The sequence below is a fragment of the Beta vulgaris genome, chromosome 5 (genome assembly GCF_026745355.1).
Source record: "Beta vulgaris subsp. vulgaris cultivar EL10 chromosome 5, EL10.2, whole genome shotgun sequence".
NCBI lineage: Eukaryota > Viridiplantae > Streptophyta > Magnoliopsida > Caryophyllales > Amaranthaceae > Beta > Beta vulgaris.
The window spans coordinates 17,179,345-17,251,433 of NC_079206.1; the positions used below are offsets into that span (position 1 = coordinate 17,179,345).

General features: G+C 36.1%; 3 protein-coding genes and 1 pseudogene across 3 annotated transcripts; 1 reads left to right on the forward strand and 3 right to left on the reverse strand.

The window, feature by feature from the left end:
- Positions 1 to 29,802: 29,802 nt before the first annotated feature.
- LOC130591355 (uncharacterized) lies at positions 29,803 to 30,548 on the reverse strand. The gene is made up of 2 exons (XM_057394639.1): positions 30,432 to 30,548; positions 29,803 to 30,378 (listed from the first exon to the last, which is right to left on the reverse strand). Exons 1-2 carry the CDS (start codon positions 30,546 to 30,548, stop codon positions 29,803 to 29,805), a joined length of 693 nt encoding a protein of 230 aa, XP_057250622.1.
- Positions 30,549 to 46,451: 15,903 nt separating this feature from the next.
- LOC104908187 (uncharacterized) lies at positions 46,452 to 48,808 on the forward strand. Its single transcript, XM_057394640.1, has 2 exons — positions 46,452 to 47,750; positions 47,876 to 48,808. The coding sequence occupies exons 1-2, from the start codon at positions 46,452 to 46,454 to the stop codon at positions 48,806 to 48,808; spliced, it is 2,232 nt and encodes a 743-aa protein (XP_057250623.1).
- A 5,170-nt stretch (positions 48,809 to 53,978) lies between these two features.
- Positions 53,979 to 54,951, reverse strand: LOC104908181 (hypothetical protein). Its single transcript, XM_010697267.4, has one exon. The coding sequence runs from the start codon at positions 54,748 to 54,750 to the stop codon at positions 54,199 to 54,201; it is 552 nt and encodes a 183-aa protein (XP_010695569.2). The 5' UTR covers positions 54,751 to 54,951; the 3' UTR covers positions 53,979 to 54,198.
- A 7,450-nt stretch (positions 54,952 to 62,401) lies between these two features.
- Positions 62,402 to 63,979, reverse strand: LOC125497869 (uncharacterized; annotated as a pseudogene).
- Between the last annotated feature and the right edge of the window lie 8,110 nt (positions 63,980 to 72,089).

The following is a 72,089-nucleotide window of genomic DNA, read 5'->3' on the forward strand; positions in this document are numbered from 1 at the left end:
AGAATTGAAAGAGTAATTTATGAATCCCCTAAAAAAAGAGTAATTTATTAATAAATGGGTAGTATTTTAAGAAATTGAAGTAACAGAAACTAAATCAAGTAACAAATTGCTTTCACAAGTCTTCCATAAGATTATTTTACAACAAAGTTATTGAAAGACCAACTCATTCTTTTGCTCTAAAGGGGTCACCTTGTAAGTTATATGACTAAGGGCCTGTTCTCCCCAGCTTATTTTCAGTTCAGTTCAGTTCAGTTCAGCTCCAATTAGTTCAGTTCAGTTCAGCTCCATTCTTTTATAACCATTTTGTTAAATATTATTATTATGTTGGTATAATTTATTTTACTAATTACTCTTATAATTATTATTATTTATTTTTATATCAATACTATTAAGTATTATTATTAATATTATTAATATTAATATTATTATTATTGTTGTTGTTGTTTCTATATATTATTTTGTTTATCATAGCTTTACTCATTATTATTAGGAGCAATATGGTTTAGGTCAAAGCACAAATAAACCCATGTTTTTTAGCCCATAAACCAATCAAATCGCATCAAAACGGTTTATGATGTAATTTTTGTGGTCCAATCCAATCATTATTTTTATTACTAAATATTATCATATTATTAAATCTAATAATTAAAATAGTAATATTAATTTACTTCTTAGATATTATTGTTATTATATATCATCATCGTATTAATATATTAATACAAATAATATAAAATAATTATTATTAATTATCATTAATTATTATTATTATTAATTTATGATCATTATATTATTTATTTATAACTATCATTTAAAAATATCCAAAATACTATTATTATTATTATTCATTATTATTACTTATCATTATAATTATTATTTAATATTCATATTATTATTGTTTAAATATTTTTTATATATTTATTACATTCAATTTAATTTAATTCAATTCAATTCAATTCAGTTCAGTTCAGTTCAGTTCAGTTCAGTACAGCTCCAATCAGTTCAGTTCAGTTCAGTTCAATTCAGCTGTTTTATGTCGAAGAGAACATGCCCTAAGTACTAATTAAGTTAATAAAGTCACTTTTAGCCAAGTGGTTACATTTTAAGTTAAGAGGGGTCACTTCTACTATAGATGACCCCTCTTTAAGGTAAAAAGTAACTCATGTCTTTATATAAATTATTGTAATAACTAATACGATATTATATGAGATTTTGTAATTGCTTTCTTAACTCACAACAAAAATAAAGTAACATTAATATTAGATCAATATTTTTATAAATAAGAAAATGCTATAATGTTAGGAATTCATTTTGAGAAGAAAGAAAGAGGATAAACTAAGAAATGAAGCAAAAGGAATTAATTAAAGAGAACCTTTTAAACTTAAAAAAAACATGAATTTAAAGGAAGAAAGAAGTAAGCAAAGTATGTATCGATTTTTTTTTTTTTTTTTTAAAAAGCTAAATAGATGTAAGTTGGAGTCAAACCTTGCACAGTTGCACGTAGTATATCCCAACGTTGCTTTAAATTTTACTTGCTTAATTACTACTATGCCACATTGTAATGTCATTCAGGTTCGAATCCTCTCTTCCCCCTCTTTGTACTTTGTACCGCCTTTGTAGCTCATATGGATTAAAAAAATTGTAATGTCATTCATTAGAATTCACTTGTTTCCCAAAGTTTTACGAAATATAAGGGTGAGTTTATTGCTCATACTCAACTCCAAACTTCAGAATAATGCCACATTAGCTTTCCACTAATTTTTAATTCTACTGATTCACTTAAGACTCATTTTAATATTATACTTTATTCCTCAAACTCTATACAGATTCACTCCACATACAAGAATAAGACACATGGCATTTTTTTACTGGCCAAAAAATATATCATTTGCATGGCAAGAGTTTTGAAAGAAGTCTTGAATATCAAAACCCAACTCAAGACTTTGCCGAAGAATTTACTCAAATATAGCTTAGTCTTGTTGAATCTTGTCATAAGACTCCGCTCAAGACTCCCTTTAGGGTGAGAACGTTGGGAGTTTTAACGGGAGTCTTGAGGGGAGTCTTATGACAAGACTCAACAAGACTCAACTATATTTGAGTAAAGTCTTGGACAGAGTCTTGAGTTGGAGTTTTGATATTCAAGACTTCTCGCAAGACTCTTGTCATGCAAATGATATATTTTTGGCCAGTAAAAAAATGTCATGTGTCTTATTCTTTTATGTGGAGTGAGTCTGTATAGAGTTTGAGGAATAAATATTAAATTAGAATGAGTCTGAAGTGAATATGTAGAATTAAAAATTAGTGAAAAGTTAATATGGCATAATTTGAAGTTTGGAGTTGAGTATGAGGGATAAACTCACCCAAAGATCAGGCTCCAACATCTCCCCCTTTTATAATTCACATTTTGGGCAATAACGGCTAGTTTTTGTTGAATAACATTGCAGTAACAAAAAAAATATAATTACGGTGGATAACATTAATCATTATGTCGAGGTAACAACTCCAACATTTAGTCATAATCAATAAAATCATAAAGAAATCAACACTTAAATCGAAAGTTAAGTTCCATAAACTTTGACTAATTCGAATGCATCAATCTAGTAACTAAGCAATAAAGCAATAGTGTAAAGGATGTATGTCATCTTCTACAGGATTAATTACTTTTTAACTTTTTTTTAAGTTGATAAGATGAATGACCTTATTAAATAGATATCTCACACAGATTTAATCCATTAGATTTATAGGTCAGACTCATTGGAGGGGGTGGTAAGGAAAACCTCACCCCAAAGAGCCCTTAGTGAGATTTGATCACGTGACCTTGAAGTCATAAAACCAAATCTTTACCACTAGGCCAAGCCTTGCTTGATAATTACTCTTTAACTACACCATCGAAAACTAAATACCCGTTAATAATCTCATTTAAACCAGTAATACTACTAAACTTAATACATTACCCTTTAATAAACTTAATTTATATGTTAGTTCACTTGCCATGGCCCATGAGTAACAAACAAGAAGAAAAAGATAAATCGTGGACATTCGTGCGGGCAAGTTCGGCGTGTTGTGGTTGTTTTACATGGACACTCACTGTCTCCCCCATAATACTCATCTTTTGGTGAGCTTTGAGAGAGTACAAAACATCCAATGAATATAGACACGTCCATCTCGAATTCTAATGGCTTGGGTGCTCAAAAAGTCCAATTTTCTTTTAGAAAGGTTATCTTTTTCTCTCTTGTGGCTTCAAACATTGTAAAATAAAAGTCGCAAATGACACCATCACGTGCACCGTTGGGATCACCCATCCGTCCACACCTTCTACATTTGTGTTCCTCCTCCCCACGTGGGGTCTAGGAATTAGCGAGTCCTTTACGAAATTAGAGAGGTTTCTATTTCCTGTGAAAATTCGAGTCTTTTAGGAAATTATAGAGGTTTCTATTCCCTGTTAAATTTCTCGATCAATCTACACATTTTGTACCTTAATATTATTTAGTATAACATCTTTAACGATTTACGATTGTTTACATTTGTCACTCTTTCATGGTTAGCTCAAGTATATTCATGAATATACATAAATGAGCGATAATTAAAAAACAAATTAGAATTGCCAAAAATTGACCCGATCGACACAAAAGAAGAACTCTCTCAAACCAAAGAGGGGAAAAGAAATTTAATTTTCATATTGTTCGACCCATTTATCTTCAAGGGTCATGAAAAATTTAATCTTTTTGTACAAGTGTGGAAAATAATTGTGTTAACCTTGAGTAGGTTAACTCTACATTCAATATATATAATGTTTACAATACAGACCTATGACTAGTAAAATACCATTCTACCGTTTACATATAATACTATCTCTTTTACATATAATATTATCCAATACACCCCCTTAATCTGTACGGGGTGAAACAACGGAATAGATTGTTATGATGTTTAGTAAACAAGTCATCAGATAGGCCCTAGTAAAAATTTCAGCAATCTAAGACTGAGTAGGAACATGTCGAACGATGAAACCTCCCTTGGCAACCATTTCGCGAACAAAATAATAATCGACGTCAATATGTTTGCTACGATCATGATCGACTGGATTAGTAGTGAGATAAGTAGCAGAGACATTGTCACAATAGACAATCACAGGACGACGGAGAAAATGACCAATGTCAGCAAGAAGTTGCTTGATCCAAATAGTTTCTGCAGCTGTGTAGGCAACAACCCTGTATTCAGCTTGAGTGGAGGACTTGGAGACAGTAGGTTGCTTTTTCGAACGCCTGAAAATGAGATTCTTCCTAAGAAAAACAGCATAGCCAGTAGTAGAACGTCGCGTGTCAGGGAATCCTGCCCAATCTGCATTAGAGTAGGCAATAACAATTGTAGGAGAACTGCTGCTATATAAGAAGAAACCGAAGTCTAATGTGCCCTGCAAATATCTGAAAATTCTTTTCACAACATGAAGGTGGGTAGTACGAGGAGCATGCATAAACTGAGACACCATATTAATAGCATAAGCAATATCTGGACGAGTCATAGTTAAGTATTGCAATGCACCAACCATACTACGATAATCTGTGGGGTCAGCAAGAAGTTCTCCATCAAGCATAGACAATGTTACTCTAGAGACAACAGGTGTGGTAACTGGTTTAACAGTATGAAGATGGAATTTACGAAGTAAATCATAGACATAATTATTTTGAGACAAAAATAAACCAGAGGGAGTACGCACAACCTAAACACCTAAGAAGTAATGAAGATCCCCTAAATCCTTCATAGCAAAATGAGAAGAAAGAACAGAATGAATTTGGCAACAAGAGGAGGACTACTACCAGTAAGGACAATGTTTTCTACATATAACAGAAGAATAATGAGATGACCGCGATATTTAAGAGTGAACATAGAAGTGTCACAACTGCTGCACTTGAAACCAATAGATAATAGGAAATTACTGAACCTAAAGAACCAAGCTCGAGGAGCTTGTTTCAAACCATAAATGGACTTACGAAGACGACAAATATGAGTAGGTTTAGTTGGATGAATAAAACCCGAAGGTTGGCGCATATAAGCCTCTTCATTAAGAAAACCATGAAGAATGCATTTTTGACATCTAATTGACGAATAGACCATTTAAGGGAAACAACAATAGTAAGAACCAAGCGAACAGTAGTAGGTTTAACAACAGGAGTAAAGGTTTCAAAGTAATCAATACCTGCATGCTGGTGATTTCCAAAAACGACAAGTCGGGCTTTGAACCGCTCCACAGAACCATCAGAATTATATTTTATCCGATAAACCCACTTACAACCAAATAAATTCTGATCATAGTTGCGAGGTACCAACTCCCATGTGTCATTATTAATTAAAGCCTTATATAGTTATATTCGTCAAGCATGGCTTGACACCAACGAGAATCTTTAGAAGCTTGTTTAAAATTAGTGGGTTCAGATTCGATAACATCAATTTTTAAATTTATAAAGACTTTAGGCTTAGAGACTCCGTCTTTTAAGCGAGTCACCATGGGGTGACGATTGACCAATGACCATAACATAAGAGGAGCTGGGAATGGTAGTGGGTTGGGACATAGGACGCAAGATTGAGGTAGGTGGAGTAGACGATGGGGGTGAAGCTATAACACCCCTGAATTTCGAGTGATTAATTCAATTAAATAATATTAAAATTCTATAGAAAATTCGGCAGAGTTGCGTTTGAAAAATGGACTGCCTAAGATTTATTTTAGGATTGGCGTCCGAATTTTAAACTTGTTTCAACAAATCAGCAATCCAAAATCCAAATTCCCAACAACTCCACCCATTTCAAATACAACGAAATTCCTGTATAACTACTCGAAATCCAAACGCACGATTATTACGAGAATAATCGCTAAGGAAGAACTACCTGCACTAAAACTAAATTAAAGCTTATTTTAAACTTTTACAACCCAACCGAATACAGATTTAGGTGGATTAATATTTACAACCCTAAGTCTCAAAATATTGATTATATATAAGAAATGAACCAGAACAGAACTATTATAACTATATGTACGCAAAACTAGTGGACGTTGCTCTCCGCCCATACCCCGACTCTAAGCCTTCATGTACCTGCATATATCAAACATGTAGTATCAGCCAAACAGGCTGAGAAAGATTCAATACTGTAAAGCCAAATACATGTGCAGGTAAAATGCATTAATTATATCCTACAAATCATTCACTTTTGCAACCCCAATACTAAATAAAACATTGTAAAACATTTTCTTCATTTCTTTTCCAAACCAAATACTTTTCTATTTTCTCTGCTAAAACAATTTCTTTCAGAATCTTAGAATCATAAATCTATAGAATGGAACGAACTTTATTTCCCATTGGGCTAGCTAGGCCCTCCGGGTAACTATTAGACAAAACCCCTAGTGTGCACACCCCACAAACGGTCAAACCGTAGCAGAAGATCTAAGTCTGAGGTACTGATCAACGTACCCCCCAACTATTCTGTAATGCCGAGACGATCCCGACAAAGTTCCAATTCCTTGAGACACCATAAAGGCAATCCCAACCAGTTTAAAAACATAAAACTATCCATAAATCTTTTCTGTAACTATTCTATAATTCAAGGTTTGAAAACAAACTATCCGTATTAGGAGGAACATCCTCCTATTCAAACCAATCTCGACTCAAGAGAGATACATACCTTTATAATCTTTTCTCGTAAATATGAAAGTTTTAGTTGAAATCTTATCTTTTGTAGACCTTTCGTAACTATTAAAGATTTGAGTAAGGAATCTTACCTTTTAAACTATATCAAACCAACTAGCTCAGTCAATACGGCTCCTCAATGAAATCGGAATCTACAATATAAATGTGTGTACTTCGTAAGTAAAAGACTTGGATACAACTAACTCTAGTTCACAAAGCCATCAATCTTTTCTAATTTCACATAAAACATCAAACAAACATATCATGTTCTTTTACCATATAAATGACTTTCATGTTCTAATGTTTAACTCAAACCGTCTAAGTCAAACCATCTAACTTAAACTGTCTAACTAAAATAAACCCTTACCAAATTAATCAAAATCATCTTACTTTATATAAAATCGACATTAAAGAATCATATGTTCACATGGTAACTTAAAAGTTCATTATGAAACAATTATATGAAAAAGTAGAGTTTTAAAATCAACTATATAAAATATGAAATTTGAACGGAAACTTAATATGAGCATAACTTTCTCCTACGAAGTCCAAATCAAGCGTTTCTTGATCCTATCTTGAGTAAAATTTCAATACGAACAAATTTTGTGAATAGTATTTTTGCTAAAAATGCCCATAAATTGGCTAAAAATGCAAAATACAAACCTGAACTGGTAATTCTACGAATTACATCACACTATATTCACTTGAACATTAACAAGCTTCCTACTATTCTAATCTAACTATTAAATTCATGAATGAACATTCAACTCAATAAATTCCACACTCAAACTCTAAAAATCAAAAACCCTAATTCAATTTCATTCTAAAAACCCTAACTTCATAATTTTAAAAGAAAACTTAAATTAGTTGAGGAATTCATCTTACCCACTAATATAGAAGATTGGGGATGAAAAATAACTTGCAAACTCCCCTAATTCGAGCACTAAATGCTCCAAATTACAGCAACAATGACCCCCTTTGCTCTCCCTTGCGCCGCCTACTTTTATGGTGTCGCCTCTAGTGGCGGTTGTGGTTGTGTCGTCGGCAACGGTGGTGGTTGTGTGATGAAGGAAGAATGTTAAATATTTTGAGAGAAGAAGATGGTGAAGATGGTGAACGGTGGTGAAGCACCGTTTTGAATGTCGTTCTTTTTGTTTTGTTATTTTATTTTTCTTTTTTTATTTTTCCCTTTTCCCCCTTCTTACATATATGTGAGTATATTTCCTCTAATTACTATTATTAGTTGAATTACTTACTAAACTTGTCCCACTATAAGCATATAAATTATTTACTAAATAATTCCTAAAGATAAATGAATTTAATTATTAAATAAACTAAAATATATAATATAGTTAATAAAATAAATAATAAACTGTTTCAAAAATCGGGGTGTTACAGAAGCTAAAGGCTCAGACTCACGCTGAGCTGGGCGGGACGTGGGAGCTAGGCGAGGCAGCCCAGACGACGAGGGAGAAGGACGCGGCCTAGCAGATGCTAGGCGCGCATGCGATGAAGACCCATATGTCCACCTAGGCGTGCCGCGCAGGATAGCGGGCGATGAAGCTTCAGCGAGCTCGACAGCTTGCGAAGCTGGGAATGAGAGTTGGCCTGCCAGCCCATCGAGCGCTGGCTCGATAGCAGGCGAGGCGGGCGGCTCATGGGAAGGGGGGGGCAAGCTCGTTGGAGCGGACTGGATGGAAGGAGACGACGCAGGCCTAGACCTAGACGCATGGTCCGACAATGATAGGGGCACAGAAGCTGGGTTGAGCTCTGGGGCGACATTATTAGGACTCCAATCATAAGACAAGATCAGGGGAGAGGTATAAGGCACATTAGACGCTGAACCAACCTATGTATGATACGAAAACTTATGTTCATGAAAAAGAACATGACGACTAGTGAAGACTTTGTTGGTAGTAGGATCAAAACAACGATACCCTTTGTAATCCAGTGCATAGCCAATAAAAACACATGTTTTAGACTGAGGTTGTAGTTTGTGATTTTTAGAATTCAAGAACAAAGGGAAGCATTCACAACCAAATGTTTTCAAAAGTTGATAGGAAGAGGGACAATGGGGACGATGAAATAATTTTTCAAAAGGAGAAACACCCCCTAAAACCGAGCTGGGTAACTTGTTAATGGTGTAGGTGGCAGTATATGATGCATCAACCCAAAATTCAGCAGGAATATCAGAATGAATTATCATAGTACGAACCATTTCAATAATACGACGATGTTTGCGTTCTGCATTACCGTTTTGAGCTGGAGTATGGGGACAAGATTTTTGAAAAATTATGCCATTGTCATGAAAAGGTTGTAGAAGAAGGGAATTATCAAATTCCCTACCTATATCACTTTGAAAATTTTTAATTTTGCAATTCAATAGATTTTCAACCATCTTTTGAAAAACAAGAAATTGAGAATAAGCTTCTGACTTACGACGTAAAGGATAAATCCATGAATATTGCGAGAAATCATCAACAAACACAACATAGCAACGATATAATTGATTTGACAAAACAAGAGATTGCCAAAGATCACTATGAATTTTATACAAAGGATATGAAGAAATATGTTCAACTGAATCAAAAGGTAAACGATGTATCTTGCCTAACTTACATTCCACACAATCATCATGAAACCTAGTACATGTGATAGATTTATTTGAACATAAAGTTCCTAAAATACTATAGGAAGTATGACCCGAACGAGCATGCCAGACTGCACTCGATTCCTTAGTGGCTAGTAAAGCAGGAACTGATGATGCAGGAGGGATAACACTAGGCTGAAGAGGGTAGACACCTTGCTTACTAGATCCCTGAAGCAGAACCTCCCCCGTTGTCTGGTCCTTAACAGAAACAAATTTTTTATCAAAACTCACGACACAATCATTTTCTTGACACAACTTGTTAACAGATAATAAATTATGTTTCAAGGTAGGAACATGACAGACAGATGACAACTGAAGAGGACAACTTGTACTTTTTAAGGTTAAATTACAAGTACTTTTAATAGGGAGTAAGGTACCATCACCAACTACAACAGAAATGAACCCAATATAAGGAGTTGTAGCATAAAATTTACCATCCTGAGGAGTCATGTGACAGGCACTGCTCCCGAATTCGGGTACCAGACTAAATCATTAGCTTCACCACCAACACACAGTGCAGCTAGGGCTCGAGTGAAACTTTCAGAGGAAGAGGGAACAAAGCTAGAGTTGAAACGTTGAGAACAATAGGCACCTTGATAACCTGGAAACCAACATAAACCACAAGTATCAGAAGTAGGGGTAGAGTTTACATTGCTACTTGATGAATTATTCCCTGCTAAAGACAAATCAATAGTAATATAATTTAGGCAAGGCATACTATAGGATGATAAGTTAGAATATGTACTCATACCATTGGAGCATCCCCGATTAGCATTGTTGTTGTTGTTGTTGTTGTTCCCAGAGCCACGAGAATTATTATTTCCCCCATAGCCACCACCATTACCACGAGTATTCTAATTATTGTTACCCCCACGATTATTGTTTCCCCCACGATTTCTGTTTTTTCGGCCCCTATTCTTCCCTATAGAGTTAGACTTGGAGGAGGAACTTGATCCAGAACCAGTAGATTGAACAGCAATTAATGCATGATGAGAGGAGGAATCAGGTCTATCCTTCGAATTTAACAAACGTTGTTCATGCAGGAGCAACTTTGGACGTAAATCATCAAAGCTAATTGGGAATGGATAGTGCAGTAAAGTAGTAACAATATGATCATACTCAGAATCATGATCCAGACCAAGCAGAGTATACTGAACTAAATCTTTGTTGGACACAGGACATTGAATGGCAGCAAGAGAATCAACAATAACCTTGATGTCACATAAATAACCATCCATAGACTGGGAAGCCGTCTTTTTAATACGGGTTAGACGTTCCTTCAATTCCATAGATCTAGCCGTACTAGCATGCATAAATCTAGTTTGTAAGCGAGTCCAAATTTCTACAGAAGTAGATCAATCATGCACATCCACAAAAACATCTCTAGACAATGTGGCAAAAATTCATAATTTAATTTGTTGATCCACATGTCAATATTCATAAAATTGAACATTAGGAATCATAATACCACGTTCATCAATAACAATAGCAGGAGGAATATTAATAGTGCCTTCAACCATACCAAGCAATTGATGGGAAAGAAGTAAACAAGTAATCTGGGTTTTCCATAACAAATAATCTTCAGAAGAAGATAGGGTGATAGTTACCAAATTACTTAGATTAGGGGTGGAGATTTACGGTAGGGCAAATACTGAAGAACTTTGCGGCATGGTGAAGGGCTGAAAGACGCCGGTGGTGGTAGGAGGCGTAAAGACAGGCAGAAATCCCGGAGGATACCGCGGCTGGTAGTGCCACGAGGATGGCGTGGGAGAGCCATTGCCGAGGAGGGCGGACGAGAAGGGATCGGCGGCTAGGCGGCTGCGCGATGTAGCACTTAGGAGGGCCCACGAGAGGCCACCGAAAGGCGCCGAGTAAGCGCTGGCGAGAGGCCGGCTGGGCAACGCCTGGGCTTCGCTGTGCGTCGTGAAGAACGACGGGAACTGCTGCTGTAACAGCCCGCTCTTCCGAGCTGCTAGCGAAACACACTCGACAACCATAAGCTGGAATCCAAATCTTAATAAATAAAATCGCAGCGGAAAAATATCCTTAAATACACCAATATCTCCAACAATATTCCCAAATATTATATACAACGAAACATAAATAACTATTCTCAAACCAACTATCTAAAATACAAGCTTAATCCTTAAGCCACTATGACACCTTGATCTTGCTCCACTTCGAATTCCGCGCTCTGAATATCAAACCTGCAAATTCAGGGGAAAAATACAAAACAAACACAATTCCAAAATGAGTGGAAAACTCGTAACCTTTACTTCAGCCCGTTATAAATGTTTTATTTTCGAATCATTTCTTTTTCATTACAACGCTGGCATAGCTCACTCTCTTAAACAATCAGTGGCAAGTACAGGCTTTGGACAAAAGACAAACGCTGCCTCCAAGGTTCGTTATGGAGCCCAGCAATACTACCCCCAAGGTTCGTTATGGAGCGTAGCCGACCGTATCAGGTCAAAAAGTAACCATCCTCCACCCATACCTTGCCCACTTTCTATTTTCAGTTCATAAACTAAGCCAGCAAAACAGTTGCGTATTCATAATCAATCAATAACATTTCATCATCACATTCATATCTATGGCCATAGTACGAACTTATTTATCGAAAACAGAACACGGAGATCCACACACACAAGGGCATGAGTAAATGATTTTACTGAACATAAAAGTTACCTCATACGCGATCCAGATGTGAACAATACAACCTCCTTCATTAATCTTCATCTCCAAATGATTCAATTCCATAATCATTCTCCAACAATTTACCTCATAACAATAACGATAATTAATAGGATCCTCACTAAATAAGAACTAATTTAAACTAAATCTCCCAAATAGAAACTAACTAATTCTATGCTAGGAAGCCAAACCATACCCAATTCCAATACAGAAATTATCTACCTTAATCTTCTCTTAATTCTCACTTCGTAACTATAACTCTAAACCATGGAACTGAGTCAACCAAACTTAATTAGCAAACTTAATCACACAAATAAGAAATTATAAAACATTCCTCCTTTTGAGAATAACAAATACAACACTTCAACAACCCATTAACAATGAACCACTATCACACGACACAACAACAACCATCACAGCATTAACAACGCACAACCACACTACAACCACAACTACAACAACTCCACCACCAACAACAACCAACAACTAAACAACGACAACCTAAAAACAATAATACTACAGTGATATAATAGCAGTAACAATAAACAGCAACAATAACAACAAAACAGCAACATCACGCCACACAAGAACAACAGTAATGAACAGCAGCAGCCCAATAACAACAACAGACAACAGAGCAACAACAACAACAACTACTCCAACAACATAACAACAGCAAGGAGAGACTTAGAAAGGCTTACAGTAGCAGCACCGACCAACCGCAAGCAATAACGGCAGCACCAATCAACCGCAAGCAACCACGGCATCACGATAAGAAGAAGAGAGAAGAACAACGTCTGACCATCGCAGCCCAGCAACGAACGAGAAGAGAGAGAAAACGCGAAGAGGCAGTAGCCACGAAGATGACGGAACAACGCCAGCTTGCGGTGGCTCACTAACAGCAGCGATAAAAGAGGAGAGAGGAAAACAAGGCAACAACAATAACATCACCGGCACAACGGCCTCCGGCCGACGAGGGAGGCATAGCAGGCGAGGGAGAGAGAGAGAGAATGGCTGGGGATTGGGGGTTTCGGTTCGTCGAGCAAAAGAACAGGGGAGGGGTTTCATTTTTGGTTTCTTTGGGTTTTCTAATCTTTGGGTTTTCTAAAACAACCGACAAGGGGAAAGATTGGGTTTAGGGGTTTACTTTCCACATAAGGTATAGAGATAAGAATTAGAAGAACCACTTGATTTTCTATTTTGGAACAATATCACTCAACTAGAATTCAAAATGCATAATAATAATAACTTCATAAAATTAAGTAAAATATTTTACAACACGACAAATAAAATTTATACTTCACAACTCAAATAAAATAAGAAATTTTGGGAACATAATTAACTTAATAAATATATTTAACGTTTAAATAATTGACCTTAAAAACAGGGCTATTACAGCTGCTGGGCAGCGGTTGTGCTCGCCGGCGGAGGCAAAGGCGGAGCGGAGGTCGACGCCGGCGAGTGGGTCACGGAGGCAGAAGGCGCGGCGGAAGCATGAGGCGCAAGATCCATGATGAAAAAAAAATTAATTTATTTTAGAGAAGGTAAAATAATTTTTAGGGAAAAAAAACTTTGGCTGTGATACCCTGTACAAGTGTGGAGAATAATTGTGTTAACCTTGAGTAGGTTAACTCTGGCATTCAATATATATAATATTTAGTAAAATACCATTCTACCCTTTACATATAATATTATCCCCTTTACATATAATATTATCTAATACTTTGAATTAACAAAATGAGTTGGCTTAGTGTAGAAATAGAATCCTGTTTTCCCATTGAGTACCCAATGATGAAACATACAATTTTCCTAATTGGTCTGATTTAAAGGAAGAGCAATCAACAAGCTAATTCCGAAAGGATTTCGAAAATATAAAGTTTATTTATGAAATTCAAGCCCAATTTTAAGGCTGAATTAATTATTCCCGATAATTAATTGTATTTTTAATATTTTAATATTAATTATTCTTCATAATTAATTTTTATTTTGAAGATTAGATTTTCATTCGTAAAGATAGCTCATTTCAGATTTCAAAAGAAGTATTTTATCAAAGGATATAAAGGAATCTTAAAACAATAAAAAAAAAGGGCCAAAAAGCAAGTGTGTGCGACGCACGAGCCTGTGCGCCAAGATGTGCGCCTAGCGCACAGACTGTGGGCTAGGGGCACAGTTTTAGTTAATGTTTTCAATTTTCCTTACCTATAAATAGCTTGTTTTTTCGAACAATTTCAATTTAATACTTATTTTACTAACCATCTACTTGTCACGATGCAGATTTTGAAGGGAATTAACGCTATACTGTACATTCTTCTCTAAATCTCCCTTTTTATATTTTCTTTTACAATACATCTATTATATTCATATGCATGTTGTATGATTTGACGCTAATTTCATCACCTTGCATGATTATTATTGATAATCAAAGACCTAAAAAACTGTTCTAACTTTAAATTCAGATAATTTGGACAACCTGTTATATTTCTTGTAATTTGATTGTATAATAAGCGTCACTAAATATTATTCTTTTGTTTGTTTAATAAACCGATATAGGTTTAATACTACCTCTGTTTTATATAGTTGCAACAATTTCTACTTTTAGGTGTTTTTTATTAGTTGCAACATTTCCCTTTTTAGGAAAGCTTTTGGGATAATTTGACTATATTACCCTTACTGCACCTACTCTCCCCATTTAATTACAGTACTAGTAGCAGGGGCAAGTGGGTCAATTATACTCTCTTTTCTCATTTCTTAAAGTTTGTGCAAAAAGGTGAATGTTACAACTAAATAAAAACAGAGGTAGTATATTATAATATTGCATTGATACTTTTTTTTTTCTAACTAAGAGAGTAGATTAATTAACCACCAAATTTACAACCAAAACCAAACCAAAGGAGGTTGGACCCCCAGCCATAAGGTAGGTAAACAACCAAGTAGGTAGCTAAGTACAATTACTTAAATCACAAGCTCATAAACCACTCATGATCTTTCCTAGAAATCTTCTTAGGCATAACAACTAAAATCCTCCCCTTTAGTACTATGTCGAATTTGCTTCAACATTAAGCACACATTGCTTCCAGTATACTAAGTTCCTGCTTTGCTAGATGAAATAGATCAATGCAATCAAACCATCCAATACAACTTGCTTTCTGAATTTGGTTATGCTATTTTAAATTTTGTTCATCAGTTGTTGCAAATCATCAGTATGATGCCTAATATTGAGCCATTCCTACAGAATCTTCAAGTAGGTTGTACTATATTTGCACTTGAAATATAAATGTTGGCTTGTCTCACTATATTCTCCACATATCAAACATAAATCATTCAAGCTAACTCCATATTGTGCAAGTCTTGTTGTTTGTAGTTTCTCTTGTACTGATAGCCAAAAAATGAACTTATGCCTTGGCACACCGAGTACTCTATTCCACACTACTGTATCCCATGTTACACCAGATTGTTCAATATTGAGTGCCTCATACACCTTCTTCATAGAGTATTCCATCATATTACACAACTCCTCCTATGTATATATCAGCTCCAATTGCATTTTAACAAAGCACTTGACTTAGGAACATAAGCCTACCAATCTGCACCCTTTATATAAACTGAATTTATCCATCTCAACCAAACACTATCATGTTTAGTAGATAGAGCCCATACATGCTTACCAAGAAAACAACATTCCAATTAAAAATATTCCTAAATCCAAGCCCACCAGCTGATTTAGGTTGACATAGTTTATCCCAAGCCACAAAACCAGGTTTTTGGAAAAAATATTGTCCATTCCAAATAAAAGCTCTATATATCTTGCATATTTTAACCAATACTTTCTTTGGGATAAGAAAAACCTAAGCCCTGTACATATGTAGGCTAAGCAACACTGAATTTATCAACTGCACCCTTGTTGTGTAAGATAATTTCTTGAGATCCACAATCTAATCCTTGTTGTCATCTTTTCAGTAAGTATTTCACATTGAGCAACATACATCTTTTTAGCACAAATAGGTACTCTACGGTACCTGAATGGTAATGTACACTGAGCAAAACCATATGCTTCTAAAATTCTTGTATATCAGCGTTGGACATACCACAATTATACATTGCACATTCATTCACATTTGCTTTCAAGCCAGAATTTTTTGAAAAAGCTTAAAAGCTCTCAACATCAAGTACACAGATGTATATTCTCCCTTGCAGCACATAATTAAATCGTCGGCAAAACACATATCTGTTAATTTCATCTCTTTACACCTAGGATGGTATTGAAACTGCTCTAATTCAGTGAGTTTTGTCAAGATTCTTGAGAAATACCCCATGCAGAGTACAAATAACAAAGGTGATATTGGATCACCTTGACTTAAGCCCCTGGCCTTAAAGGCTTAAAGAAATCCCTCATATTACCATTAAGCATTACAGAGAACATTGGTGTTGACACACATTCCATTATCAACTCCTTCAAGGTTGTAAGGAAACCCAATGTAGATAACATTTCTCTCAAAAATTCCCAACTTACTGTATCATATGTTTTTTGAAGATCAATCTCCAATATGCAACTAGCATTTACTTGCTTTCTTCCATAGTGCTTGACTAAATTCTGCAACACCATAATATTATGAATGATATACCTCCCATGTACAAAACCACTTTGATTCTCCATAATCAAATCTGGAAATACTTATCTGAGTCTCCCACAAAGAACCTTTGTAATACATTTGTAAATAGTATTATAATCGGATATAGGTCTAAATTCACTCACATTATGTGGGTATTTAGTTTTAGGAATTAGAGTGATCACTATATTATTCAATTCTTTCAAAATCTTCCCTCCTTATGCACGTAGTGCATCCAATACAACTGTTATCACTTCCTCGCCTACTAATTGCCTTGTGTCTGCATAGAAATAGGTGCTAAAACCATCTACTCTAGCAGCCTTACAACCAAGAATAGAAAATAGAGCCTTCTTAACTTTAGTAACAATATATGGTGCACACAAAATGCTCTTGTGCTAATCTGTAATCACATGATCAGGCCCGTCTCGAACTATATAAAGGCCCTGTGCGATCTCGTATTTGAAAAATTCAATAATGTAATAGCTCATCCATACTTCACATAATCATATTATGAATAAAAAATACGGTTATTTCATGAGGTACCCCTGAGTTCTTTGAAAATTCACGTGGTACCCATTTTTTTAAAAAAATTCACCAGGTACCCTTGAGTTTACTAAAAATGCACCAGATGCCCTTAATGACTAACGGCTTTAAGTTTCGTTAGTCATTAAGCCACGTGGCAACTTCGTATTGGCTCTCTAAAAAATATTTTGTTAATAATTAAACAAAATTAATAAAAAAACTTTAAAAAAATTAAAAAATTTTAAAAAAATCTCAACCCCTAGCCACCAGCCCACCACTGCCACCACCTTGCCACCACCTGCCGGCGGTAATCCCACCGCCTTTACCGCCTCCGTCACCCTCCTGCGCCGGCGAGGAGCGAGGACCGTTGGTGTCACACCCTCGCCGGTAGCCTTCCCCTCCCCGCATAACCAACATCCCGATGCCAAAACCCCAACCCACCCCCTCAAAAAACCTCCCTCCACCCCACGGCCGGCGCCTAAATCACATCCCCGGTGCCGGCGAACATTTCTCGACCATCCTCAACCCATTTCACTCCTTAAAACACCACATAAAACCCCCAAATCGAAAACCCCCAAATCAAAAATTAGGGTTTCGATTTGGGGGTTTTAAGATTTGTAGGTGGTTGTTTAAGGGGGGAAAGAGGGTGGGGATGGCAGGGAGTGGGGCGACGAAGCTTTGCCGGCGCCGTGGAGGGAGTTTTGGCGCCGGCTGTGGTGCAAAGGGGGTGTTTCAAGGGGTTAGGAGGGGGTTTCGAGGGGTGAAGGTGGTTTCGGAGGGAAGAGGAGGCTGCCGGGGAAGGGGTGGGGCAGGGAAGAGGAGGGCTGCCGGGGAAGTGGTGGGGCAGGGAAGGTCACTGGCGTAGGGGGTTGCGGGGTAGGGGTACTGCCGGCGAAAGGGGGCGGGGGTGGGGCGTGGTGCGGGGGGGGCAGTGGTGGCTGGGTTTGGTTTTTTTTTTTAAGTTTTTTATTAATTAATTAGTTTTTTTTTTAATTAACTAAATAATATTTTAGGGAGCCAATAGGAAGTTGCCGCGTGGCATATTAGCCCTTAATGACTAATGGTGTTAACGTCCGTTAGTCATTAAGGGTATCTGGTGCATTTTTGGTAAATTGAGGGGTACCATGTGAATTTCAAAAGTTTTGTGGGTACCATGTGAATTTTTTAAGTACTTAGGGGTACCTCATGAAATAACCGTAAAAAATAGTCTAAATAAGTAGATAAACTTTTTCTTTTTACTACTTGAACTTTCTCTATTTTGGGGCCCTCATAATTAAGGGGCCCTGTTTCATGGAACATGTTGAACATGCTAAAAGCCGCCCCTGCACATGATCTTCTTGAATTAACGTAACATTAACTGTTTTCCTTAAGGAGGGATCTATAGTCAAAAAAAATTCATAATAATGTAAGGAGGCATTAGAAACACTTGTAGGTGTATCCTGCCATACTCCATCAGTATCACACATACTATAAAATTAGTTATATGACCTTCTTGCTTTTAGACTCTGATGAATGAGTGTAGTATTCTCATCACCATCCTTGACCCAAGCCATATTGGCTTTTGAGCCAAATATTCAACATAAGCTTGATGTTTGATGTGATAGTCCTACACTGTTCTAAGTTCAACTTCTGCCAATTCAACATCTCTTAGAGATTCTGATGCAATAGCACGTGTGCTTCAGTCATATTCTTATACGATTTCACTTCAGCTGCTTGTAAATCTAAAAAACCTTATCGATCTATTCAAGATTTTCTATGCAGATTTCACATTTTTCAACTTTTAAGAACTTTGAACATTGTCTTTGCACATTAATGTTCCAAGCATTATCACTAGTAGAAAAAAGCTCATCCGATACAGTCAAAATTCGGGCTTACTGATCCGGTTTTGGTCCGGATCGGGTGACGTAGAAGCAATTATAAGAAATTAACTGATCATGTGGTTGCAATGCAAACTGAATCAATTAGGCATTAACTGATGCAGTTGCATCACAAAACCGGATCAGTTAGGCGATTGAACTGATGTGGTTTTGTAATAAAACTGCATCAGTAAAAGTTCATTCACATTTTAAAAAAAAGCATAGCCTATTGTCTAGGCTACAGGCAGAACATCAATCCAGCTTCAATTCACCGAATTTAAGGATTCGGAAAAACAAAAATAAAATTATATTCAACATTCCATCCCCATTCAAATCCACCAACATTCAACAATCACATAACAAAATTATAATTAAAAAAATCAACAAAACAAGAATAAATACAAAGAAGAAGATCAATTACTAATCCAAGAGGTTGTGAAATACAGTAAATTACAGAAAAAAAATTAAAAAATAACGAATAAACTAAATTACATGAAAAGGAAACCAATATAAAAATAAAAAAGAAGTTACACCAAAAATACTAACGAAATTACTCACGAAAATAAAAAGTAAATTGCGAATTGGGGTTTTTTACGAATTAGGGTTTGGAACTGGGCTTTTTTGGTACATTGTGGTTGGTTTTAAATTAGGGTTTTGTGCGTGGTTGTTTAGTTTTCAAAACGAGGGAGGGTGAGAGGAGTGATGATGGTTGGATGCGAATTAGGGTTCCGTCTCCCTTCTCTTCGATGCTACTTGTGTCGCGTTCATGCTCTCCTCTGCACTTGTGAATTATCGTTCGTGCTCTCCTCGTCGCTTGCGAATTGTCGTTCATGCTCGCCTAGCCGCTTGCAAATTGTCGTTCGTGCTCGCCTCGTTAAATTCATTGCTTGTATGGTGGTGGGCCTCGATGTTCGCTACATTCCAAGAGATCAAAGAGAGTGATGAGGGCTACAGTGGTTGTGTGATTCATCGGTGTTTGAGGTGATAGATGTGGTGTTTGGCTGATTCGATGGTGTTTGGGTGTTTAGGGTTTTGTGGGTGAGAGGAGGGCAAAGGGTTATTCAAGTGTTCAGGGTTTGCTGGGGTAGGTGGAAGAGAAACCAAATATTTAAGGAGGAACTCAAGTTGGGCCGCGCATCACCAAATATCTCGTGGGCTGCTTTCATGGAATGAAATCTGATGCGGTCCACAAAAGGACGCATCAGAATGTCCTCTCAGCTTTCCCTACAATTTCTAATATTGATTTTCGGATGCGGTTTTACAAAAACTGAATCAGTTACTAAGTGACATATAAGGTTTTCTCCGCTAGTGTATTCCTGACCTTCTCCTCAAACTTTGGTGCCAATCTTCACATTCTGTAATATTTAAAAGGATATCTTCCTTATCTAATCTTAAGATATATAACCAAGACTGCAGGTGAGTGATCAAGCTCTCCCTCACACAAATGAAACCCCAGCCGTATTAAAAATAGGTTGCCATTGCTGATTTGCCATAATTATATATAGCTTTAAAAATACTCTTAAATTCCCCTGCTGCTTATTAATCCATGTGAAAAAATTGTATGTGCTTTGTATATCATTCATACCACAATATGCCATACATAGCTTCATATCCCTCATATCAGATTCTTTAACATGTGATCCAATCCTCTCATCAGTGTGCATCACATAATTAAAATCACCACACATAATCCAGGGTTCATCTACCTTGAATTGCTTAAGATCCTCCCATAATCCCTCCCTTTTAGCTCTTTCATTAAAACCATAAATGAAAGTGTAATAAAAACTAGGTTTACCATTCATAGTTTATATCAGACAATGAAGCAACTGACTAGAACCTTTCTAAATATCTTCCTAAAAACTTCTTGCCTTCCTCCCAAGATAATCTACCTCTATTATGATAATTAGAATTGGTAGTAAAACACCAACCACTATAAAGTCTTTGGTAAAGACTACCTAGATTAGTAGTCCTTATTTTTGTTTCTGAGAGGCTAACAATACTAATAGATAGTTTGTGAATATAGTGCTTCACATATAACTGTTTCTTAGTATTATTACTTCCTCTTACATTCCAACACAACATCTTATACATTACCAATAGGAGGTGCTCCCGCTCCTGACTGTTCTTGTTCATTCCTAGCTTCATTAACCTGTTCAACAACTCTTTCCTGTGCCATATAAAGCTTAACAAGAGCTTAAAAATTATTCTTAGTATGAGTCTTTTGCACACTCGAAGTTCTGACCTTTATTGGCTTCAATGCTTTTTGAAAGTCATTAAGATCCATTTCAGTTGTAGTATTCTGCTTCTCTACTTGTATCATAATAGTTTTTGTGTTTAATGATCAGGCTTGTATCAGCGGGTTTAAGCTGCTTAGGAACCTAAATATGCTTCTTCTGCCGCCTACAATCCTTTCTTAAATGACCAATGCTTTTACAATGTTCGCATTGATTAGGTTTCCATTCAAACATTACAGGAACCTCTGCTAGGTTACCATGTTCATTCCAAAATTACACTACATCTGGAAATTCCTTATCCAACTTCACCTTAATCAACACCCGAGCATATTGTAATTTGTCTCTATTACGTGTTGCATCATCACGTTTAATTGGATCACCTATTTGTGATGTAATCTTATGTAACGATTTCTCCCCCGGTACTTAAGGTGCAATTGTAATTGAACCCATATTGGAAGTGTTTTCAGATCATCCTTCTCAAAATCAATTTATGATGTCCAAGACTTCACAATCACTGGTTTATTATCCAAAAAATAGTGACCCTCTAGGACTTTATCCCTAGCATCCATAGCCTTGAACCTCACCAAAAATATACCCCTCTTAATCATCGCCACTTTTTCCACATTATGACTCTTCCAAACTCATCGAAAAAACCTTTTATCACATGTACAGGAGGTTAAACCTTACAACGTAACATATAACTGAAGAACTCCAGTAGTCTATCTCCTCTTGAATGCCCTCAAGCTTAATATGAACTGGTTCATGCTCAAATTTATCTATTTTAATTCTCTACAGGTTTATCATGTTCTTTTTCAACATTTTCCAAATTTTCACAATCATGATCATCCTCTAAGTCTTCACAATCAATAAATTGCTGAAAGATTGGATGGTTACCTGAGTTATTCATCTGAGAAATTTTGTTCGTATTATCATGAATGGATTGTAACCATTCATTAGATTTATGTCTGATTTCAGATTGCTGCTGTAAATTCTGAAACAAAGATTTAGGGGTTAAAATCTCTCCAATCCCTAGACCAAAGTCCAGTGCCTCAATCCCGATGGTCTCATCCATAAACTTCGTTCTCAATGCTTGAGAATCTGGTGTAGATCCTCTTGCTTTTTCCTCTCGATTATTATGCTCTTTAGTTAGAGATTCGCTGGATTTCCTTGCCATGGCAACGAAGAAAACATTCGTCGACTGGAAAACTTGGAGAGGAAGTTTGTTAGATTGAAATTTCAATTATCAGTTTGATAATATTTGCATTAAAACATTGCTTGGTTGTTTAATTGGATAAAACATGACATAAATCAATATTAAGTAAAGGCTATCAATGGGCGAATTTGATTCCTGATCTTATTTTTACCGGCCTTCACCCTCAAACTATATCTATAGTTCATTGACCATTAATAGAGTCATGATGGGAAAATCTACATTGAATCAGTCTCGAAGTTTTTTTCTATGATTTTCCAATATCCAATTATGTTTATGAGTTTTTCTTTAAAGACTTGTTTGTGACTTCTCTCTATTTCAAAATGTTTTCAATAAAACCTTTATAATGAGATAGTGATATACGCGATCATCCCACATCATGTGAATAAAAACACGCCCACACTTAGTGATGAGGCTTTATTCCTTTTTGATGAAAATCAGTGACGAGGTTTAAAACTTGGAATTTACACCCCTATAATAAATTAAGTTATAGGCGCATGGCGATATATATAGAAGTTCAACATTTTATCATGATCAAAATAAAAAAGCTAGCATGCATTATGAATTCATCTTCAAAACGGAGTAATACTTAAGTTTAAAGGGTTAACTAAAGATAAATTGATACAATGGTTTTTTCACCAGATACCCCGAATTTTCAAAAAATTCACTAGGTACCCCTCATGTTTTCAAAATTCAGCAGGTACCCTTTAATTATTGTTTATTAGCATTAAGTGCCCCTACACTTAACGGAAGTTAGTGCTCTATTAGCCCAAATTTACAAGTTTGCCGGTAATTTTGTGGTGCCATAATGGTAACTCATGTCAGACATCATCACTTCCAAAAAATTCGTCCCTCAACTTCCACTCCTCTATTTTGGTTCATCCATGTAACCCTAAACTGAGGATTTTCAACAAAATTCTTTAACCATTTGGTGCGCATTAGGAAGTTATTTTGGTCAGATTGTTGTTGAGATGAAGATTCGCAATATAAGATTGAAGGAAAAGTGTGATTTTGTGGAATTGCGAAGAAGTTGAAAATTTCACAGCGAAGGTTAAAATACTGCAAAAACGTAAAAATTTTCTTTATTTTCTTCAACCTAAAGTGCTTTGAAGTTCAATAATTTCACACTTGTTGCATGTAAAATGTTTTGCATTGTTTTAGGATGTTAGGGTTAGTTGTGGTTCTTTGGCTGTAATTTTATCAAAATTTTTGTGCTTTGTTTTTTTTTACTTTGTGTTAATTTTGATGATATGTGATTATTAAGATGGTTGTTGTGTGGTTATTTGTGCATTTCAATACTCGTGATTTTGATGTTAGGGTAGAGGGCACTGATTTGCATCATCTAATAGGCTTGTTTGCGGATTTACTTGAGGAATCATTAAAGCAGAATGTGTAGACCCTTGCCAAGTATTTAGGTTTGTTCTTGCAAAAAAAAAAAAGATAATGAGGAGAGGGAGAAACTTGAGAACATGAGGAGAGTACATGAGATATTCAAGAGCGAGAGAGAGAAAAAGGATGAGGAAAGGAGGAGACAAGAAGAAGAGGAAGAGCAGAGGAGGTTGGAAGAAGAGAAGGAATATGCAATTGGGTTCTGTGTTCCTATTGAAGTACATATGTTGTCTGTTGACAATTATAAGGTTGAGTACATAAGAGTGTACTCAATACAGGAAGCTGATGAAGTGGTCCCTGGTTTTTCACAACCAAACCTGAAGCTTAAACCTAAGACCCTGTTGACACCTCTCAACCCGTAAATAAGACACAACCTAATCTAGTGAGGCCTGGCCCACAACAACACCAATAAATGAGCCATAACCCACAACAACAAAACTTATAAAAAGAACCCCAAGGAAAAAAACTACAGCCACCCCCAAGAAAAAGAAATTAACGCCAAGACCCAAGAAGGCTGGCCTTAGACAGCACATCCCCTCTGACCCCACCCCCTCACACAGCCTACAGAAACACATCCCACCCAGCCCATTTCCCCTGAGCCCAACCCATATGAGCCCGACCCCTCACAGCCCACTGAAACACAACCCCGAACCCACTGAAACACATCCCACCCAGCCAACGCCCTCGCAACCTACTGAAACACAGTCCCCAATCTTTCCCTATTCATCACGCCCCAACTGAGTCCAACCCACCATCACCACATATTTATATGACACCCCCATTTGAGCATACCCCATATGAGCCCACTCCAGTTGACCAAGCTTATGTGGTGAAAGGGAAGGGAAAGAAGGCTAGGCCCTCAGATTTTAGAGTTCCTAAAACCACAACTAAGAGGCAGGGCATCGATGTTCCAAAAGGATAAGGAACTGGGAGGCAGGGCTGTGGAAAGAGACTAAAGACGGTGGATTTTGGGGATGATGATGGAGATGATGAACCAAGCAGTGATGATGAGCACTTCATTGATGAGGAGGATGAAGAAACATCAGAAGATGATGATGTTTTAGGGGAGTTCATTGTAGATAAGAATGAGGATGTTTTTGCATATGATGATGTATCGTCTGAGAAAGCTTTTGAAGATTTCCTAGATGGGAGCTCTAGTATGGACAAGTTGTATAGGAATGGTAAGATTTGGAATGAACAGCCATATGGGTCTATTGCACTAGAGCCTTGGTTTATCGTTCCAACTTGGGTTTTTGGAGGTTCTGAGGGATTTTTGCATTCTAGAAGGCTTTGGTCTTCTTGTCTTTGAAGGCTCATAGCAAGAGGTTTACAGCTTGTTGCATGATGGAAGCATGTGAATGGAGGATACATGCTTCCTGATTAACTGATAAAATCAATTGGGCCATCAAGACCATTAAGGAGGGATATACGACATGTGGGAGATTAGAGGAGAACCCCATGGTCTCTTCTTCTTAGTTGTGTAAGAAATTGTCGGAAGTCATCAAAACAACCCCTGATATTCCTGTTGAGTCTTTGCAAAAGGTTATTCAAGAGAAGTTTAGGGTGACAGTTTAGAAAAGGTTATTCAACAAGGTAAAAACCATGGTTAAGGAGGAGATTCATGGAGGGTTTGCTGAGGCTTAAAGCTTACTCCCCACATATGTTGAGTTGATAAAGTCCAAAAACCCATGGTCATATGCCCTTATAACATGGACAGGGAGCATAGGTCAGGTAGCACCAAGATTCAAGGCCCTTTTTTTCATTTCACTAGTGGAAAAAACCCATCTAATGTGGTCAAAATCGGGCTTACGGATGCGGTTTTTGTCCGCATCAGATGGGCCTGCAGCAGCTAACCAAAAAATTCGATGTGGTTGAAAACAGCATCAGTATAGCAAAAATCTTATGCGGTTTTCCAGAATAACCGCATCAGATTGTGTATTTTGAAAAAAAAAAGTGACGAGCAACAGATAAAGCTCACAAAACCTAAACTAAACTAATGCAAGCCAAAATCTGTAGAGAAATTGAACAATATGATAGTGAAAATCTGAACATACAAAATTAGTATAAATTAGTAGAGAGATTTACAAAATCACCAAACCAAAAATTCATAGAAAATGTTAACTAAATTACATTATAATTACAAAAAAATACAATAAAAATGCAAACAAAATTCCAAGATAATAACAAAAAACAACACCAAATAAACGAAACAAAAACTAAAGAAATTTTAATAGAAATCCGATTATTACAAACACTAGGTCATGTTCGTTAGAAATTGAACAGAAATCCAAAAATTAGAAAAACAAATGAAAAAAAAACCTACAACGAACGCTAGGTCAAAAAGAAATCCAGAAATTAGAAGAGGGAGTTCAGATCTGGTTGAGCGCAATTTTCGAAGCGGCGGAGAAGAGTGAGTTCGTTTACTGGCGAAGACACAAAGCGACGGCGAAAAAGGGCGATGCATTGTCGTGTTCGTTGGTGGCGTGTATTCGTCGTTGGGAGGAGAAAGAAGGGAGGAAGATTGTGGAGATGGTGTTGTTCGTCGTTGCAAGGAGAAAGGAGGGAGGAGGGTTGTGGAGATGTGAACCGGACTGAGGGAGGAGGGAGGAGGGAGGGAGGAGAAAGGAGGGTTTACAGTTGTGGAGATGTGAACCGGACTGAGGGAGGAGAGAGGAGGGAGAAAGGAGGGTTTAGGGTTAATGAATGTTAAGGATGGCGTGTGTTTTATTTGGGGACGGGGACTGGTCCTTGAGACAAACTGGGCCATGAGGGATTGGGCGTGTGATTTATTTGGGCTACAATCTGATGCGGTCCCCGTAAAACCGCATTAGTTTATATAATCTGATGCGGTCCACAAGAAGACCGCATCAAATTATACTCCCAACTTTCCCTCACATTTTCAATGTCCATTTTCGGATGCGGTTTTATAAAACCGCATCTATTACTAAGTGACATATAAGGTTTTTTTCACTAGTGTTTGCAGCACAAGTGAAGGGATTTTTAAGGGTTATAGGCCTTTAAGAGGCATTGATGGGGCACACTTGAGTGGATATTGTAAACGGATCATATTGTCTTCTCTAGGTGTGGATGGAAATAATGAAATATTTTTTATTACATATGAGATTGTTGATACTAAGAGCACATAATCTTTGGAGTACTTTTTTAGTAACTTGAGGCTGTGCTTTGAAAAAGAAGGGTGCAACAGATATATTGGTGCTTCATTAGTGATAGGATGAGAGGGGTTGATGTTGCTGTGTATGGGGGTGTTTCCAAGGGTACCAGTAGGGTTTGTTGCCAGCATTTATACATGAACTACAAGAATTTGGGCTAAAATGGATCAGCCTTCCACAAGTTATTCTCGATTGCAGCAAATGCCTACAACATATATGTGTTCAACAAAGCAATGGATAAGATCTTGACTTTTGATAAAGATATTGTTGCCTATCTAGAAAACACCACAGAGCAGTGGTCTAGGCATATGCTTGACACAATAATCAGTTGTGATCACAATACCACAAATTTTGTGGAAAGTTTCAATGCCTGCACCAAAGCTCATAGAGATTTACCTGTGTTCAAGCTACTTGAAGGTATACAATTGCAACTTTTTTATTTTTCAATTTTTCCTTGATCTGAATTATTATTGATCTAACATTTTTGTTTACTTTTTTCAGCCATAAAAGTCTGGTCAATGAAGAGGACTGGTGCAAGGCTTGACAATGCTATTGACATGGAGCCAAAATAACTCACTAATTATATATGCTACAAAGGTGCTAGAAACTAGGAGTGGGGATTCAAGATTTTGTCATACAAAAGAGAGCAAGAAAGGCCACCTAAGCAACCTAGCAACATTTGCATCTTCCGAACAGATTTATTTGGGTAATTAACTCAAATCAGTTTTTGTAAAGCTACAGCGATATGGGCAAACCAGTTTTTGTAAAGATACGATGATTTAGTGTCCTTTGTTATGGTGATTAGGGAAAGTCGATTTCGTAAAGAAACTAAATGGCAGATTAGTTTTTGGTTGTGCATACATGTTTATGCTACAATGATAATTATGTTACACAACTTTTTTTCATTCTTGTGGCAAACATTACATCACTCACTTCCAAATTACAAAGAGAAGCAATAAAAAAATAATTAACCCTTAATCGTATGGCTAACTAACTTCTTTCGTTCTTTAAGCTTCTTCTTCATTTGCTTCAACTCTTCTTGCATATTTTCATTCTCTGACCTTCCCATGCTTTGTGCCTCATGATGGATGCCTCCACTTTACTCCACCCAACCTTTACACCACCTAAAAGTGTCACCGACTCACACTTAAAGTACAATCGTTGTGGGTTTAAACTTGAATTAGAACTTCTAATTGTGAATTTCCTCCAACATCTACACATTCGATTTGGAACCCTAATGTATGTAGACTCTTAGGTTGAGGAGGATGTTTTATATAGAGAACTCATTAGGATAATTTAGAGAGATGGTAAAAAGAGAGTACTAGTAAGGATGTTAAAAGGGGGATTTGCAATATATAAATAAACTGAGTAAAAGCACCTAACGGCTAGTTTTTAAAAGCAGTTTCTATTCGTTAACTTGCAGGTTGTATTTGAAAACATTTAGAATATTTGGTGAAAAAAAATTCAATTTAAGGGTACCTTGTGATTTAAAGTTTACTCCAACGGAAGGTTGATAGTAGAGGAATTTGGGTGTATTTATATAAAATTGTGGGGTACCTGGTGAATTTTGAAAGCATAGGAGAGTACCTGGTGATTTTTTTTTTTTTTTGAAAACTTGGAGTATCTGGTGAAAAAATCATTAATACAATGATTTAAGAAATCGATTGCTAGAAAATGATTCATTATTGATGTATCATATTAACGTTAGTTACAACTTAAACGAGTTAATTAAATAAGTTAATTTCTTCTTTAACGATTTGAACCCGTTTAGTTAAAATACTTAAATTAGAGTTATACATATTCATCACAACTATTATCTAATCTATACAAATATATTAAAAGGTGTGCATAACATCGTTTATATGCCACGTGCCACTCTCCTTCTGCCACTAGAATTTTGCCACGTGTCTATTAATCAATAATAAGTTAGATGATCATTATTTAAAAAATATATATGCTAAAGCTTGGGCACGAATAACCCCTGACCTCATGTAAGGATTTCCAAAGACTCACCATCTCATTTAACATCCTGTAATGATTCATATTTCCAAAAAAAATTATAGATATGTGTTGTAATTTGTAATGTGGCAATAAATTTCTACTTCCAGCCATGAAATTTATTTTTCTTATTTGATTTCTTTTTTGTAGTCATCCCCTTGCTCCATCTTCCCTTTCGAAATTCACCATGAATGTAAGAGTCATCTACTTCGTAACTAATGGCGTAGTTTTACAAATTATTCTTGATACTAATCAGATCTTATTGTATTGTTCGAGAATACGAATCAGGAGATAGAGTTTAAAGGTCAGAGGGAAACTCCCATAAAGAAGGTCAGTGAAATTGTTAATCATAGCACAAATTCCTTGATTGCGTATATAATTTATTTTAGGTGTGTTTTTATGTTCCATGTGGAACCTTTCCTCTTGCACTAGAATTCACGTGTGCAATGAACCAACAATAGATTGGTCATCATATTTTTTGGAAAAAATATAATGATATCTTGAATCGACTCTATGACCTATTAATAGGTATTAAGATACATTTACAGCCACACCAAGTGATATATGGTGTAATTATATTAAAATTAAATTATTAATAGATGAAAAGTTATAAGTACCGAGGTATAGTCTGGATCTAAAAACTAGTTACTATTTAAGAGAATTTAATATCAATTTCTCTAACTTTTGGATTTCTTTTTTTCTTTTTTTTTTTTGATAAGTAAGTAAGCAGTTCATATCAAACAAAACACCACAACATCCTAACAGCGACCATGCATAACCAAGGTCCTGAAACTATTACAAAGCTTCAATCCATCTCCTATCATTCTGACTAATCTTCTTAGGCATGACTGTGATACATCTATGCTTGACATCACACTTAATTTTCTTTACAGTATGAGCTATACAAGGGATTTTTCCTTCCCATAAAGCTAGATTTCTAGCCTGCCATATACAGTATATCACAGCCTCAAGAGCAGCTGCTTGGACCATTCTCCTGTATTTTGAATCTCGTCTCCTACTAACCAGCCAGTGTATGACTTGCTGCCAGTCCTGACTTCTTATTGTGATTCCACACCATTGTTTAATTTCACTGAGACATCTTCTACTATACTCACAGTCAAAGAATAAATGTCTATGATCTTCTGTATGCTCATCACATATCAGACACTTATTACTGTCACACACCCCCCAGCTTTGTAATTTCTCTCTTGTCATTAGCCTTCCTTGAGTTGCAAGCCAACTACAGAACTGATGTCTTGGTATTCCCATTCTCCCCCATATAACAGTGCTCCATGGTTTCTTTTCAAATTCACCAGTGAGCTTTGCATAAACCTCAGTAATTGAGTATTGTGGCATCATTTGAAACTGAGCCTGAGTATAGTGCCTTTTAAGGTATTCTTTCACAGCAGACCTGTCGCCAGTACCGCTACTAGTGCTTTTGGCTTATACCCACCATATCTGTTGTTTAATGTGTATAGTGTAGCCCACTTAACCCACAAATTATCACTTTTCTTCTCAACAGCCCATACATACTTCCCCATAGCAGCTATATTCCAAAGATACACTTCCTTACACCCAGCCCTCCTGCACTTTTAGGGTGTGCACCTTGCACACACTCTCCCATTTCACATACCCTGCCTTCATACTAAAGTGACATCCTGTCCACAAGAAAGCTCTACAAATGTTACTAACATCTTGTAGCACCTTTTTAGGTAAAATCATAACCTGAGCCCAATAAGAATGTAAGCTTATTAGGACTGAATGAATGAGTTGTGTCCTTCCTGCAAAAGAAATGTTCCGAGAACTCCAAGTTCTTATTCTTGCCACCATTTTCTCAGTGAGGTTCTCACATTCTGCTACTGATATTCTTTTATTGCAAATTTGCACCCCCAGGTATCTGAAAGGTAATACTTCTCTTTTGAAGCCTGATCTGTTTAAGGCCCTTGTATATCTTCCTCCTGCATCCCACTGAAGTACATAGCTGACTTGTTACTATTAGCTTGTAGGCCTGATGTTTCAGAGAAAAGTTTAAAGCCACTGAGCACAAGGTGGATTGCTTTGGAATCTCCTTTACAGCATAAGAGAATATCATCGGCAAAACACAAATGAGTGATTTTCATTGCTTTACATTGAGGATGGAACCCAAAATCCTCTTTTTCACTTATCTTCTTCATGATTCTAGATAAGTACTCCATGCAAACTACAAAGAGGAGTGGAGATAAGGGATCACCTTGTCTCAATCCTCTTTGGGAAGGAAAGTATCCATGCATAGTCCCATTAATCATCAAGGAGAACTTGGGTGTCTCCACACATGTCATAATGTAGCCAATGAATCTCTCAGGGAACTTCAAGTTTTCCAGCATCTCTCTCAGAAAACTCCACTCAACAGTGTCATATGCCTTCCTCATATCAATTTTCATCATACAGCTGGGTCTACTCTTCCTTTTACCATACTGATGCACCATATCTTGACATATCATGATGTTGTGCATGATATTCCTACTGTGAACAAAAGCTCCTTGTGTGTCCATGATGATATCAGGAAGGACTTCCCTCAGTCGGTTACACAGCACCTTTATGATACACTTGTAGATCACATTGCAACAGGATATTGGTCTGTAATCACCCACATTACTAGGACACTTGACTTTAGGGATCAAAGTGATAGAGGTTGAGTTTATCTCTTTTAATAGTCTTCCAGTATGGAAGAAGTCCACCACTGCATCTATGATGTCCCTTCCAATTATGTGCCAGCAGTCCTTGTAAAACTGACTTCCAAATCCATCAGGGCCAGGAGCCCTATCCCCATGTATAGACCACACAGCCTGTTTAACTTCCTCACCATTCACAGGTCTTAACAGCAAGTCACAATGTTCTTGACTCACCAAAGGCCCACACTGAACCACCCTTCTCTTTACTGACTTCCTGCTCTCAACTCTAGCTCCAAGTAACCCCTGGTAATATTGAAGAAAGGCATCATTCACCTCCTGTGGATCATCCACCCAAACACCATCTTCATTATGTATACTAAATATAGCATTATGTAACTGTCTCTGCCTTATGCTTCTATGAAAGACTTTAGTGTTAAGGTCTCCATCCCTCAACCAATCTCCTTTAGCCTTCTGTTGCAGGAATTGCATGTACACCTGTTGAGCATTTTTAGCTTCCATTGCAGCTGCTGCTTCTTGTCTTCTCAAGGTCATATCACCAGGTTGTTTATGAACCTGTTCCTGACATTGCTGTAACCACTGTCTTTTTTGTTCAGCCTTTGCTTGCAGGTCATGGAACCCTTCCTTATTAAATTTCTTCAACACCTCCTTCAATCTCTTCAGCTTATGAGCAACTCTAAACATAGGAGTGCCATGAATTGGACTATTCCAACTCTCATTCACCAGTGTTTCAAAATTAGCAGCTGTCCTCCACATAGCAAAGTATCTAAATGGCTTCTTCCCCCTATTCACAGTAGGATAAGAAGTCATAATTACAGGGCAGTGATCAAAGTCACCCTCAGGGTGAAACATTGCTTCAGTATGTGGGTAAGCCTCCATCCAAGCCTCATTGCACATTACTCTGTCTATTTTAGAGTATACTCTATTTTCAGCCTCTTGCTTATTGTTCCAGGTGTAGAAACACCCTGTAGCCTTCATATCTTCCATCTTGCATTGCTCCACACATTTCCTAAATTCCAGAATTTCAGAATTTCTCACAGGGGCCCCAATCCTCTCATTCATATGCAATACATTATTGAAGTCACCCATCCACACACATGCTTCACTCGCTGTCTGAAGGTTTATCAGATCCCTCCATAGCTCCACTCTATTGTCATGCTCATTAAAAGCATACACAAAAGTACCATAAAATGCTCTCCCCACCTTTGGCTCAATATAGCAATGTATGAGTTGACTTGTGCAGCAGACAATATTCACATTAAAAAAATGTGGATTCCACATCAGAATTATTCTCCCACCCTTATGGAATTGAGAATTGCTTGTAAAGCACCAACCCGGACAAACTCTAAGGTAAAGGTCACCCATCTTGTTCACCTTTACCTTAGTTTCTAAGAGGGTAACCAGACCAGCTTGGTGAGTAGCTATGAATTCCTTAACTACTCGTTGTTTAGCTAGACTGTTTAACCCCCTTACATTCCAGCATATAATCTTACTCATTACCCTCTGGAGGGCCTTCCACCCTCCACCTTCATTGCCACCAACTTGACAAGCTACATCCCCCACATGTACCTCTTCAATCAAAGCCTGGAATGAGTTTTGTATATGTACCGGACTAGCTTGCTGAGACCTAGCTCTAACAGGACCAGCCACCTCCTTGTACTCCTTAAGGTTCTTCTCAGTATGCTGTGTTTTCAGTGGCATTTCAACATTTACCTTCCTTTGCGACACCCTAGTCACCTCCTTCTTACAATTATCACTCAAATGCCCATATTGCTCACACTTCCCACATTTTTCAGGTTTCCATTCATATATCACATCAATGGATGTCAGCACCTCCTTCTCATTAAAGAATCTAATCTGATCTGGAAAACTTTGATCAACCTTTGCTTCAATCATCACTCGAGCGAAATGTAATCTCTCTCTCTTTGATGTTGCCTGATCAGTCCGTAAAAACTTACCAATTTGCCCTGCAATCTTGGCTAAGCTCTTTTCACCCCAATATTTCAGATCCATTTTGTGCAATTGAATCCACATCGGCACCGTATGGATCACCTCCTTGGACAAATCCAAATCAGGAGACCACGCTTGTATGATTAGTGGTTTTTTATCAAAAAATTGAAATCCACCATTCAGCACAATATCTCTGCTCTCCATAGATGTGAATCGCACTATCACCACCCCTTTCTTGATACTAACCACCTTATCCACACCAAGATTCTTCCAAATCCGCCTAATAAATCCTTCCAGAACATATATTGGTGGATTCGCACCCAAGACATAGCATACTATTGATGATTGCCAGAAATCAACTTCATCTTGTATGTCATCGTTCGTAATTTTCACATAATTTCCAGAATCAGCATTTTCAGGCATGTTTTTATTCATTATCTCAATTCTATCAACATTTCCTACTATATTATACTCCTCAATCACCTTATTCTGCTCATTCAAATGTAAATTTTGATTACCTGGCTCCATCTGTAAAACAGGGGTTGATATCACCTTATCCTTTTGGTTTGATTTGATCACCGTCATCCATTCCGAAAAGTTCAATCGCACCTCCGATTGTTGTTGCAAATCTCGTAACGATGATTTTGGAGACAAAATTTGTCCCAAATTCGCAACCTCATCATCATCCGAACTCTCAAAATCCAACGCCTGAACCCCCAATATTTCATCCATCGTACGTGTTTTCTTCGCCTGTGAAGATGAAGGCACCTTCAATTCCATCACCTTATCACCGGATTGAGAGGGTTTTGAATTTACTCTTGCTCTAGTTTTCCTAGCCATGGCAGCTCAAAAGTTGAGAGAAAAGCTAGAGAGAGAAAGTTCCCGCCCTCTAATTACATCCATTTTTTTTTTCTTTTTTTCTTCCCTAAGGTAAAGTGAGTAAATGAAAAATATTCGGAAGTGGTATAACTCGGTATTAGATCCAGGTGTGAGTAAATCCGACTAGGGATGTGCAAGGGTTGGGTCTGGGTTCGGTCCAGCCAAACCCTAGACCCGGACCCTAAATTATTTTGCAGACCCAAACCCGGACCCTAACCCTAAGGGTCTGAAAAAAATGGACCCTAACCCAGACCTTTAAGGTCTGTAGGGTCTAGAGGGTCTGGAAGGTCCAGGCCTAAATTTTTTATTTTGCCAAATTTTCAGCATTATTAATATCAATAATCATCCGAAATTCGCACGAAATAAACACAAAAAATTGCATCAAACACAAGAGTTCGCATATAAACTGAAAAAAAAAAAACAAAACAAACACAATTCACAAATATATAAACTGAAAAAAAAAAAACGAAACAAACACAAACATACAAATAGAAAAAAAGAAACAAACACAACTTATATAAGAGTTCAGAATGGGTGTTTTGGTGTTTTAGTTTAGGTTTTAGTCTTTTAGAAAATTAGTTTGTTTTTTTAAAAAAAAGTTAAAATGTATATATTAAATAAGTTTAGGGTCTAAGGGTCGGGTCTGGGTCCAAAATTTTAAGACCCGGACCGGACCCTAAAAAATTCACTTGGACCAGGACCCGATCCGGACCATTAGGGTCTGAAAAAGTTGGACCCAGAACGTTAAATTAGGGTCGAGTCCAACAGGGTCTGGATAGGATCCTGGACCCATGCCTATCCCTAAATCCGACATGATTGGTCAGCAGAAGGCAACAAACATTTATGATTTGCAATGAAGAAATAGTATACAACAAACGGAGCTATACGGTTAGATTTGATACTTCACCGATAAACAGGACAAAAACATAAACGTAGCTTCGGTTCTTTGGCCTCTCGGGTAGTCTAAGATCATAGAAAGCAACAATGACTAATCATCAAAGATCTAACTGCCGGCTGTGCTAAGATGCATGATGGGTTAGGAGAACTTTTGTAAAAAGAGAGAAAAAACGCAAAAATTAGAAATTTCTTCTCTAAAACAAGAAAATGGGAATATATTATATTACTCGTTTAGACTCATAATATAGTGAATATTTTTTTTAAAAAATTCTCAAAATATGTCATTTGTTTCTTACTTTAATTCTACATTTTCCATGATTTGCCTAAAAATATTGTGTCACCATTATTTATTTGCTTTTTAGAATTCTTTTGTTGCTTTTTAATTCAACCAAAGGGTTCAATTAGACATATATTTAATGTTTGGTCTTCTAAAATCAGCTTTTCCATAATATTATTTGTTTATAATTTCATGTCCATTTACTTTAATTTTCTTAAAAATGAAAAACAGACACTATATTATGGAACGAGAGTATTTTTATGAAGGAAACAATACTCTTATTTTCTTAGCGAGTTTGAAAACTGCATTCTGAAGTTGCAACACAGTTGCAACATAAGAGATAGTGTCAAAGGACCAACTCTACCAAAAGTTTAAGCTAATGGTTGAGGCCCCAGAAATAGATTTATACTCTAACACTCCCCTCACGCAAGAGCTCTTTGGGCTTGAAGTGTCGATGCAACACAAGCCTCACTAGTCACTCATACATGGTGTTAAATATTCCACTGAAAAAGGAGGGGTGGATGAGATTCAAACCCGTGATCTTTTTGTCACGCTGGCTCTTGACAAGGCCGGTTAAGGGCCTGTGCAAGCTGGCCCTCAGCACAGGGCTCAATACATCAGAGGGGCCCCAAACAGAGACAAAAAGAAAAGGGACGTAGTAATAATCACATACTGAATGCTTGGAGCAGTGGTAAAAATCTCCTATGTTGTAGACCTCTAGGTCGCGTGTTCGAACTCCTATGTCGAGCATTTTTCTTCTGCATTTTTAGTTGAGTTCAACCTCTATTTTTTATCCTGCTTCTAAATCTCTTCTCTATTCTGTTGGAAAAACCTCCTTTTCTTTTATATTTTATATAGTTTTTTTTTTCATGACCATTCTAATTTTCTCTCTCCAATTTATTTTTTGGAAACTTGGCTATTAATATTTTCCACCCTTCTAAACTTTTATTTTTCAAAAAACTAGGTCTATTGCCGTTTTTCAATCATTTCACCTTATTATTCATGTAATCATAACCATATGAAATGAAAATTCCATTCAAATAAAACCATAAGTCATCTACATTCTACACCTTTATTACAAATCTATAGAAAACTGTAAATTTTGTATATGATTTTTTTCATTGTTTTCCAATATTTTTTTATTTAAGGGAAACCTCACCCCCAAAAATCCCCTAGTGAGATTTGATCTCATGATGAGGTCAAACCTTTACCACTAGGCCAAACTTTACTTGGTTCATTATTTTCCAATATGTAAAACATCTAAACTTTTTTGATTGTCTAATTATAAAAAAAGGAGTGTTAAAAAAAGGTTGCTTGATTATGAAAAAAAAGATGCAAATATCTCAAAGCTGTTAAATATGATTTCATAAATAGCACAGGGCCCCCAAATAGTTTAAGACGGCCCTGGCTCTTGATATCATGTCAAAGGACCAACTCAACCAAAAGTTTAAGCTAATGATTGAGACTGCAAGAATAGATTTATACTCTATCAGATAACTATTAGTAAAATACACCCTCGTCCCTCTATATTGATAGAAGTGTCTTCAAAGGTTATATATACAACTACACATCCTGAGAAGTACTGCTATACTAGTAATTTGGTATTACATTGATATCAAAAGTTGACTAGTAATATTTCATTGGTCATATATAGATATATAATAGGAATTGAGGTTAGCTCAAGTGGTGAGCTTTTCCATCTTCTTTAACAAGATTTAGGGTTCAATTTCTTCTCCAAGCATTTGTTTGGGATTTAAGAGGGAAATGGGTAAAGGGTGTCTGACTTGTAATGGGCCTCTGGATGCGGACCCTGTGCGAGGGCAGCACGGAGGATTTCTTCTTACCAATTTTTTTAACAAAGATAAATATATAATGACAAACAATAATAGTTTATTACTACTTCAAGGTATGTGTAAATATATAATGAAAAACAATAATAAATTACAAGTGGAATACACCAGTGGCGGATCCAATGCAGGTTTAGTGGGTTCAACTAAACCTACGCGAATCTGGGGAAAAGCTGGGTAAACTGGAAATAAAAGGGAAAAAATAAATAATATTTCACACGTATTATTTCAATGAATGGCGTATAGCTCAGCGGTTGAAATGCGCATGTTTGATCTCATTCATGCGGTCGTGGATTAGAATCCTGGGTCTAGCCGGAACTGTTTGTTTTTTTTTTTCTTTCTGTTTTTCCCCCTTCCTTCATCTTTTATTTCTTGGTTTAGAATCGAGAAAGCCTTGGTAACCAACTGTTTGAGTCCAAAAAAGACTCAAACACTCAAAGAGTTACACAATGGTACCATTATAACCTGGTATTGGTATCACATTGTTATCAGGATTGGTACCAAGCAACCTTACTTTGGTATCAAAATTTTCGGACAATGGTACCAATCTAACCTAGCATTGGTACCAAACAACACGCGCGTGAAATTTCCAAGGCTTAAAATGACCAAATTACCCCCGTTTGAGTCCCCTAAGAGACTCAAACGGTTGGTTGCCAAGACAAGCTCGTTTAGAATCCTGGGTTTGGCAGGAAGTGTTTGGTTTTTTTTTCTTTTTGTTTTCCCCCTTTCCTTTATCTTTTATTTCTTAGTTTAATTTCTTCTTTCTTTTCTTTATCTTTCCTTTATGTTTTTTTTAGCTCTCATAATTTTTTATAAATTTCTCCCTTCCACCAAGTATTAATGAAGTAATTCCGTCCATTTTTAATTATTTGCAACTTTCACGATTTTGCACTATTCGCTTACTTACATTTAATTATCTTTGATGATTTATATGTAATGCTAATATAGTCATGTTAAATCTTGTTACATTCTTTTTAATTTAGATTTCTACATCTAATTTTTATAATTTTACATATTAGAGACATTAAGGATTAAAGATATGCATTGTGAAACGTGAAATTTCAAAAAGTTACAAGTAAATGAAGATGGAGGAAGCAACAATTAGTATTGTGTACAATAAATTATTTATTGTAAAAACTATTACGCTTTTGGCCAGAATGGGTCATTTTAAAAGTCAAAACGATCATTTTAGATTTCATATTCATTCTAGTTGATAATATTTCTTTTTTTCATTGTTTCATATCATAGATAGTTTTAAACTTTTAACGCTTAATTGATAGGTTGATTTAAAGAAAAACATGTTGAATGTCTGAATAATTATATTTTGTACTTGGTTTTATAATAAATTGATAGTCTTTTATTTAGCGAAAAAGGGGAAAGCCCCTGGTCTTTTGTTAGTACAAGTATTTAATTAGTTATTCTAATGATGTAATTAAGAATGAAAGATTTGTTTTTTCTATAAAAAAAATGTAATAAAGATGGTAAAATACAATTGTAATTTATACTCGAACAACTCCGAACCCACGTGGCTCAATTCCTGGATCCGCCACTGGAATGCACCGTCTATAAAAAAAGGTAAATGTAAGAATTTTGAATTAAAAGAACGTTGATACCCCAAAAAGAACATTGTGATTTCCATTGTTCGGCCGAGAAAAGAGGTCCCAACTCCCAAACTGCTGTCGATGGAAGAAGAAACATAGCAGCATGCGCCAAAGAGGGAGGGGGGGAGAGGTGTGGCGTTGCATGTCTTTGGTCGAGCCATGACCACGGCTAGAGACGGGAGGCTTGAGGCCTCGAGAATTGTTGGAGCCTTCGGGATAACCGACGAGCTCGTAACACTTGCTAGCATCATGACCATGCTACTTACTATGTGTGCACTCGTGGAGGGTCCAATAACACCGGTGTTGAACTATGTCTTGAATTATTTACTTGGCACTAAGATTAACCTAGCACTAGGTCTGTTTTAGTTTCGGGGTTAGGCCCATCTGTTTAGGTTAATTAGTAGGGTACTATATAAACCTACTATTAACCTCTGCCTGCATATCATTATGTTATCTGTACTCTCTCCTAAACCTAATAAAATCGTTTCTCCTCTTACTATGGACGCAACTAACACATTATTAGTGAGCCATGTTAATTCTTGTGTCGATTGTTCATTATTATTTATTTCGTTAATTGCATTTGTCACAAAAACTGGGAGATGTTATGACCCGGCTTATGATCGTATTAGCACACAGGACGTTCGGGGAACCCCACTACCAAAGCTGACAACATCTTGCATAGCAAAACCCACGACATCCTAAGGGGAATCACTCAGCAAAACAGAAGATCAAACCCGCTCGTCTTTAACCGTCAAGTTATAGGCGCGATCAAGCAAGGGCAAAGGGTCGAACAAGAGGATATTAGAGCGCAAAGAAGAAAAATCCAAGTATAATTCCATTGAAAATTCATGAAGTCGTTGTTCATCACGGCGAAAAGCATGGCTCGAACCCGCATCACAAAGAAAGAAACAGGAACAAGATATCAAGGGTTCATGTTGGTTCAATGCTTCCCATAAACTTTTAATTTGCCATAATAAGTTGAAGAAGACATTATTTTGGATTACTCACACTTAGATATTGCATGTTTAATTTGATGAATTTTCGAACCATTAACCAAAGCAAATCTACTACGTAAATGATCCCAAAGCCGATGAGCATCACGAAAATTAAATAAAGAGGATTTTGCCTTAGAATTAATGATGTTAGTAATCCACGAGACAATCATGGTATTGATTGTCAACCATTCGAATGTGGTATACGACGGCTCAGGTCCGGTGAGTGTGCCGTCGACAAAAATAAACTTATGCGTAGCCTCAAGAGCCATTTGACATCTACGTCCAATCATCATAGTTGTCAAGGCGCAGACGAGTCGAAGTGATGAAACCGCCAGGACGATCACCAGTGTCGAGATAAAAAGAAGAATTGATGTTAATGTACACTAGTAGAAAAACGACGATTTGCGTCGCCCCAAGTGTGTCGAATGTAAAGCAAAACGACGCAAAAGAGTAATTTGCATCACGCGCAAAAAAGAGTGTGACGCATCACATCATGGGTTATATGTGTCGCACGTACCATAGGTGCGTTGCAAAAGCCCAATGTCGTCGGACCACCTGGCATATATCACGTAAATCGTCTCCTCCTTGAAAAAAGAAAATTCTACTATCTGCGCCGCATGGTACTTTAGTGCGCTGCAAAAGCGCAATTTGTGTCGGACCTCATGGCTAGGGGTGAAAGTTATTAGGATAAAATCCAAAATCCAATCCAATCCGAATTAGTAGTTCGGATCGGATTCGAACTGTATTCGGATTGGATTCGGATTGAGAATTTTTGAAATTTTGGATTTTCAGATCGGATGGATTGAGGGTAATTGGATCCAAAAATTCAACATAACTGAATAGTAATATGCCTTGTATTATGTATCTGAATTGCGTTTAAGTACTTAACTGATTTTTTATTATAAAAAAAAACCTACTCCATAGCCCAATATAGCACTTCAATCCTTCCCCTAAAACACTAACTGCACTTAATTCCTCATTTCCTAAATCTACTAGACTGCTATTGTGCTTAATTTATTTCATCAAAAACTAGAGTTTTAAAAAAATCAAATTTTCGGATCGGATCCAATCTAGATTATGAAATTTCGGATTGGATTGGATCGGATTCAAACCCTAATTGGTTTGGATTCGGATTGAAAAATTGAAATCCAAATTTTATTCGGATAGGATTGGATTAGGACCTAATCCAAACCGCACACCAAACTTTCACCCCTACTCATGGCCCATCCGACGCAGATCCGTGGCCCACCAACCTAACATTTAACCTAAAAACTCCAGCCTCCTAACCGCGCCCCTTAACATTCCCTTAACCTAAAAACTCTCAAATTCTCTCACTCTCTTCGCGTCGCTTTTCACTCTCACTCTCGAATTCTCCTCTCTCACTCTCACTCTCACTCCATTTCGTTCTTTCCTTCGACTCTCGCATCTGAGTTTCAAGGGCAACTCGAAAATTCATCCTCACCACCATGGCGAAGCAACGAGAAACGCGCTGACATCTTCGTTCATCTTTCAGTCTGCTCCATCTTCGTTCAATGAGAAAGGCGCTAACATCCATGGCGAAGCGAAATACGAATGATTAGGGTTCTGATTTCAATTTTTTTTCTCGATTTTCATAAGAATAATAAGTCTTCTACTAATTTCAATTACAACAGTTTAGTGCTCATCTTGAATTAGGATTTTGAATTTTTTTTTTATCTTTTCTCATTTCAGCGATTTCCGTATAATGCTCGAGTATGAGACACGAGCATCAATTAATAGCCAAACAGGAAGAAGACATCAGTTTGTTGATTTCAGCAATTTCTGTATTGTCTGTAATTTTCTTTTTTGATTTTCAGTAATTTTCTCTTTTTAAGTTTCTGTAAATCATGTATTGTTTTTAGTTTTTTTTTTTTTTTTGTAAACGAATGATTTGGATTTTAGTTTCGACACAACGTAAATTCATTTTTGCAACACTGTGAATTTAAGTTTTTCATTCTGTTTTAGATCCCGATGTTTGAAGGATGCAAAAAAAAAAATTTAATAAAAAAGGCATGATTTTCGGCGCACATAGTGACGGATGTGACGCACATTTTTTTTAAAACAAAAAATACCTGATTTGCGTCGCACATAGTGATTCATGCGACGCATATCACTTAAACATGGTTGGGGTTCACGGGTCATGTACGTCGGTCATCACGTAAGCCCGACGCAAATAGTTCTTCATTTGCGTCGTTTCCTCATCCGACGCAGATCATGGCTCTCGATTTGTGTTGAGACCTGTGCCGTCGTACCATTGTCCGACGCAAATGATGGTTCCAGGTCCGACGCAAATCAATGATTCTGTACTAGAATATAGGAAGGGGATGATATGGTGGAGGAGGGGTTGGTGTTGGTGTTTGGCCTTTGTCAGCGTTAGCCATGGTAGCACAACACGCGTGAGAGAAACGATGGAGAGAAAAAAATTAGGGATCCAATACCATGTGAAAATATAGTTAGGGATCAAACCTTGATTTTCTCATTAATGATTTATAATATATATCCGACAAGCATATTTAGAAAATCGAATAAGAATAGGATACACTAAATATACAACTCTTAGGAAACTATACATTATTTCCTTAACAAACATCAATCAAAGCGATCAATGTGTAAAAATGTCATAGTTTGATATATATATATATATATATATATATATATATATATATATTATATATATATAATATTATATATATATATATATATATATATATTGCTGATAATTGATTACAAATAGAAAAACTCGTACTTCAATGGATAATGAATACTAAATAAAGATATAAATTTCAATCAAGAATTTGGAAACTCCCATTCCAGTATAATATATTACTCTCTCCGTTTTATTATATAGTGCTCACATTCCTTTTTGAGTGTCTCACAATATTGTGTCTATTTTCTTTTTTATCAATTTGTTTGGATTAAATTATCCTAAAGTTTTACACAAACTTTCCAAAATAGTCCTACATTTCTTTAAAAATATGTGCCCTATTTATTGTTTTTTGATATTTTTTAAAGGAAAGAGACAATAATTAAAAAAAAACTAGTTCCAAGATAAAAGCACTAAAAAACACTTCATTAATCCTTTTTTTAAAAAATTCTACAACTCCTTCCATTCACCTAAATTCTTGTGACAAAAGAGAAGTAAACACTATATTATGGGACGAAGGGAGTACTTCATCCGTTTTGAAATAAATGAACAATTCTCTCTTATATGTGAGAGCTTTTTTTAGAGAAACGTTTTATTTATGTCATGACAAACGAAATGTATAATTAATTGCATGTCTTCTCTTCATGACTACATCAGTTACTTAATGTGATATTTGTAGTTTTTTTTCAACCCTATAATATGGTAATTACAAAATTTATTTAAATCAACTTTAAAATAAACCTATTAATATTGGACAATGTAATAATAAATGTTATCTAGCATGTTAATTTGAAGATGAATTCAGGTTTTAAAGTTAATAAAGATACTAGATGTCCCACAATCATGAGCATATAACAAGTGAAGAGACACATTTTACTTGGTTGAACAAGTTGTATATATATATACAACTAACATGTTAGTTTGACCATAAGAATGCTATTCCACCTCAAATTCATATGAGATGAAGAATAAAGATCGTAGATTAGATTTTAGTGGATGCTGCCTCAACGTGTCAGGATGATGAGCTTTCTTTTTCATGAATTAAAACATAATAAAGAGATTTAAGACAAATAAATATCGCCAAAATGAGAGGGGATCCACATTTCTTTTATGAGATGAAATCAACATCTTTTCAGCTAGTAAAATGAATCCTATCTTGCACATGCGCCCCAGCGGCTGTTGCCACACCCCAAAAAGCTTGAACATGACAACATCATAACATTAATCTCCCCTCCTCTCTATCACACTATTATCTATTTTTCTATTCGTAATTTTTTTCTTTGGAAAGACAATAATCTAGGTATGAAGAATCTCACGTAAGAGTACAGTATGCTCCCTTGGTTATTTGTGTTATTCCTAATCATTCTGTCAAATAAAATGATATTTTAACTAACAGTTAAAAGTTCATAATTATATATAATTTTAGTTTGTTTTGTTCACAATCAATATTATATTATTTTTGTTGAATAACAACTTGTTTGAAAATTCTTCTCCAAATAGTCTGAATCAAAAGGTGATAATTTTCCTCCAAAGTTTACTATTCAAATTAAAATGGTAATGTAACTATTGAGCATATAATTTTTTTTACTTGGAGGATTGATTTATCTTGAACTAATGAGTCACATCTCTCTTTATATAGTTAAATAGACTCAATAAAAGAATTTATTTAAAAAAAAACTGAACTTATTAGACTTGATTGACCCATATTGAAACTTATCTTCTAGTATTGTTTTAGACATGATCTCAACTTATTAGAGGTGAAACTTATTTTTTAAGATACATAAAACTAGGGGTGTAAGTGGATTGGACTTTGCCAAATCCAAATCCAGTCCAAAGTTTTTTGGACTCGAGAAATTGAGTCCAAGTCCGATCCAAATATTTTTTGAGTCCAGTCCAATCCAGTCCGATAATTTTTTCTTGAGTCCGAATCCAGTCCAGTCCAGTCCGATTATTGTATCTTTTTTCTCGATTTAGATTCAATGATTCATAACTTGTTTTAGATGCTTGAGCATTTGACATCTGATTCAATTATCAATATCCACAAATTAGATTGAAAGCTTAAATTAAAGTAAAATACTATGCATAAAAAGTTGAATTAGATGCTTACCTTGATCTAAGTTGAGAGGAAGCAGAGAGACTGAGAATTAATCTGAGGGAGAAATAGAGAATGCGAGAGTCGAGACAGCTAGGTAGAAAGAAAATCAAGAGTAAGAGGAAGTGATGAGTAGTAAGGACTGAGGAGTGGAGTGAGATAGAATTAGTCGGCTACTAGCCTACTACTGCTGTACTGCTAGTATAATTTACTTATTTAACAAATGGCGTTGAGTGCAATAGTCTGGCGCCAGTTGAAATATTTAGAGAGTGAAGATTGAAAACTCCAAAATTTTAAAAATAGTATCAATTTTCTTTAATATATATATATATTATATATGTATTACATATATATTATATATAAAAATATTTTTGGACTGGACTGGACTCAGTGGCGGATTTACTTAGGGTCACGTGTGGTCACGTGACCAACAAATATTTTTGAAAAAAAAAAAAAAAAATTTGTTTTTTCATTTGCAGCGTTTCACACGCGAAAGCAGAGAGCATTCAGAGCAAACCCTTCCTTTATCTCTCTTTCTCCTTCGTGAACAAAAAACCCTAAGTAGGAGAAGTGTAGCAGCGCCGCAGCCCGCCCGGTGAGTTTGCCGGTGAGTTTGCCGACAGCCCGACCCCCGAAGCACTTCAGTCTTCAGTATATGTCTATGTACAGTAGCAGCGCCGTGTAGACGTCTAAGAGACTAAGATGTGTCTCGCAATTCGCAAAATAATCTGATTTTCCGCCTTTCCGGTATGTTATTTGCTTGATTTTGTTTGATTTTGTTTTGTTTTATTTTGTTAGCATTTCGATTTTGTTGTTTTGATTTTGTTAGGGTTTTTTTTTATCACAAAAGAATCTGATTTGTGTCTTTGATTTGCGAATTGCGACAGACAACAACACCAACAGAGGGCGGCAGGCCGGCTGCAAGGCGGGCGGCAGCGGGCGGCAGCGGGCGGCAGCAGGCGGCAGCAAACACTTCAGGTATTCTTCATTTCTTCTTACGTTCTAATTCAACCTTCTTAATTGAATCATTCTTGAAAATTGTTGAATTATTCTTCATGAATCATTGTTGGGTTGTAAGTTGTTGGCTTGTTGCTGAAAATTGATGTTTATTTGTGAATTTTTGTCAATTTGATTTCATTCTTGATTGAATCATTCTTGATTGTGTTGTGATTTGGAAATTAGATTAGGATGCCATTACGATTGTGTTGTGATTTGGAAATTAGATTTGGAAATTGATGTGAATTTGTGATTTATGAAATATGTTACTAAGGTTAGGAATTAGAATGTTTTAAAAATCATTTTTGAATAATGTATTATGTATTATGTGCTTAATTGTATTGTGTTGGCTTTTTCAATCGACTTATTTAATCTCATTCAAAGTATTAATTTAATTTTCAGAATGAAAAGGAAAAAAACAAAGGATATTTCAAGTTTTTTTGTTAAAAGAACGCCAACTCAAAATCCACCTCCACCTTCTCCTCCTCCATCTTCTCCTCCTCCATCTCCTCCACCTTCTCCTCCAAATCTTTCACCACCTCAAGAAAATGAAAAATCTTCCTCCTCCATCTCAACTAAATGAAAAAAAATCCTTCTCATCAACAAAGTGAACAACATTCTTCTCCATCACACAATTCCAAAACTCATCTTATTCCCAGATTGAGCGAATTTGAAATTGCTAATCTTCCACAAGATCCTGGGAAAAGGAGAAAGATGAGTGATTTTCATCCTGATGATAAAAGCATAGTAAGAAGAACATACCTTGATAGAAAACCTTGCCAACCTAAAAATTTTGTGTTTCCTCAAACACTTATCGGGCCGAAAAATCGTCGATTTAATGTGGATTGGTTTGACACTTGGCCTTGGCTAGAATATAGTGTTGAAAAGGATGCTGCATTTTGTTTTGCTTGCTATTTATTCAAGGAGGACAATTCGATTGGAAGAGATGCTTTTACTACCAATGGTTTTAAGTATTGGAATAGATTGGATGTAATAAAAAAGCATGTTGGTAGTCATAAGAGTGTTCATAGTAATGCTATGATTGCTATGGAACTTTTCAAGAACCAAAAGAGTAGCATTATTACTGGTTTATCAAAACAAACAAAAGAAACCATGAGTGCTTATCGAACGCGATTAGAAGCTTCTGTTGAAACTATCAGGTGGCTTTTACTCCAAGGGTTGCCTTTTCGGGGTCATGATGAAAAAGAAAGTTCATTGAGTAGAGGTAATTTTGTTTCATTACTTACTCTTCTTTCACAACATGATCCTGAGTATTCCAAAGTTGTTTTCAAATTGGTACCTGGCAATTGTCAACTCACTTCTCCTGTTGTCCAAAAAGATATCATTAATGCTTGTGCAAAAGAGACAACGAAAGCAATACTTGAAGATATGAACGGTGGTTTTTTTGCTATTCTAGCTGATGAGTCCGCCGATGTTTCTGATAAGGAACAAATGGCTCTTTGCTTGAGATATGTTAATAAAAAGGGAGAAGTATGTGAGCATCTTCTTGGTGTTGTGCATGTTCCCAATACCACTTCTTTAACTCTTAAAAGTGGTATTGAGTCATTACTCATGGAGCACTCTTTGACTTTCTCACAAGTTCGAGGGCAAGGTTATGATGGGGCAAGCAATATGCAAGGTTCAATCAATGGACTCAAAGCTTTGATATTAGAAGAATGTCCTCAAGCATACTTTGTGCATTGTTTTGCACATCAACTTCAGTTGACACAAGTTGCACTTGCTAAAAAGAATTCAGATTGTGGTTGGCTTTTTGTTGATGTACTTGCACCTCTCTTGAATTTTGTGGGTGGTTCACCTAAAAGGAAAGAATTTCTTCGAGAGAAACAAGCTCAACGAGTTTGGAAGCACTATTCTCAGGTGAACTTGAATCGGGAACGGGTTTAAATCAAGAACGTGGTTTAGGCAGACCTTGTGACACTCGTTGGGGGTCCCACTTTAAAACAATTTTGAATGTGCTTGATTTGTATCCTTCAATTCTTGAGTCACTCGATAAAATTGGTGAAGTTTCTGATGCAATTGATTCAAATAAAGCACAAGCTCTTACACACTTGTTGATGTCATTTGATTTTGTGTTTGTGGCACACTTGATGGTTTCTATATTTGGCATCACAAATGCATTGAATGTGGCTTTGCAAAAACGTGATCAAGACATTGTAAATGCTATGGCCATGGTTGATGTAACCAAGATCAATCTACAAAAGATGAGAGATGAAGGATGGGATTCTCATATGGAAAAAGTCACTTCTTTTATGTCTAAATATGACATCGAGATTCCAAACATGGAGGAGAGATATCATGTTCCGGGGAGAAGAATGTTTAGAGGTAAGAGCCCACAAGTTACAAATCTTCATCATTTTCGAGTTGAAGTTTTCTTAAGTGTCATTGACCTTCAATTGCAAGAACTTGAGAATCGGTTTCCGGAGATAAGTAAGGAACTACTTGTTTGTATGTCTTGCTTTAATCCTACTAACCGATTTTCTTCTTTTGACAAAACAAAACTGATTCAACTTGCCAAGTTCTATCCCAATGAGTTTTCAAGTACCGAAATGATATTTTTTGATTGGTCACTTGAAAATTTTATTGTTGATGTTAGAGGAGATGAGAGATTTTGGAATTTAAAGAGTCTTCACGAGCTTTCAATGAAACTTGTTGAGACGGGAAAGTCTGAAACTCATGATCGGGTCTATTACTTGCTTTTGAAATTGGTGTTGGTTCTTCCCGTTGCAACTGCAAGTGTAGAAAGAGTATTTTCTAGTATGACGCAAGTGAAAGATAAATTGCGTAATAGCATGGGAGATCAAATGTTGAATGATTGCTTGATTACTTATGTGGAGAAAGAAATGTTTTTGAAGGTTAGCAAGGATGATATTATAAATCGATATCAAAATATGAAAACTCGTCAAGAACAATTGTAATATTTTCTAAGTACTATTTGGTTGTAATAAGTACTATTTTTGGTACTATTTTATTGTAATATGAACTATTATTAGTCATAAATTGATTTTATTTGAAATAGTTTTCTTTAAATTCATGGATTATACTATATGGATACGCGTATCCGAACCCGTACCCGTAGCCATTTTTGTGCAACCTAGTCGGTAGTGACCAACTATTCATGAATTCCTGGATCCGCCACTGACTGGACTCATTGGACTCCAAAGGGATGAGTCCAAATGCAGTCCAAAAATATTTGGACTCAAAAATTTGAGTCCGAGTCCAGTCCGAAAAATTTTCAGTCCAGTCAAGTCCGACAAGTTTGGACTGGACTGGATTGGACTCTGGACTTTTCGTAGTCCGCTTACACCCCTACATAAAACACACCCAAATATAACAAATTAGGACAAAAAATTTCTAGGAGAGACTATGAAATGTCAATATTACGAATTTAATGAAAATTATTGAACGTAAACTAAAATCTCACCACTACCCTTTAATGATTTGAGAAATTAAGAAAATATATTTCTAATAATTTATCTTTCGGGATATTGATTAGTTTCTTTGGACTCTTTAATCTTGATATAAAACAAATTAAGGTGTTCCAAATGTACAAGAAATTCAGTGACAATTAATTTATTGACTTATGAGGTAAGTATAGAAGACAACTTAAGAAGAAGACAAGCCTTTTGTAACATTTTCTTAGGTACAACAACTGAACAACACAGATGGAAGAGCACTATTGTTGTCAAAAGGTTAGGAACTGTCAGAACGAAGGTGAAATTTGCCAACCAGAAGACTTCTGCTTTGCTATTTACATTTGTTTCACAGGAGAATATTCAACCTTTTCTTTTCTTTTCTTTTCTTTTCATGAATTTTCAAATAACGAACGTGCAAAAGAGCTTTGGTAGGAGAGGTTGTTTTCACAAGTTCGTGCACCACGGTTGTCATCACAAATCATCAACTTCTTCACGGGTTTGTATTTCCAAGGAGAATGTTCCCTTCACAGCTTCACTGGAGGAAGATTAATGAACCCTAATTGTGGTTATTTCACCTCAAAATGCCCAAACCTCTTATCAAAAAACCTCATATGAATATACTCCCTCCATTTCATATTAATCTACACACTTTGACATTTTACACTATTCACAAATTGCATTTTGATCCTCTTTTGTGATTTATACGTGAATAAAAACATAGTCATGTGGGATCTTGTTAGATTCGTCTTATTATGTATTTTATTAATATATACTTTTTATAATTTTTACAAATTCAAAATTAAAGATATATGTCCTTAAAGTTTTACATTGACATGCGTGAAAAGTGTAAGTGTGTAGATTAAAATGAAACGGAGGGAGTATGATATTGTTACTTTTACTTTCTTCACAAAGTAATATATTTCATCCGTTTCATTTTTAAATGCAACAAATGAATATTTTATATCTCACAAATAATACCCTTTTGTTACATTTAAAACAAAATGGAGGAAGTAAGTAATTTACTTTCAATTTTCCACTCAAAATCACTTTTTTTTTATTCAAGAACCTAATAATGACTTAATAGATATTAGGAGTAGAAAGTTGTGCAAAAAGAGAACCAATTTATGTGGTATGATATTATTCTAAGGAGAAGGTTGAGGTGATAAGAATAGGATTTTTGCAATAAAAGTAATATATTCATTTTCCATATACTAGTATTAATGCAGAATTTTATAGACATTAATATAAATTTAATGGAGAACTATCTACTTTAAACTTATTATGCTAAGTTGTAGATTTCTTTTTTGTTAGTTCATCACGTATTCATTAAAATTGAAAATTGAAAGTGTTGGAAACTTTAATTTGGAGAACTGTAGACAATTCATGTTGAACTGTGCTTTAATTAACTATGTGGTGCAGGGATTAACAAAAATTAACTTCTGTCTCCATATTGTGAAATTTGTACTCTTGCCTAAATCTAATAAAATCGTTTCTTCTCTGCCTATGGACCTAACTAACACATTGTTAGTAAACCACGTTAAATTCTTGTGTCGATGGTTAATTAATATTTTGTTGCTTTATTTCGTTCATTATAACTTCTAACTTCGGACATTTCAAATTAAACATTTTATTGTTCTACATAAGAGATCAAGAAACAAATAACGACTTGTCGATGAAGAATGTAAGGGAATTTTGCTAATGATCTTCCAATAACCATCAAATCTAACCACATTTTCGCTCTAAACATAAGAGATTTATCATTTTATATGAAATTCAAATATATTCCTCTCGTTAATGGACCCCAATTCATAAATAGTTTTTTCTTTACAAAAAATTTCGAGTGAAACCCAATCTTACTTTCAAAGTTTCCTCAATATCATTATAAGAAGTGCAAAAACACAAAGATAATGATCCAACAAGAATAAATTTTTGGCCAATGAGAGGTGGTAGGTTACTGGTAGGGATGGCAATGGGGAGGGTCTGGGTCGGGTCCACCTGGATCCAGACCCAGACTCGCCCCAGATCCGTTGGATCTAGATTTTTCAGACCCAGATCTGCTGGGTCTAACGGGTCCATGGGTCCTTCTTAGTTTTAATTTTTCATCGTATTTCTGAATATATGTAATCAAAAAATTTCGCCCTAATATATATAGGTTCTTGTATCCATGGTTAAAGCATTCTCCAATTTTTTTTTAAGAATTAACTCGTAAAATATTAAAATGTTACAACTTACAAAGTTACATGTCTTAGTGGAGTTACAACACTAACGAGTTCACAAAATCACAACTCACAAAATTTTAGAGTTTAGGTAAAAAAAAATTCTAATATGTAGATGAGTCCACAGGGCAGGTGACCCATGATCTCCGAACCCGAACCCGACCCGGACCCATTGTGTCTAAAATTTTTGGACCCAGACTCTTATAAATGAGTCAGGTCCTAGCGGGTCTGGGTCGGGTCTAGTACCCATTGCCATCCCTAGTTACTGGAGTAACACCCAAGATCACAGGGTATTATCCAGAGTTCGAATATTCATCCCAACAATAAGTTGGGGCATTATTTCTTGACTGTTAACCTTATAACAAACCTCTAAGTTGATGGGTCCTGCAAGCTACTAGTCTAGTAAAAATTGGTTTTTGTATCAATTATCTTTCCTAAAAAAAAAAAAAATTGGCTAAACGGTCCAACATAAAAGGCCTTGGGGTGTCCCAAAAAGGTGCATGGAAATTGAACAATCATACACGTACGGTTAAATCTTAAAGCATCTTCATTAGAAGTACAGACTAGTAAGCTATATATACCACTAATGATAACTCACAATTATTGTTATTTTCTCGAATATTCACAGTTTAACTTTATGTTATTGGAAGCTAAGGTAGGTAGGGTCCCTTCCAACCATCTCCTCTTCATTTAGTCTTGATCTAAAAGATATGAGCCGTGATTTTAAAGAAATGCCATCCTCTATAATTTCCCTTCCTCAATTATGCATTCAATCATTGTAATTTGTAAAGCAAAGTTGCCCCTAATTTGGATCCAAACACCATTCTTAATTTCAGATGACTAGTTGGTAACATAAAGCTCAATTGTCAACTTCATTTGGTTATTTTACTATATAGTAATAACATCTAAATATTAATTAGTGTTTGGGAGTGTCTTCTCTTTGAGGGGTTTGAGTCACATTGCACATGGATTATGCACAATTAGACATGTTAAACTTTTCCTTTTTATTAAATGAGAGAATTATGACAAAATTATAATACTAGTTGTAGTCATATATTCTTCAGTTTGTTAAGGAAAAAGATCCTATTGAACTAACACATTTTACAGATTAATCATTCCAATTTAGAAGTCACACATTGCAAAAGTAAAGGAAAACAGATAAAGAAATTCATATGTTCAAAAGTAGAGCTAATCAAGGTAAGCATGACTTGGCGCCTATTTTATTTTTGATTGGGATGAGGTTTGGGCAACTTAAAAATGACTTTTTACTTCAAAAGCTCATAGTGGGCATTGATTTATGAACTTCAGGTGTAAAGGAGAATCTCTTACCACCAGATTTAAGACTAAGTGACAATGTAAAAGTAATCATATGGTTCATAGAATTATAGAATAAATACGCCATAAAAAGAATTATAATGATTTTTTTTATATACAAAAACAAAGTTAAAAAGAATCACAAATAATTCATTAGATTAATAAAAATGCCTAAATTGTCAAGACTACAAAACGTACTTATAGAGCATATCAAATTGAACCATGACCGTACCATTAACTGACTAGCTGGCACACACAATATTGGACAAATAATTTTTAACTCGAATTTTGGACAATTATCTAATTTAGCCTTAAACCCAAATTAACCCGACTCAATGTTTTCCGAGGCTTGGACGAGGCCTAAAAAATAGCTACCCAACCTCTTAATCTAAATTGGAATCACTTTTAGTTAAAAGCCTAATCCAACCCATAATCACTTTTAGTACATCCTACCAACTCACTTTTGGTATATCCTACCAACATACTTTTAACCTCACACAAACAAGATCGCGTGCACTTACCGATTCTCTCTAGGAATTAGTTGGGTATCCTCAAACCTTGTCGTAACGAGAACTCCATGTAAAGGGTAACAATAGAAGTTTATTTGAGTAACAAGTATATACAATAATACATAACTACATAAGACATTCTTGTCAAAACAAAAAATACAAGACATGAGTGAAGGAATGATTGATTCGTGCTCTAATCAGTAGAGACGAACTTTGGCAAACCAACAACTATACTACTCTTTACCGCTAAATTAAGATTAGCCTTTTTTTTCAATGTAATAAGCCAACATTAACGCTTAATAACATGCCTATAATTACAAAACGCAACTACACAAGTACACAACCGTTGTGAAGTAATTATTTCCATTTTATATCAATAGGGAAAAAAACCAAAGATGTTTTGACGAGTGTTTTTTGTACTTTGTACCGTCTTTGTGGCTTATAAATAGATCAAGGAAAAATATTAAATACTTCTTCTGTTTTTTTAATTGTAACACTTTCTTTGACATCAATTTCAGTGCGTAGAAGAGAAGTAAAGAAGAGAAAAAGGAAAATCAAAGATAAAAAATATTACAGGTAATTAATTATTTTCTTTAGAAAAGTATTGCAAATACAATAAAGGAAAATCTATGATTAGCATAAAGTTTAGCTTGACTAGTATTTCATTCATTCAAAATGGAAGTATTTCCAAAATTAACACTCTCCTACATCCTGTCCACATTTACCATTTCTATCCATCCACTACTAAAGTCTAGAGATATCTTTTCAAAAAAAAGGTAGATTTACACAATTACCAAAAATACACTTACTTCCATTAATATTTATATATAAAAAAAAAATTAAGAATCAAAATTCAACCTCGGTGCAAAGGAGATCGTTCATGAACGAATTTCGAGGTAGATTGCCGGAAAACCTTCATCGGACTAGGAAAATACCATCCTTTTACTTTCGTAGATCTAACGTCATTATCGGCGATAGCAACCGACTTCGACCTTCTCATTTCCGCTTCCATTTTCTCTATCCTCGGTTTCTTCTGCCACCAAAGCACCGACCAAATCGATGATTTTCCGGCGAGTTTTTCCGACGAGTTTTTATCGTCGGCGGTGGAGAATCTGGCGGAGCGGAAGAAAGGAAAGGCGGAAGACCTGGAGCGTCGAAAAGGCGGTTCAGCGTCGATAAGAGTGGAGATCTGACCGAGTTCTGAGATGTGGAGAGAGAAAGAGGAGGAAGTAGAGGAAGAAGAAGAGGTGGTGGCGCAACATAAGCAAGGGCGTACGTTAGCGCAGTCAGGACAAAGTTCAGAGAGGCGTTCTTTAAGACACAGAGGACATACTCCAGTACGACGACGTTTCGAGGGGTGTAGTGAGCATTTCCATACTTGATCTTCTTCTGCGTAAAACGCCATTTTTGAGCTTTACTTTTTAGTTGGTTGTGTTGTATTGTGTTATTTGTTGGTAAGACAAATGGGTGAAAGTTGAGAGTTAAGAGGAGGTTATATATAGGCTATAGGACTAGGGGAGAGAGAAAACTATGGTTAAGAGGGGAAGGTGAAACGGCGGCGTTGTTGGGAAGCGGAAACATCGGATTTTGTATTGTTTGGGAAGTGTTGTGGTAAAATGTAAATGGGCTGAATCTTGGGGGAAATGGAGTATGGACTACGGATTATGGACTGTGGAGGATGTTGAAATTTGAGAAAAAAGCCATTAAGGTTTATGAGCGTTATTAAGAATGAACCAGAAAATAAAATGGGTCATCTAACTTCTTATTTAGGCCCTATTGGTCCATTGGAGATATATTTTGGCAAGTCATGACAATACCCAATCAATGTCAAAATTGTTTACTTTTTGATAGACATATAATATCAAACACACATCATATATATTTCAAATTCAATAATTTTTGTATAAAAAAAAAGATATAAAAGGTGGAGAACATACGCACATAATACACCTTAGAAGTAAAAAACAATAAAATTTCATAAAATATAATGTTTTGCACTATTTTATATTTCGGTTATTTCACCAAATACCTCCGACAAATCGCGAAATTCATCATATACCCTCAATGTTTCAGATATTCACCATATACCCCTGACTTTTCAAAACTGTGCACCATATACCCATTTTCTAACGGACGTTAAGTCGCTGTTAGCTTTATTTACGATTTTGCCATTATTAACCCTAAACCCTAATTCTAATCTAACCCTAAACCTAATCTAACCCTTACCCTTATCCCAAACCCTAACCCTAACCCAGCCCAACAACCCCACAACCCCAGGCCCAACCCCCACCCCCACCCCCACCCCCAGCCCCACCTCTTCCCCCTCCGCCAACGCATCCCCCTCCCTTCCACCGCCGGCCTCCCCTTTCCCCGGCAGCATCCCTCCTTCTCCCCCTCCCCTCCCCTCCCCTCCTCCTCCCCCTCCCCCTCTTCGTTCACCATCACATCAACTGCTCGCGCAGGGTGGTCATTTTTCGCGCAGGGTGGGGGATTTTCGCGGGGGTGGGTTAGATTTTCGCGCAGGGTTGTCGGATTTTCGCGCAAAGGTGGGGGATTTTTGGGGGTTGGTTGGTTTTTCGCACAGGGTGGTCGGATTTTCGCGCAGGGGGCCGGGAGTCGACAGCGAACGAAGAAGGGGTGGGGGATTCCGGTGGAGAATGAAGAGGGGGTGGGGGACTCTAACGAAGAATGAAGAGGGGATGGGGGATTCTGGCGGAGAACGAAGAGGGGGCGGGGGATTCCGGCGGAGAACGAAGAGGGGGTGGGGGAGGCCGACGGTTAACGAAGAGGGGGTAGGGGTGGTGAACAAACTGGCGGTGGGGGAGGGGTAGGGGCTGGGGTGGGGTGGAGGGGTTGTTGGCTGGGTGGGTTAGGATTTGGGGTAAAGGTAAGGGTTAAGGTTAGGGTGAGGGGAAGGGTTAGATTAGGGTTAGAATTAGCGCTTAGGGGTTAATGATGGCAATATTGTAAGTAATGTTAACGGTGAGATAATGGGAGTTACGAAAAGAGTATTTGGTGAACGTTTTCGAAAACTTAGGGGTTATATGGTGCAGTTCTTGAATATTGATGGTATATTGTGAATTTATTGATTTGTGGGGGTATTTGGTGAAATAACCGTTTATTTTTTTAAGGAATATAATAGCTTTCATATATTGGATATGATTGTCATTACTAGGAGTTGTACACTCCTCTTTAATTTGTAACTTTATAAAACAAAATTAACGCATAACAATTGAACTTAACATCAAATGTAATCATAAAACTGATTCGTTATATAATTCATACTTAAATACATGTTCTTTGTTAAATTACACTGACCCATTAAGATTTGTTCTGCACTTGTGTTATGGCTAAAGGTACATGGCAACATATAAATATTAACGTTCATTCACCTCAAGATGATGAATTATCATGCTCAGAATCATCAAATATATAATGTTTTTTAAAAGTGAGGAAAATATATCATCGAATATATTATATCAGAGCACTCTTTCTAATTTCCTGTCTAACCTTTATTTCCTTCACCCACCGGAAGTTCTTCCGAACCACCCTCCTAGATTCATAGGACTTCATATAGGGCTCTCAAACGTTGGTTTTAATAATTATAAAGTTCAAATTGATGTTGCATAGAACAAAGTCATCAAGGCCTCTAGGCTTGCATGGTTAGTTGATGAGCTAGAGAATGCTATTGTGCAAGGAGGTGGTATGTATGGCCTCGCTACTTCAGCTCTTCATGCAGAAGCTCAAGCGCTTTTAAATGTTGTCATTCGGATAAACCGACAATGTATGCATCAGGTTACCATTTTAACGGTTTGTGCTAATCTCATCTCTTCTCTAAAGTCTATTTCTACTTCTCCGTCCATCTCCCGGACTCTTCGTCAGATCTTGGTTTTGGCTAAGAACATACATTCATTAGTACAAAATTAACGATTTGCGTCGGACCTTGGACCACCATTTTTGTCGGACATGGGTACGACGGCACAAATCTCAACGCAAATTAAGGATACATGATCTGCGTTGCCCAACCATTTCTTTTTTAAAAAAAGTCCATTTGCGTCCGACTTTAATTTGTCTTACATCCGACGCAAGTGGGTAATTTTTGTTAAAAATAAATAAATTCGCATATACAAGAATGAAATACAAGAATGAAATACAAAGTCTGAATCTACACAAAATTAAACCAAAAATACAAGAATGAAATTTCTGAATGAGATACACTACCCAGAATAGTACGACTTTGGCAGTTCATTTCCATCAGGGAGCATATCAGCTAAAACTTCCAAAAGCGATGTGAAACTAGAGTCCGTCCAACCAGCTTTCGACTTAATGTTGAATAGTGTTATTACCGTTGAAAGTTTGGTGTACTTTCTACAACCTGGATACAACGGCTTTTCAGCAGCCTCAGACATAGACTCAAAAATACGAGGTCGTTTACACGACTGATCTTCAACCTCGTGTATCATCTTGTCTACCCAATCCCTATCATCATCTGCAAACTCATCATCCCAATTATCATCCCCTAACTCATCATCCTTCTTTTCTTCACATACATCGTTCATTACTCTAGAACTTCCTATATACCTTCCCTGCTCACCAAGCCAAACCCATACGTGGTATTGAGGCCTAAACCCATGGCAAAAGACATGCTCCCTAACCACATGTATACTACTAACCTTGCTCACATTTCTACAATCGACACAAGGACAATAAAAGTCGACTGCTCCAGAGGATGTTTGATATTGTAATGTAGTTGTACTGAATTTCGAGACCCCTTTCACAAACTCAATCGATTCACGACTACCATACATCCAAGTACGATCCGCGTTCAAGCTAAGACCACACGTATAGAGCAAGCTAAGATAGTGACATGTTCAATTGTATGCATGCAGCCGAAGATCCTTATCACTCCAACCTAACCCATCCTTGGACATCTAATCTCACTAGTGAATATATGTCAACTTTTCAATTCTAAGGAAAATCCGGCAGCATTTCCCTACAGTTCTCCAAGTACACAATGTAGATAATTGCTTATCTACATATGTACCCAGAGAACAATGTAGAGAAACGATAAGCCAAGAATTTCCTCATAATTGAAAAGAAGACACACATTCACCACTTAATTAAGTGAGACCAAACGTCCAAGAACAATCCCAAATCGGGGACTATTCAAGATTTACTCCTAATGAGTAAGTCTTGAACGGGTATCTAGGCATATGATGACGATTCAAGCAACTTGTAGATTTCATAGGTAAATTACATTGTGTTTTCATACAATCTCATATAAAGAAATATACATACACTACACAAATAAATCTTACACTGTTTTATGTTGCTGATTCGTTTTTTTAATTTTCCTTTTGTAAATTTCTTGATAAAATTTAGGAGTAAAAAAATGCCAAAAAAAGTTTTTTTGTCAAAAGGGTTGCGGTTATGATCAAAACCGCAACCCTTTGTACAAAAAAGGGCTGCGATTCAGGCCCAAAATCGCAGCCCTCCCAATATGGAAGGGTTGTGGTTTTGGGCCTAAACTGCAACCCTTCGTTGTGAAGGACTGCTGGCAAAAAAACGCAGCCCTTAGAGTTGTTTTGACCGCAATTCTTGCGTTTTTCTCCACTAGTAAATTTCGCTATATATGGTTGTTCTTCTATAAAAAGTCTCAACTGTTAATTATCTTATATCATGCTAAACTTTGATTTGTACGTTATATGAGTGGTAATGACTTATAACCTCCCAAAAGGTTTAAAATTGTTCATTGTTTTTAGAGTTAAATTAGTAATGTTCCTGATTGCATAACTGTTGCACAAAAATCCAAATAAAGTGATTCTTGAGTCTAATTTTTATTACTTTTTGAGATATATAACTTTTACGAAGTAAATACATGATAAAGCTTCAAAATGAGTATAGGAGTGGTTCATAATAATCTTCATGGTGATGAATTAAAAGTTTCACAAAGCGCGACTCTGCGATATTTTCGCTTAAACATGATTGCATTGTAACTAAGAGATATTAGAAAAAAAATTGTGTGCTGCAAAGCACTATGCTATTTATATCTGACTAATGTATATAATTTTTTATTTGATTTGCAGGTGTTGTTGATTATGGTAATTGTTTAGAGCAATTTGTGAATTTCAAATATGATCAAGAGAAGCACTGGTGAAAAAAAATAAAATACTTTAAATATTAAATGAATGTGTGAGCGGAAAAAATAAAGTAAAAAAGAAGATGATTTTTGTAGATGGGAAGATTGAAAATTTTCATTTATTTATGTAGATCTAAATTAATGAAATAAATTCCTTTAAAAAATGAAATAAAAATAAATTTAATGAAACAAATTTTGCAATCAAGATAATTGACCTATTGAGAAAAGAATAGCAAATATCTCTATTATATAAGGGAAGGGGGGAGCAATGGTGTCCTCTTTTGAAACGCCTATTTTGCCCCCCTTCTCTTTCTAAATTACAAAAGGAATGTCAAAATCAAAATACCGAAAATAAATTTACAACACTCACTCACAAATCACTTAAAAGAAGAAACTTTAGAAATCACCCATACAATTGAGAAAATCATGTTATAAAAATCACGAAATAATCAGGAAACTTTATTAAAACTTTAAATTAATATACAAACTAAAACTAATAACCTAGAACATCAATACATATAAAAACATTTACAAAAATTTACTTACAAATCACTATTCTCAAGAACCATTCACAATTAATAGTGGGTGATGATAAAAATTAGAGGTGTATTTGTAGTGAAATCAAAATTTAGAAATTAGACAAGGAAAAAAATTATTTACTTTTTTATAGTGTTTCCTATATATAATGAAACTTTTACATATATTTGGAAGTATTTTTTTCTATTATATAATAGTGATAAATTATCAAGGTAAAAAGTTTTATATAAAATATCATTCAAGAATTAAAGTACAACATATCTCTATTATATAAGGGAAGGGGGAGCTATGGTGTCCCCGAATGAAGAGACTATCTTACCCCCTTCCCATTCTAAATTACAAATTCACTTACAAATCAAAGGAGCTTCAAACAAAAATATCAAAAATATAATTATAATAATCACTCACAAGTCAACTAAAATCATAAAATTGCATAATTTTCGTTATGCAAATCACTAAAATGAGAAAACTTTACAAAAATTAAAAAATTCGCTTACAAACTACAACCTATGTAAAAATTGACTTGAAATCAAAGTGTCTACTTTCTTTACAATTTATAAAGTATTGTACTTAATTCAAAAATCAACTAAAAATTATAATATTAGAAATCATAAATAAATTCAAAAAAATTTCTATTTTATTCATAGAATTTAACTTTGAAAAGTAAAAAAAAAATGGTGAGAGACTTAAGTGACAGAAACTAAACCAATCAAATTTTGCAAGTAAAAACAATTATACTTCGTATGTCTAATGTTCAAATTTTGACTCTTATACCGAAGAAAATTGAGTTTCTGTTCGAAAAAAATTCAAGCACGCATCGCGTGCAAAAAAAATTCTAGTATGTGAATAAAGAAGACAAACTCGCTTGTGAGTTAATATCTGTTGCTGAACCTAGCGATGGAGTAATTTCTAGAATCCATACTCAAATCTAAAACATCAGGTGAGTAAACTATTCACTAAAAAAATAGATGAAGTATAAATTATTCTGGTTTATGTGATTAATTATTCGATATATTGGTCCTGTATAGCATTAGCATTTTAGGTATGGGTGTTTATATCCGGTTTTTCGAATATCTGATCCGCTTTTTCAGTTTTCATTTCGGATCGGATATCCAAAGAAATTCGGATCATAAATTTCCATATCCCAAAATATCCAAAACATGGAAATTTTTCGGATATCTAATCCGAAATCTCCGTTTTTCAAGGCCTTATATCCGAAATATCGATGATCTGATGATCCGATATGAAACTTATTTTATGAACTTTTCCTTTGAAAATTCAATTTTTTAGTTTTTGAATATCCGATTCTAAATTTCGAATACTCGATCTGGTCTGGAATTTTTCGAATCGGATTCAGATCGAATTTTTCCTAATATAAAATGAATACCCCTAGTTTCAAGAAACAGGTACCAGTCAGATAGTATCAAAACGCTAATTAAGAAAATTAAGAGTGTTTGGTTAAGTAGTGAGTAGCAGGTGGAAAAGATTATGAGTAACGGTTTTACAACGTGACTTCAAATAAAGTTGGAGATTCATAGGTAGCGATCTCGCAACTCAACACTATAGATGGTATGTTCGACAAAAGTAGTTGTTAGATGTGAGTTAACTATGGAGGTCGATTTTAGCTTTTAGATGTAGAACTAGCTATGTGAAGTAGAATTATTCGGTAATAATGGCTATTTAGTACTCCCTCTGTTTTTTTTTTTATCTTTCTCACTTAGAATCTTGACACTATTCATGCATAGAGAGAATCTTCTCAAATGTTCTCAATTTATAAGAAAAAAACATAGTCATGTGGGGTCTTGTTTGATTCGTCTCAATTAGTACTTTATTAATATTCAATCGTTATAATTTTTACTAATATATAATGAAAGATATTTAAGTTTTAAAACGTGCATTGGCAAACGTGCAAAGTCAAAGTAGGAATGATAAAAAAAAACAGAGGGAGTAAATTATAATGTGTAAACAATATGTAAAAAAGTTGGCTTTTGACGAAAGCTATTCAAAAGTTAATAATCTTAGCTTTTAGCAAAAACTAGTCAATAGTTAAAATTGCCTCCAAAAGTTAATTTAACGAACACTAAAATATTTTTTCGAAAGCTAAAAGATATATTAGAAACATAAGGTACAATAGGTACCTAATGTTTTAATAAGGAGGAAGAGAGTTTCGTCCACTTACAATTTAGGAAGTTTCATCCTAAAACCAATGGGTGATAAAAAGAGTAACTCATAATATTATAAAGTGGTTTATTCGCTCCTCTTTTTTCAATATGGAACACTCACAAGTGAGCATTTAATGGGTTTCAACTTTCAACACCTATAGTGCCTAAACACTAGTTAATTAGCTATACTAAATGATATTTTTTGTTTCAACATGGAGTAAAAAAAACTACCGTTTGAATATTTTCTGATCAAGTATGCAATGATTTTCAATTGTTCTCCATTTTCATCCATCGAAATGTGTACAAAAAAATCGTCCATGTTCAATCAGCAAAAAGTTAAAACTTCACTAATATCCTGTATGGCTGTATTCATTCATTTCATTACGAAGTACCTCCACAACTAAACACACTCGATTGTTATCTATCATCACTACCACGAATATCTTCAAACAAAAATTCAACTATACAGAGTAACAAAATTATCCACACCCAAAATAGTGAAAAAAGAAAAAAAAGAATTAAGAATCAAAATTCAACCACGGTGGCAGAGGAGATCATTTCTTATGGAAGAATTTAGAAGTCTTGGAGTTAGATTGCCGGAAAAGTTTCATCGGACTAGGAAAATACCATCCTTTTGCTTTCATAGACCTGACGTCACTATCGACGACAGCAACCGACCTTGATCTTCTCATCTCTGGTTCCATTTTCTCTCTCCTCGGCTTCTTCTGCCACCAAATCACCGACCAAAACGACGACGTTAATGATTTTCCGGCGACTTTTTCCGGCGGATTTTCATCCTCGACGGCGGAGAATCTGACGGAGCGGAAGAAAGGAAAGGCGGAAGATCTAGACCGTCGAAACGCCGGTTGACCGTTGGTGAGAGTGGAGGACCGTCCGATTTCTGAGATGTGATGAGAGAAAGAGGATGATGAGGATGAAGATGAAGAGGTGGTTGCGTAGCATGAACAAGGGCGCACGTTAGCACATTCAGGGCAAAGTGCATCCAGGCGTTCTTTAAGACATAGAGGACATACTCCTATACGACGACGTTTTGTAGGGTGTTGTGAGCATTTCCATATTTCAGCGTAATCCATTGTTGAGTTGAGACTTGAGAGTTTTCTTCGATTTTGTTTTGTTGTTTATTAAATTAATGTCAGTTGAGTTGAGGGGGTTATATAAAGGGTGAGAGAGTTAACTATGGTTAAGAAATAATGATGGGTAGAAATTAGTCGAAAGTTGGTGTGGCACTGTATCGAGTTTAGAGTTGAGTTTGAGAAATAAAATACCATAAGAAAGGAAAAAGTGGAATGGCGTCGTTGTTAGAAAGCGGGAACTGTGGATTTCTTTGTGTATATTTATATGCTAGGGAAGGTGTTGTGGTTGTGGGATGAATGTTGGAGAAAGGGAAGGGAAGTAGTTATGTTTGGGTGCTGAATGTGGATGTTCACACGTGAGATGGACTTCATTACAAATAAAGATTTTGAATCCAACGAACAAACCCACTCAAGTACAACTCTAAGCAACATTAGCAATTAGCAGTGGTGCAAAATTGGTCTTCCATCTGACCAAACCAGTTTGGATCGAGCTAAATCTTGATAAGAGATTAGAATGTTTGAAATTGACGATTGAAAGTTGGACTCTAAGAAGTTATTTTGGACGGGTGTAGTATGAAAATTAGTAGGCCGGTTATATATATTTTCCTCTCGTTTTTTAAAGTTTTAGGGTCTGTTTTCTCAACTTATTTTCAGTTTAATTTAGTTCAGTTTAGCTCTAGACAATATTTTTCGTTTCACATATTACTATTCATTTTAATTCAATTCTGTTCAGTTCAGTTCAGTTAAGTTGCTCTATGCCGAAGAAAACAGTTAATAAAGAATTTGGCATATTTTCATTTGTATTTTTACACTTTAAAATAAAGAGTCAAATACAGTCTTTATCAATAAAAAGAAAATGTAAATCTTGATAATTAATAGTAATTAAAAAAAATAAACGCTTAATTGAAATTTTGTTCTTTCTTAGACAAAAATGAAATTGAGATGTTTTTATGGTGACAAATGACAATTAGCCATAATAATAAATTACTTTTGACTTAAATAGATGTAATGACGATACCATGATCAAATAGCAACGTAACTTAAACTCCATATAAAAAGATAATTCACTTGATCAATGAAAAAGCAATAACCAAACTTCAAAAGTATCGAACAACTAGCACCCATTAAAGAAAGTATCAAACCACTAACACAATTCATAACCTATAGCAAATCTGATTCTATTCTTATTTTATTTTTTCACTTTATGAGACTTTCTAAAAAAAATAAATTGTTTGGGAAGAGGGGTGGCCTGGGTAGGTGGGAGATTATTCAAGATTTAGGTGTAGGAGTTTGACAGAAGAAAGAAGAGGTTGAGGAATTGAATGTGGATGGGTCAAACTTTGGAAAGAAGTGTCTTTTTCAATTGGACCGAAATTATCTATTTTGAGGTCATCTGAGGTGGTTTACTTCACAAACTTTTTTTTTATTATTATTAGAAAAGATAATTGATCCGAAAACCAACTCCTGTTAGGCTATTGATCTGCAGAGCACACTAGTTCAGAGGCTGGGTACAAGGCTAAACAGCTCAAAATATATTGAGATGAGAATTCGAACCCTGAGCAATGTCCTGAAATTCGAGGTGGTACTCCACTAAGCTACCACCCCTCACTCTTACTTCACAAACTATGATAAACTTTGCACCAATAAATAAACTACTCAAAGTTCATTGATGCTTCATGCAAGCTACCTTTGTAATTTCAATTCATTGACGAGGATGCGACACAGCCACAGGTGGGGTTTTGAGGGGGACTAGGTGGAAAGTCCTCCACCTTGGCTTTTCGGGTCTCCGAGACCAATGGTCTCTCATTTGATTTTAATAGATTTAGTGTTAGCGAACGTTGATCTTGTGGCTTGGGTGCTGGTGGGGATTATGCAAAGCCTTAACAATGTATCAACTATCATGTACTACTATTTGATTGCATGGAGACAGACGTGATGTGTCTACCTTCCGCACAAATTCGTTTATCTTTATATACTGTCGTGTATCCCCTCAAAAAAAATAGACTGACGTGTATGATGCATTGTGCATGTATCTATGTATGCACATAGCTCTTTATGCTAGAGTATATGGTATAATTTGCTATAATTATGAGGATGAAGATTGTTGTGTAACATAAATTAACTCATTTGCTAAACGACGCCCTAAATTTTCCCATTAACGCCCTAAATACGTATAATATACGTATTTTTTTCATTTTCAGATTTTCTTCCTTCTAATACCTTCATTCTTCTCCCCTCTTCTCCCACATCAGACATCACCATTGGGCACCGGTTGAACACCACCACCGTCGCCGCCCCACCGCCGCCCACCGCCGCGATGCACCAGTACCGCCGCCGATGCACCAGTACGCGCGATGCACCAGTACCGCCGCGATGCACCAGTACCGCCGCCGCACCACACCGCCGTAATCCCACCCTCCACTTCTCTGTTTCTTCATTGACAGATCTGATTTTTTTTTTAAAAAAAAAAAACAGGGGAGCGTCCACCATGGACGCCCCACCACTGGTGGAGGCGTCCATGGCAGGCGCCCCACCACATGGTGAGGCGCCTGCCATGGACGCCTCCACCAGTGGTGGGGCGTCCATAGTGGACGCTCCCCTGTTTTTTTTTTAAAAAAATTCAGAAAAAAGGAAGCGTCCACCATGGACGCCCCACCACTGGTGGAGGCGTCCATGGCAGGCGCCCCACCACATGGTGAGGCGCCTGCCATGGACGCCCCACCACTGGTGGAGGCGTCCATGGTGGACGCTCCCCTGTTTTTTTTTTAAAAAAAAATTCAGATCTGTCAATGGTGGACGCTCCCATGTGGTGGAATTAATTGACAAGAAACTGTAAATTTAACATTGGGTCCAGTTTCTTCTTATTCAAACTGTATATTTCTTCTTCTCCATTATGATTCTGGAATTAATAAGATGATGCAACAATCTACAGTTTCTCCCCTGTTTGAATAGATGTGTATATTTAAAACTTTTTAAGAGATGAGAGAATCTGTTATTTTGTGAAAGAAAAATACATAATGTGTGAATTTTTTTTTTTACCGGGTATAATGTGTGAAATTGGAGAAGAAGAAGATGGTGGTGGTGGTGTGGTGGTGGTTGTGGTTGAGAGGAGAGAGAAATTGGTGGCGGTTGTGGTGGAGGGAGAGAGAAAGTGAGTGAGTGAAGGGGAGGAGAGAAAAAAAAATACAGGTATATAAATACGGTATAAAAATACCGTATTTAGGGCGTTACTAGGAAATACTAGGGCGTTGTTTAGCAAAGCCCTAAATTAATCTGCAAAGTTTATTACAATTCCTATATGTCATCATATTTTACGTCTATTTTTCACTTAAAAAAGAATCTAAATTCTTGTTAATTCGGCAAAAATCATACCCTTAACATGGCCTAGCATGGCTACAAGAGTCTTAATGTGTAACACATACAATACCTTAATCCAAAATTGAGCTCACAACTTTAACATGTTAGCTAGCAACATTCTTTGAGTATGAAGATGACACTAGGTTGTACAAGCATGAAGCATGACAAAACACGACCCAACATGGAGAAATCACGCCACAACATGGCCAAGAGGCAAGTATGACATGACTCGATATAATATGCGTCCAGCCGTGGACATGTTTAGGGCACATTTTTGAATGCAAAAGAATATATAACTAACCTTATTATATGGTTAGGTGGTCAATTTTTTTACGTTGGAGATTAAAAAGGTAACATTCTATCTCCATCCGCCAAGGAAAAGCCTTGAGTTTGAATGTCACCAACAGGCAATAACAAAGAGGAGCAAGTAGGGAGAAGGGAGTTCAATATTGTTTGGGTCTGGATTTGGACTCTAGAATAGGTAAATCTAAATCATTCTTGTACCTAACTAAAAAGAGAAAAAAAAACTAGCTATTGCTTTGTAATGGACATCAAACAAAAAGAGAAATAGAGAGAGATATCGATGCTAGCTTGATTTGTGGAACGAGAGGTTGTAACGGTCGAAGTTGTTCAAGTAATATTTGAATATTAGACATGTCTTAGTCAATATGTTAGATCGTTATTTCGAGTAGTTTAACTTAAAAAGGTTACACTAAGATCGATATAAAGATAATAAATGTAATAAAAAAGTGCAAAAGGATATATGTATATTTTTATAATTCTATCTTGATATTGTCATGTTGAGCTAATAATGTCAATAATAGATGACATATGGCTATAAGAAAAAAAATCCTTCATTTTGAATAAACGATGTATCTCTCAAAAGAAAAAAGAAGAAAAGTATTAGAGGTTCTTGACATTAAGTGATGCAGACACATAACACAAGGTTTATTTGTTGTCGCAATGCACGCATTAACAGGTTGAGCATGACCAATGGATGATCCCAAATTTGGGATCATCAATTACTTTATTAATTTCTCACTCTTCCACCTCATTTATGATCCACAATTAATTTTAATGATCTCTTCACCCTCAGTGGATGATCTATACCCTCACATATATTCTCTCTCCTCAATCTCCTTTCCATCCCATCTTTTTTATTTATTATGGATTATTTAAGAATTAATTAATGATTATTGAATGTAAATAAATTTTATGTTTGTGATTAAAAACTAGTAGTAAAAATTAATTTCGTTAATATTGTACATAATTAGATACGGTAATTAACTTAATCAGAAAAATATAATAATAATAAAATATTGCATTAAATATAGAAATAACACATACATATAGAATTACATAACATATTAAAATAAAATAAAAACGTAGCAGCTTAATTAACCCCTATGTTGCCCGAATTTAAGCCAAATATTTTCTACGAGGTCTGCTTTGAGACGTCTATGCACAACTTGGTCACGAACTCGACCCCTATTGTTCATATATATATATATATATTTCTAGACTTGCTATGCGATTCTCACTAGTGCCGTATGCGAAATCAAGGCTCATCAGAGGTCCCTACATTCCTTTGCGTTGAAGTAGTAAGGCATGGAGGATGGTCATAATCATTAGGATCAAAATGAAGGGAATATGATTCTCGTTCATCTTCAACTACCATGTTGTGGATAATAATGCAGGCGATCATTATTTTCCCTAACATTTCTTTATCACGCACTAGCACCAACAAATTTGGATACTTTTGCATGTATTATTTTCCATTGACTTTGTAATTGACCCAACTCTATGTCAAATGGTAAGATATCAAACGCCTTGAAACTTTCAACTCCTTCTTCCCAGCATCGATCTCTATAACACTTAACTTCCTTAAACATTTCAGTGATTTTTGTCCAGAAGATAATTGTTGTTTGTTTAGTATTACTACCTTTATTTTGGCTTACCGTTAGCCAAACCTTCACGAGAGCCTCTTCTTCAGATGGCCTCCAGAATTTCCTCGACCCTTTATCTTCTTCTTCATTGTTGTCATCATCATGCTCAACCGATGCGGCTCAAGACCGATATGAACTACTGAAGTTCGAAACTGACCCTTCACCTTGTGACCGCTGGAAATGTTGAGACATAGGAAATGATGCTTCATCTTGAGAATAACTATAATTCTCATTCGAATTTTACAGATTTTCTTGTGAATGTGGAGCAAATTGGGAGTAGGAAGGTATATTTGAGAAACTCATATTATGCTGGGGGAGTTGTTGGTTAAGTTGAGTAGGATACATCATATTTTGTAAGTTGTATCCCGTATGAAAATTTGGTTCAGTTTGAGAATTGAGATCAATTTGGGAAATAGATGATTGAAAACTTGGATTAATATGAGGTTGTTGAGGTCTTTTGGATTTTGGAGGGTTTTTTTTTCTACCGGTTTTGGGATCCATAACTAATTTTTATTAGGAGATCATTTATTTTTGTGGGGTAGATAAATAAAGAAAGGAAATAAATAAGACTTCCAATAACAAAATAAGCTCAAAAATAAGATGTGTAAAAATAGTTCAATATTGGTCTCTATTTATAGACAAAAAAATATATAGTTGTTGGTGTCTTTTTTTTTAAAAAATAAATTATAATTGACAATATGTCCGTTGCAAATATTTGCAACGTGAACAATTACAAATAATCCTAGCCGTTACATTGGAGAAACGAGGGGCATTGGATGTCTGCCATGCAGCAGCAGTGGGGCTCGCTCCATTTTTTTCCTCTCCCCTCCCGCCATGTGGCGATGAACTCTTGTTTGCCAAGATCGTTCCAACGATCTGACCATTGCTCTCTTTCCTCCTTTTTTTCTCTCTCCTATTTCTTTATTCCTCTTTAATGCCTCTCTTCTCATGATCCAAATTTGGGATCAACCATTGGCTCTCCTCTTAGCCTCTTAGGTTCTGCCGCAGACATCTAGGTCATGTTTCTCTAATCTTTAGGGCTACCAGCCCATCTAAACTAATTTTGAGTTCTGACATATAGCATTTGGGTTAAAAATGCAGCAGGCAAAGTTCAAATTCTAGAAAATCTGTACTAAGTTATGTGCTTGTTTATTAAACCAAAGAAACTATAAACACAATTTTTATGCCCGTCTATTTGACAAACGGGGTAACGAATACTTCCTTTTTTTAAAACTTGATTTTCATATAACAATTTTTGCACGAGTCTAAAATCTAGACTAGTCTCAAGCCCCTTCCCGTAAATATAGGAAATGTTACAACTAGGAATGGGAATGGTCATTCGTGGGATTTTATAGTCTTGCAGAAAGCTGAGAAAATGTTGTTTAAAAGGTTCTCTTGGAAGATAGGTAACGGCAACCAAGTTAAGTTTTTTTCGTCAAAGTGGGTTCGAGGTAAAGTTCCTCAAGCAAGTGCAAACATCACCTTCATCTATACAAAACTCCAAAGTCTCCGATTTCATTGATATCAATAATCATATTTGGATGTTTGACTTGGTTCGAAAGTTTTTTTTTCTCATGATGATTCTAAGCAGATTTTAGCTATGGTGCTTCCTACTCGTGATAAGGTTGATTTCATGGTTTGATCTAATCATAAATCTGGTAGATTCTCTAGTAAGTCAGCTTATGCTTTTCTTCAACATGAAGATTCCTCTTCTTCCTCTTTATTTACTATACTTCAACTGAGAATTTTCATAATTTTATTGCATTTACCTATTATTCCAAAGTGGAAGTTTTTTCTATCGAAGCTGCCATATGATAGGATTCCTACCAAAGAGCAACTACAAAAGAGAGGTATCCAGCTTGATCAAGCATGTGATGTTTGCCGAAGCAATCCGGAATCAACCTACCATCTCTTTATTAATTGCTTGTCGGCCATTAATGTTTGGCAACACTTCAATTTCACTCTTCAACCTCAACAGAATGATCCTGCTCCATGTTCAGATTGGATCATTACTAATATTCTGCTGTATACAATGAGGATGGGCAGTTTGATTTGCGTATAAAGAAATTTATTTGGACACTTTGGAGTCTATGGTTGCATAGGAATGATAGAATCTTTCGTTCTACTTCTCCAAATCATGCTACTGCTATTTCTCTTGTTAACTCCTTTGTGGATAATGATGAACGTCTTCATCAATTTACGCTCATTTTCAACTTGAGATTCCTTCATCCACCTGAAAGTGACCAATAGTTTCCACCGAGGTTTCTAGGTGTTCACCTAGGCATTATGAAAGAGGGCATTCCTCGCTATAAAATAATTATTGATGTTGTCTGAAATAATCAACCAACACCAGCTAATTTTGTTTGACTGCTTAACAATCTTTCTCCCACTATTCTACAAGGGGGAGGGGATTATGGTACTGCAACTTCAGCTTTACATGCAGAAGCACAAGTTTGTCTCAAATCTTTCATTTGGGCTACTTCGCAACACATCAGGAATGCTACTATCTATACAGATTATGCTAAGCTTGTTTACTCTTGGCAAGGACCACATTTTGCTCCAATCTCCACCAAATGGACTATCGATCATATTATTACTTTAGCTAGAAATATGGATTATTGTGTTTCTCTTAAAGGTGAATCATCAACAAGTGCACGCATCCCATGTTTTGGTTAAGAAATGTGTTCAAACTTGTTAAGAATTTACCTATGATGCTAACTGACTTGCCCTTTGGGTTTCTACCATTGTAAAAAAAAAAATTGCACATCCAAAACCTATCGTAGTATAGTTGCACATCCAAAATATATATTTGAATATCTAAACATTATGCTTGCACATCCAAAAGCTAGGTTTCCAAATTCTAACGGCATGTTTACGCATCTAACACTAGGAGAAAAAAACGGAAGGGTTGCGGTGCAAGGGCTTCTAAAAACACAACCCTTAATAGTGAAGGGTTGCGATTAGCCCAAAATCCGCAGCCCTTCGTAAACGAAGGGCTGCGGTTAGCCGAAAACTGCAGCCCTATAAGTAATAAAGGGATACGGTTTTTTAAAAACGCAGTTGTTTAAGTAATAAAAGGTCAAACACAACCCTTAAAGTAATAAATGGTTGCGGTTTTTTAAAAATGCAGCCCTTTATCGGGTTTTTTTGTAAAATGATTTTAATTTAAAAGAAATTGCAAGGCTTTAGGGTTTGTTATTTGAGATTGGTCTGTCTCCTCTCTCCTCATTTTACGCCTCTCTCCTTATTTCACGCCTCTCTCCTCTCTCCTCATTTCAAGCCTCTCTCCTCTCTCCTCATTTCACGCCTCTCATCTTCTTCCGTCAACCCCCACACCGTTTTCACGCACCACCAACAACACCACACCATCGACAGCGAACGATGTCATCAACAAACGCAGCGAAATCATGGCTGAAATCCCTGACGCGATACGTGAAAGCGCCATGGAAGATCACAGTGCCTTGCGCATCCCCCGAGTACAAGTCCTCTTTCCTAGGGCGCCGGAGTAA

Coding starts and splice junctions, on each gene's coding strand:
- LOC104908187 (XM_057394640.1), top strand. CDS start 46,452: ATGAAAAAAAATCCTTCTCATCAACAAAGTGAACAACATTCTTCTCCA. Junction 47,751..47,875: donor TTTGGAAGCACTATTCTCAG/GTGAACTTGAAT, acceptor TCAATTCTTGAG/TCACTCGATAAAATTGGTGA.
- LOC130591355 (XM_057394639.1), bottom strand. CDS start 30,548: ATGGGGAAGTATGTATGGGCTGTTGAGAAGAAAAGTGATAATTTGTGG. Junction 30,379..30,431: donor AGCCAAAAGCACTAGTAGCG/GTACTGGCGACA, acceptor CACTATACTCAG/GCTCAGTTTCAAATGATGCC.
- LOC104908181 (XM_010697267.4), bottom strand. CDS start 54,750: ATGGCGTTTTACGCAGAAGAAGATCAAGTATGGAAATGCTCACTACAC.